At 44.4% G+C, this 60,948-nt stretch overlaps 2 protein-coding genes across 2 annotated transcripts in view; one reads left to right on the plus strand and one right to left on the minus strand.

Moving 5' to 3' along the window:
• The window catches only part of LOC310989754 (scavenger receptor cysteine-rich domain-containing protein DMBT1-like), a gene marked incomplete at both ends in the record, with an annotated part of 16,692 nt that extends 6,698 nt beyond the window's left edge, over positions 1-9,994 (plus strand). The window contains 5 exons of the mRNA XM_083976901.1: positions 1,253-1,396; positions 4,189-4,503; positions 5,788-6,071; positions 9,699-9,883; positions 9,991-9,994. Of these exons, the coding sequence (XP_083833027.1) occupies positions 1,253-1,396; positions 4,189-4,503; positions 5,788-6,071; positions 9,699-9,883; positions 9,991-9,994 (932 nt within the window). The remainder of the gene's footprint in view (positions 1-1,252; positions 1,397-4,188; positions 4,504-5,787; positions 6,072-9,698; positions 9,884-9,990) is intronic.
• A 7,233-nt stretch (positions 9,995-17,227) lies between these two features.
• On the minus strand, positions 17,228-60,536 carry LOC310989755 (NACHT, LRR and PYD domains-containing protein 1-like; the record flags this gene model as incomplete). Its single annotated transcript, XM_083976902.1, has 11 exons — positions 17,228-18,202; positions 21,369-21,510; positions 21,598-21,711; positions 21,987-22,261; positions 23,203-23,417; positions 23,614-23,666; positions 26,750-26,970; positions 34,324-34,367; positions 57,402-57,575; positions 58,839-59,012; positions 60,529-60,536. The coding sequence occupies 11 exons, from the start codon at positions 60,534-60,536 to the stop codon at positions 17,820-17,822; spliced, it is 1,803 nt and encodes a 600-aa protein (XP_083833028.1). The 3' UTR covers positions 17,228-17,819.
• Between the last annotated feature and the right edge of the window lie 412 nt (positions 60,537-60,948).

Consider the following 60,948-nt stretch of genomic DNA (forward strand, 5'->3'; position numbering starts at 1 on the left):
ATTTTCTGCCTCTGCACTGGTCTCACAAAAGGCTTACGGTGACAAAACGGTAACTCCTATCAGAACAAAACACAGATCAACGTTGCTCTAAGGACTTCCTGAAAAATTTGGTAGGATTTGGTGTTTCCACAGTAAATATCTTGGAGACGCTGGCAGTTTTAAAACATCGGTCCGTTCTGCTTCTCTCAGAAAATCTTTGTATTGGAGTCAATGAGGAGACAGACGTGGCCGCACTCAGAGGCTGATTCTGTAAATTCTGTAAGTCTCTCTGATATTTTGAGCACATGGTGAGACACAGAACAAGTTTGTCTACAATTTTCTGAAAAAATTATGTGTGTAGAGTGTAAATTGTGGCCGGGCCGAGTGTGGAAAGAGAAAAATTCTGGAGTTTTTCTGGGCTTTCTCCCACTCTAACTGATGATGTCACCCATCAAAAATGATCATGGTCATTGATCAGGGATTGCTCAAAAACTATATGACCTATCAAAACGTGGAGTAATACGCCAATACACAAGACTTGTGTCTACTGTTTAAAGTTCAAATGAAGTCTCTAGGTGAAAGTATGCCTGAGCAGTAGACGTTTGTTAAACTCCAATGATTGTTCTTTTTCGCTCTTTTTCCGCCCGTCCCATTGACTTCAATGCAAAATTTTGCGCAGTTTTTCGCAACTTACTCCCGATCAAGACACACGTTATAATTTGTCTATTTGACTATTTTCGATTCGCTACTAGTTGCAGGACTAGTAGCGAATCGAAAATAGTCCGGAAGATGAAGAAGAAGAATAAGTAGAAAAAAATCCACACAATAAGTAGTGCCCGGGCTTTGCAGCTATTTCATAGCTGTGGAGACCAGTGCCCGGTGCGATGGCCCGTGGCCCTAATAAACAACTGTTGGGAACAACACAACGGGAGGGCAGTGGGTGGCGTCAAATCAACAAACAAAATAAAGAGAGTCGCTAGCAAACTCCTGAATAATCAACACAAAGTAACTATAACTAAATAGATACTTTACGGAAACAAAAAGGGACACCACCCATGACCTAAAAGAAAACCACAGAAAAAACAGAGGGGGAACGATCCCCAAACAAAAGGACAAAAGACTAAACCTAGTGCCCGGTTCCCAGACGAAAATTTAAAAACTAAGGCCTCAACAAAACAGAACTGGCACCAGGCAAACAAAGGACAAGGACATGTCACATTAACTACTTTTATTTATTATTGAGCTATAGTTTGTTATGTTTTTTGCCTGATAGGTGCTCAGATCAGACTGGCTGGATCTGGATCTACTCGGTGCTCTGGAAGAGTTGAAATCTATCACAAAAGCATCTGGGGAACAGTCTGTAATGACGGCTGGGACTTCAATGATGCCATGGTGGTGTGCAGACAGTTGGACTGTGGTACACCACTGAGTGCAACTCAATCAGCCCATTTTGGTGAAGGAACTGGGAAGATCTGGCTTGATCACGTGGCCTGTACAGGAAGTGAAGATTCTCTAAGTGAGTGTCGGCACAACGGATTGGGGAAAAATGACTGTAAACATAGAGAGGACGCTGGTGTCGTCTGTTCAGGTGAGAGAAATATTAACTCACTCTGAAGAGTCTCCAACTGATCCAGAATGCTGTACTGAGGATATTGACACGAGTTAGTAAGATAGAGCACATCTCTCCTATTTTAGCTTGACTCCATTGGCTTCCTGTAGGATAGAATAGACTTCAAAGTAATTCTATTGATTTATAAGGCTGATACAAAATTATTACAAAACTTAAACTTATCTGGAAGACCTCATCATTCCTTATTGTCCTTCTAAAACATTGTGCTCCCAAATTGCAGGTCTGTGTGTCCGCTGTAATTCATATTCATTCAGTCAGAAGTGGCAACCAACTTGTACCTTTTTGTTTTTGTGTTGGTTACATGCTGTCATTCCGACATCCCACCACTCCGACATCCCACCATTCCGACAAGGCTTTTAATATAAGGAAATGTGCGTTATTCAACAGGTGACTCCCCTCTTTAAACATGCTGATATAGGAATACCCACATGGTTGTGCGTAATTACACAGCAGAGAACAGACAGGGACTAGTCTGCCTGTCTAGCCTCTACTTGGTCTTTTTACTAAACTTAACCAACTCCTTTCATCATTGCCTAAGCCCAACCAGTGCAAAATCTTTTGGGGGAAAAAATACGCTATTAAAGGAATTGTCGGAAAGGCAGGATGAAAAAAAAATACCATCATTCCGACCATAGGAAGCAAAAATTGTCGGAATGATGGGACATTTGATAGAAAATTAAGTGTTGCCATTTAGACAAGAGACCTACAGTATGTCGGACTGGTGGGATATCGGAATGGCGGTTGCCCCCCTTTTGTGTTTGCAATTTGTTTCTGATTCAAACATAACATCATGTTTGACATATATGCAACATAAAATATTTTTTATTTTTGAGGAAAATGAATGTGTAGTTAAGCAATACGTCACAACAGGCCGGGGTATGCGCTCATTATATGAAAAACCCCTAAGTGTGGTAGTATGAGAGTATGACACGGCCTGGAGTGGTGTATTGCTTTCATAAAACAATTACCAATAATGAAAATATGAAATAAGAATACACAATCTCAAGTCCTGTTTTTTTGAGCGGAAACCGTGGGGAACACATTAAAAACACAGGGACTACTTTGTTTGTTGTTGCCGTTTCAGGGCGGGAGTTTTCTCCCCAGTCAGTGACAGAACACAACTAGGCCCCGCCTTAAGCTAGGAATGTTGTTAACAGGAGCAGCTGTGATATACCCTCATTATACCACTGTTAGGAAACAATCAGATGGCTTGAATTCACCTTTTTGTTTTATAATTTGTTATATCTTGTACCTGATAGGTGCTCAGGTCAGACTGGCTGGATCTGGATCTACTCGGTGCTCTGGAAGAGTTGAAATCTATCACAAAAACACCTGGGGAACAGTCTGTGATAGCAGCTGGGACATAATTAATGCAATGGTGGTGTGCAGAGAGTTGGATTGTGGTACAGCACTGAATGCAACTCTATCAGCCCATTTTGGTGAAGGAACTGAGCAAATCTGGCTGGATGAAGTGGCCTGTACAGGAAGTGAAGGCTTTCTAAGTGAGTGTTGGCACAACGGATTTGGGACACACAACTGTACACATAGTGAGGATGCTGGTGTCGTCTGTTCAGGTAAGATAAACATTGACTCATTTAGTGTATTTGGAATCATAGGAGTGTAAAACTAAATCTGTGAGTAATCCAATAAATAAAGATCTAGATGTGAGTGTTAGTGCAGCAAATTTTGGCAGAGGACAAGAATCACTCGGAGGAAGTTTGAATGTGAACTCTCTTGAATAACAAGCAGTGGCCTGTTTCAAATAAATAGATTGGTGTGGTACCTGGTCGTAAAGAGGAACTAAGCAGGAATTCTCCCGTGGCTCTGCTACATTTTTACCTTAATTAAAAAGCTCCGGACTAATAGTGATAGTTGTGATAGTTAACTACATGACATGTGACTTGTGACTTGTACGAATGAGAAAGGAGGATCTCTGCCTTCACCTGGTGTCTCACGGCTGAAAACCAACCTTGCAACATCAGTGTAAGTTACTTGGTCGCCGCCCCGGTGTCCCAGCTCTCGTCTCTGCACACCGCAACACAAACATGCTCCGTAACCGGCAATCTTTTGTTTAGGACAGTTAAGACTACACAAATACACACGTCGTAACATCGTATTATGTAACGTTATTTGCCACACCATGTATTGATTTTTCGCTAGCTTCGTTGTATGCACATGGATGAGAGGAGCGTAACCAAAACAGCGGAAAAGCGAGAGGACTTGCATAGTTCCCCTTGAAATTTGATGAACGAGTTACAAATGTTGTAGAGCTACAGAAACCTGAACCCACCTGATGAGTATCAGTGCTGACACTGACCTGATGAAGCTGGTCAAGTGTTGGACATGACATAACTGATCCACATTACACATCATTACTTTGTCAGTGTCAAACAAAGTTCTGTGTTTCCTCTGATATTTATAGTCATTCAGTCACAAGTGGCAATCAATTTAGACAGATTTCAGGTTTTTATGTGTTTGCAGTTGTTTGCTTACATAAACATGAATCATCTTTGACATAAAATATTTATATTTTTGTGGAAATGATTAAAGTGTAGTTTGTTATATCTTGTGCCTGATAGGTGCTCAGATCAGACTGGCTGGATCTGGATCTACTCGGTGCTCTGGAAGAGTTGAAATCTATCACAACAACACCTGGGGAACAGTATGTGATGACAACTGGGACTTAAATGATGCCATGGTGGTGTGCAGAGAGTTGGACTGTGGTACAGCACTGAATGCAACTCTATCAGACCGTTTTGGTGAAGGAACTGGGCAAATCTGGCTTGATGATGTGGCCTGTACAGGAAGTGAAGAGTTTCTAAGTGAGTGTCAGCATGAGGGATTTGGGACACACAACTGTAAACATGGTGAGGACGCTGGTGTCGTCTGTTCAGGTGAGAGAAATATGACTGACTCACTTTATTTGGATTCATAGGAGTGTAAAACTTAATCTGAGGTGAGTGTCAGTGCAGTAGATTTTGGGAGGTGACCTGTTTCAAGTCAATGTATATCTTGGTATGGTGCCTAGTTTGAGATTTGATGAAACACTTACAAATGCTAAAAAGCTACAGAAACATGAACCCACCTGATCAGTATCAGTGCTGACACTGACCTGATGAAGCTGGTCAGGTGTTGGACATGACATAGCTGATAAGCCGGTGCATATTCTCATTTGTCCAGGTCATAGTATTTCAAAGGAGGTTAAATCGAAAGCAACTGGACTTAGTTATTTGTCTAGGAAGACGTTTCACCTCTCATCCAAGAGGCTTCATCAGTTCATGTACGCAGCTGACCAGGCTGGGACTGGTCCTCATGTTCCCGCACCATTCTAAGGGTAGCCACCCCAAATTGTTCTGCAATAAGCCGGTGCATATTCTCATTTGTCCAGGTCATAGTATTTCAAAGGAATACATTACATTTTCTGTAATTTATAGTCATTAAGTCAGAAGTGGCAACCAATTTATACATTTTTGTTTTTGTGTCTGTAATTATTTGCTGACACAAACATGAATCATATTTGAGACATTAAAAAAAATATAATTAATTTTGAGGAAATGTTTATAGTACAGTTTGTTCTATCTCGTGCCTGATAGGTGTACAGGTCAGACTGGCAGGATCTGGATCTACTCGGTGCTCTGGAAGAGTTGAAATCTATCACAACAACACCTGGGGAACAGTCTGTGATGATAACTGGGACTTAAATGATGCCAATGTGGTGTGTAGAGAGTTGGACTGTGGTACAGCACACAGTGCCCCTAAATCAGCCCGTTTTGGTGAAGGAACTAGGCACATCTGGCTGGATGAAGTGGCCTGTACAGGAAGTGAAGAGTCTCTAAGTGAGTGTCGGCACAGAGAATTTGGGACACATGACTGCACACACAGAGAGGACGCTGGTGTCATCTGTTCAGGTGAAAGAAATATTGACTTACTCACTGTATTTGCAATCATAGGTGTGTCAAACTAAATCTGTAAGTAATCCAACAGATAAAAAGTGTGTGTCAGTGCAGTATATTTTTGCAGGGGACAGGAAACACAATGAGGAAGCTTGGGTTTGGGTTAACCCTAAACATCATCATGGCAACCTCGTACATGGAGGATCTGTTCTCCTCCTCCCTTTAGACATTCTCCTTCTGAGCCTGCTGGGCTCTCCCTCTATGTGCTTGTTGATGGCTGTAAAGACCAAGGTGTGAATGAAAGAGTCGGGGGCATTCTGTACATGAGAGTGTTGGAGGAGGGCGGGGAAGCATTAGGCATTATGTCTTTGTTTGCGCCTCGCTTCTGCACCTTGTGCCCTGTCTGCTTCAAGTTTCTGGACACCATTGGTAATTGTGCCGCGCCAGAATGCCGCAAGGTCCTCCCACTTGTCCACAGGAATCTGAGACCTTTTGAGAAGCTGCTTGAGCTGGTCCTTCAGCCGTCTTTTTGGCCCACCTATCGGCCTCGAACCATGAGCCAGTTCACCGTACAGAGTCTGTTTGGGGAGGGATGAGTAAAAGTAAAATATCCTGGAAGTCATACCAAAGCACCAACCAAAACACCAAATAAATATTTCGATAACTTAAATTAATAATTGTACAACTAACAAATCACTCATGAGTCACATAAAAAAGTTTCCATTTACTGGTAATTTTCCTATCCAACACCTCATTATAAAACTCATCACTGACCCCATTTGAGTTAAAACTGCGGGGTTGTATTTGACTTTGTTGGTTGTACAGTAACCTCTGACTCAGACTCCTTTCACTCGCTTTCCTCTTCTGTTTACCGTTACCTTGCCAACGCATGCAGGGGGAGGAGGGGGGAGTGGAGGTAAGGCAGGAAGAGGAGTTGTCGATTTTCTCATTTTTGAGCTGTGCTGTGTGAAATGCCAGAAAGGGTTGCTTTGATTAGTACTGTAATTACCCCCATCATTACCTCTCTACACTGGCTCCCTGCCCAGTTTAAAGTTAAATTCAAAATTTTTGTTTTGAAAAGCCTAAATGGATTAGCCCCACTTTATCTGAGCTTGTCCAGCCTCACACACCAGCAATGATGTCAAGCAACGAGCTGCTGCTGGCCTGCCCCGGAACCAAATGAAAAAGTAAAGGTGGCACAGCCGTTTCAGTTGTGGCCCAAAATTCATGGAACAACCTACTGTACCATTCCACATAAGAGAAGTTCAAACCCCGGAGCATTTTAAATCAATTTTAAAGACATCCCTCTTCTCACTGGCTTTCAATTCAAGTTGACATGGACATCTTGACTTTTATCCTGTTAGTAGCATACTGTAGCTTTTATTTGTTTTTTTCCTCATTTTAATTTTGTATTGTCTTAGCTTTTATTGTTAATCTATGTTGGTAATGTATGTGGTTTTCCTACTGTTATTTATTTTGCTGGCACTGGATTGTATATTACTTTATGTATTACGTTGTGCAGCACTTTGGGCAACTGGGGTTGTTTTAAATGTCCTACATAAATACAATTTTAGTTGAGTTTGAATTGAGAAGGTGTGCATCCATGTCTTTTGTCAACTCTCAACCTGATTATTGTGTTTGTTTTTCAGAGAGTCTCTCAAAGTTCAGTATCTCCAGTTCTCTTGGTAAGGTTGCTCATTTGTTCACCTTCTGCTGAGCTTATAGGTGAAACATTTATTCTGACAGGTTTTTGACGATGAAGGATTGTACCAGTGTCAGTATGTGACACATTTTAAGTCAGATTGCAGCTCAAACCTGATCTGATGTAGCCAGTCTCACTGTTACTGCTAAGAAAATCAGTTACTGTACATTTCCCTGTGTCATTCATTCAAATGTAGAAAATGAACGAGAAGTCAGAATCATTATAGCTCATTTCAAAGGAAACAGATTTAATGCTGATGCTCTTTCAATTACCTATTCCAGCACAATAAGGTTGATATGTGATCTAATTTGATGATATGTGATCTAATTTGATGAGTGACTGTGTTTTATCAGATCCAAAAGTTTTCATCATCAGAGTGGTCATCCTGCCACTGGTTGTGCTCTGGATATTCACTATCATCTGTTTCATCTATAAGGTATGGTACACATCTTTGTTGACCAGAAGATCATCTGACATGAAGCACTCTGCGTGTGTAGATCAAACTTCAGGTAGAAATGATTCAGTATTTCATATCTATGTGTTTCCATGACTCTCCAGGCCACCAGGAGGCAGAAACCAAAACCACAGCAGAGCATGGAGATGGATTATTATAACCTCAGTGTTTCCAGAGCTGAAGGAGGTCCAGCTGAAGAGGACGTGCACACGTCAGAGTCAAATCTCTGAGGAAGCTAATCTCACTGTCCATCAGCTCAGTCAAAGATTTGACATTTGACAGAGATGTTTCCTTTTGATTATCACTGCAGGGAGGAATCTACCATGGTTTCATCTGCTTTCACTCTCATGTAATAAAAAACTTATTTTAATTTGAATGTGTAATTCTGGCTAGCGGGGCATCTTTTTTCCCCCCGTGTTGGCTTGGCAGTTTATTACCAATAGGATTAGATGTGTTAGAGATACATTAATGATGTGTTTTTTGTTTGGTTGTAGTGTTTAGTTATTATTTTACCTCTCTGATATTAGCTTTTGTTAGAGACACCCTTTTGTTTTCACTCAGGAGGTCAGGAGTTTTACCAGGCTGGACAACTGATCAATAACTGAAATCCAGATGTTTTAAAAGTGAGGTATACAGTATACAAACTCTAGTAATGTTATACACTCCTGCCCAAATAGATATTATGTGTATGTTTCAGATGTTTTGAGTGTAAAATATATCACTTTTATCATCTGCCACTTCTAGGGCAGATTTTAGACTTTCTTTTTTCAGTTTTCTTTAGAAGCCACCAGTGAGGCCCCTCTTGTTCCATTTCCTGCCTTTTTCTTGTTCCTTCCTGATGAGTACTATGTTCTAACTTGTTCCTCATTTTAGTTAATATACAGTTTTCTTAGATAGAATAAATCTCATTGTGCTGGATCACTTGTGCTTGAGTTTGTCTATGTTTGGGTCCTGAAAACATTTACATTAGCTTTAATGTTCAGCTTCATTCAAACATAATATTATTTTTTTTCTTCTACATACGAGTGGTATGGTAACTATACCATTTGTAAGAACACACATAGGGCTCTATTTTCGTAAACTGATGGTGGATCTGCCCTGCCCCTCGCCTTCGCCTGGCTGGGGATGATCATCTTGGTGCTCTGGAAGAGTTGAAATCTAACACCTGGCGAACAGTCTGTGGTGACAACTGGGGTTTAAATGATGTCAAAGTGGTGTGCAGACAGTTGGAGTGTGGTATTGCAGTGGGTGCCCCTCTATCTGCCCATTTTGGTTAAGGAACTGGGCAAAACTGGCTTGATGATGTGGCCTGTACAGGAAGTGAAGGGTCTCTTAGTGAGTGTCCGCACAGGATTTGGGAAACACAATTGTAAACATCATGAGGACGCTGGTGTCGTCTGTTCAGGTGAGAAAAACATGGACTCAATTATAGTATCTGGAATCATAGGAGTGTGAACATAAATAAGTAAGAGTAATCCAATAAATAAAGATCTGTAAGTGAGTGTCAGTGCAGTAGATTTTGGCAGGGGACAGGAAACACAATGAGGAAGTTTGAGTGTCAACTTTTTTTTCTTTTCTTTTTTTCTTCACGTAATTGTAATGTGAGAAAAGCACCAAAGCGACTGAGAAAAACTGTAATTACAAGCCATGGCCTATTTCAAATAAATGTGTACTGTAGCTTGGTATGGTGCCTGGTTTAGATGTGATGAAACAGTTACAAATATTAAAGAGTTACAGAAACATGAACCCACCTGATCAGTATCAGTTCTGACACTGACCTGATGAAGCTGGTCAGTGTTGGACATGACATAACTGATCCACATTTCATATCATTTCTTTGTCAGTGTCAAACAAAGTTCTAAGTTTCATTCAGTCACAAGTGGCAACCAACTTACACATTTTTGTTAGGTTTTTGTGTCTGCAATTATTTGCTGACACAAACATGAATCATATTTGCATCAAGAATAAAGTTACTGCCACAAACTCACGACAAGTATAAAAAAAACTAAGATTTTATGCATCCTCTACTATGTGACCTAGCTAGGTGTCAGATTAGCTGGATCTACTCGGTGCTCTGGAAGAGTTGAAGTCTATCACAACAACACCTGGGGAACAGTCTGTGTTGACAGCTGGGACTTAAAAGATGCCATGGTGGTGTGCAGACAGTTGGACTGTGGTACAGCACTGAGTGTCACTGGATCAGACCGTTTTGGTGAAGGAACTGGGCAAATCTGGCTCCATCAAGTGGCCTGTACAGGAAGTGAAAGGTCGGCACAGTGGATTTGGAAAAAAATGACTGTAAACACAGAGGACGCTGGTGTCATCTTTTCAGGTGAGAGAAATGTTAACTCACTCACTGTATTTGAATCATAGGAGTGTGAAACTAAATCTGTAACTAATCCAATGAATAAAGATCTAAGTGAGTGTCAGCAGCACAGAGGATTGGAGACACACAACTGTGAACATAGTGAGGATGTTCTGGTGTCAGAATTAAATCTGTCAGATCTGCTGCAGGATTTCCAGGATAGTTACCATTACTTTGAACGCCTTTCCACTACACAGTTACAGCTCTACTGGACTCGGTTTAGGTCATTTTCCATTACAGCTGAGTCCTTCACAGTTCCTCCTCAGGGCCACGTTGTCTCACTCTTTATTCTCTCGTCAGCTCCAAACACACGTGCACCTCGTTATCTCAGGTGACAGAATAATAACAGTCTCAGTAGCTGCAGATCAGTGTGCGCTGCTGCCAGTGTGTTTTTAAACTTGGAGGGTTTGTTTTTTCTTCTCTCTTATAGGCCTATGTATTTGTGTATGAGAAACAGTGTCTCAGATGAAAAAAAAAAAATGAGAAGGACACGTCTGACTATAATGTAATCAATCAATGTCGGAAAAGTGGAATGTTTGAAAAATAGTAAAGTGCCGCTACTCCGACAATGAAAAAATAAAATGTCGGAATAGTGGGACGCTTGAAAAATAATGTTAAAGTAACATTGCGAAGTTTTTCGGCCTTAAAATAATGTTTCCAGACTCATTGCAATGGTAGAAATTCTGCGTCGAGGGAGAGACGTGGTGGGTAAAAGCGAAACTTACGGTTCTCCTCCGGTCGTCGTCGCCGTCATCGCCGCCGATTCCATAAACAAGATGCTCTTTGGAGAGAGGTGCTTGGATGTTATTGGGACCATATTAAAGTTCATACTTACAGTGGCATTGAATCTGTCCCAGATACTATCAGCAAATTATGCCAGAATCTCCTCCTGCAGTGGCTTCAGGCCCTTCTCATCGTTGAGCCATGCCTGCCAGCGGTCCTTCACTTTGCTGCCCTCCTTCAGCTCTGTGAGAGACTGTTTCAGCACGGTGACCTGAGGGCAAACATGACAGTTAGTTAAGGAAATCATTCGGAGTCAATGGAGAAAATGAAGGACTATAATATTATAATATGGCATTGATATCATACCTCCTGCTCCACCTGAAAGAAGAAAAGATTTCTTTTTTGAAAAATCATGAACTACCGGTGCAGCTTCTCGTGTATAAGCTGCATAAGGCACAGGGCAGGGGGAAAGAAAGAATCCTTCTCCTGGCGGGAGAGATCCGCAATAAGCGCTGGAAGGATTCATCACATTACGTTGGTGGCCTCCATGTTTGACTCCCACCTGGTGGCATTTCCTCCCTACAAAATAAATTGGTCACACTTGAATACATGATTTTTCAATGAGCTCAACAAGTATCTCTAAATATTCTATTATAATAGCACTGACCTGGAGTTTGAGTTCTGGGAGCGGATGGAAATTAGCCTGTGGCTACAATCCGGCTTGTTTACGATTTTGTTTCGTTCATGAACTTGCATTGTCCCACTTTAAATAAATTGAATTGAATTGAATTGAATTGAGCTCGAACAGCCTCTCCAATTCCCTCAAACTGCTCGTTCGGTTGCTGGATGTCTGATAAAACCAGAAGACTGTGCCCATTGTTCTGGTGTATTTTAACAGGTACGGGACCCCCCTTGGCCTTGATGCAGTCAGAGACTGCCAGGTTGAGGCGATGAGCCACACAGTGGACGGTTATTAGACCAGGGAATGACTCCTGAAGTCTCTTCCCCACTCCAGACTTTTTACCTAACAAAACAAATTGAAAATTAAAATTTCCCCATCATTAAGTAAAATAAAAGACCAGTGCAAGAGAGACAACTTACCAGTAATTACTGCAGCGCCATTGCTGGCAAAGGAGGCCAGCGTCGTGGTAGGTAGACCCCTCCCCCCTATGATGGAGTCATACAGTGACGCTGCATCACCCGCTGAAACCTCGATGTGGAGCTCTTTGGTCTTGGGCACGGTGTTCCCCACATGGTCAGGTCCCAAAAAGCTAAACAAAAAATGAAAATTCAGTCCAAGGTATTTTAACCTTTGTACACATCCATTTTACATAATAATATAATAGTAGATGTCAGAAAACAATCTAACCCAGCTGCTTAGTGACAGAGATGTCCGTGGTTTCATCAACCATTAATCCCCACACTGGAGATTTGGACACCTCTGCCACCAAGTCATCATCCATGATGCTGCCCACGATTTCAACCAGTTCATCGATGATGATGCCACTTGTGTACTTGGTGTTGGCGCTGACCTAGGGGTATAACAGTTAGGCTGGCTTAGATGACAGTCATGAGATGTTCAATTGACAATAATGGAATTCATTGAAATTTAAATTCTACAGAATATTTACATTCAACCCCTCAAAATAGTGGCAACCGAGGCATTTGCAGAGTTGCAAGACTGCCCCGTAGCTCGTATGGTGAGGCCACTTTTGCTTCAAGCATTCATACGCTATCTGGAAGCAACCCTCCAGGGCCCAGTGGTCCATATCCACCTGGGCAGCGAGGGCACGCTGCAACGTTCTCCCTAAAGACACAGCAATGTTTTCTTTTTAACAATATTCTATTCATCACTGACAATAATTATGATGACACATGTTAATACTTTTATAAAGTACCTTCTTGCATGCCTCTCTCTTTTATTTCTGCTGCTCGGTGGACAGCAGTGAGCTCATGCCTTTTGAGGCTGTCAAGCCTGAAATTTGAGGAAGGCTGCTTGACGAACATGGTCTGTTGAGGTGCAGGAGGGGCGTGTTTCTAGCACACATAACATAGCATGCCCTGCTCATCTTTTTTTAACCATTTAAACGTTTGGAGCCAACGGGGATCAAACCCACTGGCCCTGTGTTTTCAAGATCTGAAAAGATTGATAAATAAAATTTACAATTAGACACAATTAATACAGGCATATGGCTTTGAGAACTTCTTAGATGGCTAACTAAAAGATAATGACAGCATCTACCCGGCTTGGCTTCCACTTGCAGTGGCCTCGGACTGCCCTTCACTTGCCTCAACAGCCTCCTCTGAGTCTGACCTGACCCAAGAAATCAATTACCACATTTCGTCAGAAATTGAAACAGTAATAAGCGTTACTAACGCATGTAGCAAACATCAGTAGTGAGGGGGGCATTTCTTTTTTGGCATGAATCGGGGGGTAAATTAATGTTATGCTCAGTTGGCTTCAGTGTCATGATGTATAAAGTAAATCGAGTGCACTGCACTAGCTAACCCTGTTCCTCTTCTTGATGCCGAGTCCTGCCCTCCACTCGCCTCGGTTACTGTCAGGGTCTGTCATGTGCCAGTTTCCTGTTTTATTTTGATAGTCTTGTTGTCAGGGTCTGTCATGTGCCAGTTTCCTGTTTTATTTTGATAGTCTTGTTGTCAGGGTCTGTCATGTGCCAGTTTCCTGTTTTATTTTGATAGTCTTGTTGTCAGGGTCTGTCATGTGTCAGTTTCCTGTTTTATTTTGATAGTCTTGTTTCCTGTGTGATTACCTGTCCCCACCCTAATGTGTTTCACCTGTGTCTCGTTATCCCTTCCCTCCTGTGTCTATGTAACCAGTGCTCCCCAGTGTGTCAGCACCAGATTGTCTTGTCTCAGGCCTTGTCCACATGAGCCCGGGTATTTTTGAAACCGTGAACATATGTTCCCAGTTCTATGTTCTGTCCACACGCAACCGTGCTTTTGGAACCCTGAAACTGTGGTCTTTTGAAACCGGAGTCCAGGGTGGGGTTTTCGGCCGGGGTTGGTTTCACCGGGTGCGTGTGGACACTGCAACCGTGATTGTTTTTCTCGTTTACGTCATAGCTGCACACGTGCTGATGTAAACACTGCCAGCTCGCAGAGGTTGTTTGCAGCGGTTTGCAGGAGTTGAAGTGAGCTCGCAAAAATGGAGGTGACAAAGTGGATTTTTATTATTTCACTTTCACTACTACTACTACTTTTTCAATGAGAAAAATGTAGCGAAACGGTCGTCAGGCCAGGGCGATCCTCGCGTCACCTCCAAACTCACCCGTCTGCACTTCAATCACAGACCACAGCTGGTTTTCCACACAGCATCATTTACAGTAACACATGTGACACGCCTCAGTAGCCTACAGATCGGCGGCGCTGCTGCCGGTGTGTTTTTAAAATTAGCGAGCTCTAGGCTACAGTAGTGCCGCAGATTTCTCATTCCGCAGCTTCTCGCCGTACTCGCAAGAGGAGGGCCAAGGAGATGCACTCTGGGATGCTGGAGAAATTCAACCTAGCAGAGGATGCTCGTCAGGAGAAGGAGAATGTGACTCTGGAGAGGTGGATGAGGATGCAGCAGGCGGCCACAAATAGTATGTTCATGAACGTCATGCAGACAACCTCCACAACCTGCAGCATCCTGGGGTCCCTCGCATCCTCGCCAGCAACCCCAATATCACCCACCTCCTCCTGCTCCCGGTGGCTGGTCTGCACAGCAGTCTCACCCTCCACACCCACTACCTACCTGGGCCCAAACTCCAAACCTCTTGGAGCAGAGCAGAGACCTTCTATATGGAGATGGACAAAGCGAGGATACGTTCACTACACTGTAGTATGGTGTGGTCAGTTATTTTGGCAAGTCAGGAGCAGAACATTTTTAAATAAATGGTCACAGGAGAGCTGTTCAGTTGTTCTGAGCTCTGAGCCATTCTGGCTCCACTTCTCCTGACTCTGAAAGCAATTTAAGTTATTCTAATTAAAGACTTCTTTTTATTGTAATTTTTATTTTATATGACCAAATCTGTTATTGAAGTTTAATACTAAATCCTGATTTTTCTAAATAAATGTTGATGACATGTTTGCATATTATGTTGTTTCTGTCTTTCAATCAAACGTACTGAAATGGCAGGTGAGTAACTAACAACACAAGATTAACAATTGCTATGGTAAACAAAAATGTATTCCTGAGGGTTGTCTCTCAAAGCACAATACAAACACTTGTGTAATTCTGAACAAAGAAATATCAAACAAAATAAACACGCTCAAATTGAGGATTATGTCTCCGTAAAGTAGGGTTCTGTGAGTGCTGTAGCCAAACTGTCATCAATTGAATGGTCAAACTACAGAGTAGAAAAATGAGCACACAATGCATCCCTAATATTATTTCCACTTTCACCACCTATGTAATGGTCAGCAGGGTCTGATCTCCCATCATGTTCCTCATCTTCATCGCTGATGTACTCTTCGTTGTAACTCTCACAAAAATTGTGGAGAAAAAAGAGTAAAAAGTTAAATATTCATCAAGACTCACAGAGAGAGATATTTTGATTCTTCCGACTACATTAGTTGTCTAATATTTTACAGAGAAGCATGGCCATTGGCCATCCTTAGCTACTGTAATAAAATGAAATAAACAGAATGGTGTTTCTGGAGAGATAACTGCCCTAGAAAGTTCATGAACATCCTCTATCAACATAGCCACCATGTTTTAAAAGACTTCTTTCAGTTTCAAAGCCTTCAGACCAAAGCAATGGATCAGGCTAGATCAGCGTTAGCCCCGCCCACTGACTTTCATGGGTGAGTTTGACAGATAAAATAAATTCATGGTGCGCTGCAACACAACACAGGACCATGAGATAATTAATAGTGAAATAATAAATAATGTTTTTTACATAAAATGAATTGGTATTTAATGAATTAATGACACATTTAATAAAACATTTATGTATTTAATTCAAATTTTAATTAATTAATGACACATTTAAGTAATTATTTAATGGTGTATTTATTTATTTAATTTTGGCACTTTCAGTCCTCCATAAAAAAGTAGCCATCCACATATTTACTTGAGTCGGAGTAAGAAAGTACTTGGTCAAAAAACTACTCAAGTACTGAGTAACTGCTGAGTAACGCCTTTTTTATTCATTTAAAAATCAGCACATGGATGTAATCAAATAAACAAAAACATAAAATAACAATGAACAAATTCAGATATTGCCAAAGAACAAAACTTAACAAGTAAGACCATTACATTTTTACAGAGTAACATAAATTAAGGTAGAAGCAAGGGGGCAGTTGTGGGTCTGAGAAGTGAAGCTCACTTCCGCGTTCAAAAAACTGTAATCCCCCCGGCTTCCTCTGGGGGCTGGTGTCAGAAAGCAGCATTCTCCATAGACCCCCATGTTAAAGCAGATATCAGCTTCACGGCCGTTTCGGCTAATGCTGCGTTCAAGGCAGGCTTTTGAAACCGTAAGTTACAGCTTCAAGTCACAACTACGACTTGGTAGCGTTCCAGGTAACCCGTAGCTCGTGTTTTTACCATCCTGTTGTCTGTGAAAGTTCCCTATAACGGCCACTCGTAACTTCCGACCCGTGAACTCGTACCAGATCGAATTGGTATGACTTCACAGGAAGGAAAAACACAAAGTACGAGTTTCTTTGAACGCACCATGAGTTAGCAGCCCCCGCCCTTGTCAGGCATCAATTGGTCCTCGTGCTACGTCACCACATTCACGCGCATCCCTTGGCTGCACACACAGCCCTTCATGCCGTTCTCTCTCCTCATTGGATAACACTTGTATCCCACAAGGAAAATTTTCTCCTCGGGTTACAGCAGAGCAGAGTGACGGAGAGACTCGTGTTTAGGCTGAAATACTTCATGTAAGTGATTGCTGACGGAAAATAGGACTATTTAGGACTTATATTAACAAAAACATTCCACTGATATCTGCTTTAAAATCGCCGATTTTACATCCTCAATAAACATGTTAAAAGCCTGGTGTCAGAACGTTTTTTTTTCTCAATCGATAGTTTCTACCCCCGCACACACTCTGAGGGGGGTGAATTTTTTTTTAACTCTACCGTTTTACTGTTATTAGGTTAAAACTCTGGCCAATTAGGGCGCGAAAACGTTGAGTGACAGGTCCGAGCAGCTCCGTGGACAGCTGCTTCGAGGCCAGTGGGCGGGTTCTCGGCCGGCCAATCCAACATGGCGCTGTCCAGGCCGCCATATTTGAGTCACAAAAACGACTCCCCAAAACCAATGGGTGACGTCACGGACGCTACGTCCATTCTTTTTACAGTCTATGGGTAGAAGTAAGCGATCCGGTGGTTTTGGCTAACTTCCTGTCAGCAGATGGAGTTAGCAGTCCCCGCCCTCGTCCCTACGTCACCACATTCACGCGCATCCCTTGGCTAAGGCACAGCCAGAACACATCTGCTAACCACAGTCTGTTTCTTTAAATGTGAGGTGGCGTAGCTGTCTGTGTTTATCGTGGATATATTGTGTGTGGTCATGTGACTGCCTGGCTCTGTCTGATTGGTGATACAAAGTCAAATGTCGCTAGTGGTTACATTTGATTGGTGAACCACAGTCATGTGATAGAGCCTCTGTTGGAAGTATCTTTGTCAAAACAAAACAAACAGATCAAGGGCTTTATCGATAAGTAGCTAGTAGCGAGCAGAATGTAGCTCAATGTAACAGAATAAAAGTACCGCTTCTTCTTCACAAATATACTCAAGTAAAAGTAAAAAGTATGCTGCATTAAAACTACTCTAACAAGTACAGTATATCAAGTAAATGTAGCACGTTGCTACCTCTGACAAAAAACAGGCTATTTGCAATGACATCTCAGTAGGAAACCTCCTTAAAGGGGCCCCGTGTCATTCCCATGATCCCATCTAACGTTAACATGAAGCACCAAGAGGAGCTTTCCGTCTGGGAGCGAGAAGAGAAGACAAAAAAAGAGGCTGAAGTAAAAAAAAAGCAAGACAGCGGTAAGTGGAGCCGATAAAATACATTTAGTTTCTTCTGGTATCAGACACAAACATCTGACAGACTGTTAGCTCAGCTTCAGCTGTGTGGACAGGCAGCGATCCACCTCACACAGACCTCTGATCAGAGCTGAACAAGCTGCTTCTCCTTTTTTTCGTATGATGTCGATCACCTCTCGAGCTTTGTCTGCCCTGTTTGCTATCGCAGCAACAGACTCCATTTCACCGTCAGTTACCACCTCACAGTCCAGGAGTTTATCCAGCAGCTTATGGAGAACCGGTTCAGTCACTCTCTCGATGAACTCAGTCCGAGCAGACCTCAGCCTCTCTGCTGCCGAGACACTTGGAGTCGGAGCTGAGACACTTGGAGAAGGAGCTGAGACACTTGGAGTCAGAGCTGAGACACTTGGAGTCGGAGCTGAGACACTTGGAGTTGGTTCTGGACGAGGACCTGGAAGATGAACAAGAAAGATACTTGTGTTCAAAAGAAGCAAATTCAATAGTGGTAGAAGTGTATACTAGGGGTTGCATGACTTCAGATTTTTTAAAGTCGACTCTAATGTTATGAAAGTCAAGTCGACGTCGACTAGTCGCTGATGACGTCATTCATATTTTTCCCATCATAACTAAAATCACAGGAGGAGGGAAAAGCTTTGCAACAATCTGTATTCACTGACAGACGCTCATGCACAGAAATGACTCCACAGAACAGCAGCTTTATAAACAACAAGCTGTAAATCAGTTTGTTTTTTTGTAACACACTCCTATACAAGTGCAAAAGATAATACTGTAGCTAGGCTACTGTCCATTAAACAATGGGCTAAACAATTGGACCGACTGATTAATCCAGGTGTGTCTGACCATTATTGGTAGGTCAAACACACCTGGATTAATCAGTCGGTCCAATAATGTAAGACAGGAAACAAAGGAGCTGGCTTAATTCAGGAAGTAGTAGAGCTGTGCATAAAGCCCATTAGGGAGGAAAACGACACACAGGCCTCGTCACCATCACAGTCATGCTCAGTCACAGTTTCACTCACAGTTTTTGTTTTTTCCTGGTTGGTTGTTGTTGCTTTTTTTTTTTAATTGCCGGCAGCGCTTCTCCTGCTCTCTCCGCGCCGGTCAAACATCGACCCGTCTGTAGGCTACTCGGTTTTCCAGACACACAGGTCTGTCTCTAGTGCTGTATGTATGGATGTGTGTCTTGTGTGCAGGCGCAACTGACAATATAGACGGACAAGCAAACTTAATCATCATTTATTTTATTTTGAAAATTGACCGGATTCTCTGCCTTTTCTGTGCCCGACTTCCTGTCTGGTACGATCTCGTTCTATCCAGCTTGACGGCGCTCAAATTGTTTTCATTCAGCGCACTCAGCTGTTGTTTCAAGCCACTACTCTTGTACTGTCACATGATCAGCAACTAGTCGACGTCAAGCTCAAAATGTGACCCGCTCTGGCGAAATGAGTCGGAAGTCGCAACGTTCTATTTTTAGATAATCAGCTGATAACGTGGAAAAACAATAAAAAATCTAAAACATTTTTTTTTGCTAATTTCAAACAAATGACATTCAAAAACAATCTCCCAAAGTTTCATAGTCCAGATAATTGAGGAAAGGCATGTAAATGATGATTAAGGTTGACTTACAACTTTTAACCCTCTAGAGAGGAGCACAACATTAAGCTAAATAACTTCTGAACCTGATAGAGACGAGCTGTAAACTGCATCTGAATCGTGAGATTCTCCGCTTTCCGAGGGTCCTTGAATGGTGCATTTATGACAACAAGGGTAGCCACGTGTAATCACGTAGTACGGGACCAGATGCTCAGCTGAGCGGTAGCAGCGATGCTAAACCAAACGTAGTAGCATGCTAACGCTTGCAGATGTTTTACTAAACATGAAATATCTTTTGAACCGTTTATGATAGAGACGAGCTGTAAACAGCATCTGAATAGTTACATTCTGCCTTCCGAGGGTCATTGAATGGTGCCTCTACAAGGTACGTGTGATCACATGGTACGGAACAGACACCAGATTCACAGAAGGCTTTAAACCATAAACGTTCTAAATAGTTTGAACGGAGAGCAGCCTCGGCCGTCCGGACGTCCGCCGCGGCGGAGCCTCCCGCTCCGTGACGAGCGGCTGTGGCCCGACACGGCGTTTCTGGAGAGCAGCTGACCGACCAAGCCTCGGTTCTACCGGTAACTTTCAAAACAACGCACTGACTGGGTGGGTGGGTTGTGTGTTGCTAGGCTGCGTTGAGTGGTGCATTCACTGTCTGGACTACAGTAGGAATTTGGAGTTCTCGCAAAACGTGTTCCCCTCTGTTTTTGTTTTGTTTGATTTTTTTGGGTCAACCGCGAGCCGGGCCACTCGGACATTGGTTCGGGGCCGGATGTGGCCCGCGGGCCGCCAATTGAATAGCCCTGCCCTAGTGTATACACAGTGGGGATGGAACCACTCATGAAAAACGATCTGTCTCATCCAGTTTGCTTGTCTCAGTTCAGGGCTCTGTAGAAAGTCCTTACAGTGATCACACCAGGCTGAACACAACTGTACAACATCACTTCTTTGAGCATTTTCAGCTCTAATGATTTTAAGGTGACGAGCTCAGACACTGGAACGACGACATGTGACAACCTCACAAGTTACAGACACATCAACAGGAACTTGGAAAAACTGAAGTGTGGGGCACCGTATAGCTCAGTAGCAGGTGCCCCATAGGCAGAGGCTACAGTCCTCACTGCAACCGGCCCGAGTTCAAATCTAGAATCTAGTGGTCCTTTGCTGCATGTCATTTCCCCTCTCTCTGCCTCAACATTTCCTGTCTCTCTCAACTATCGTATCAATTAAAGGCAAAAAGCCTTAAAAAATATACTTAAAGCAGTACTAAAGAACTTTCAGTTTTGGTTGAGTTTGGCGGTGCCAGTGGCCCAAAGCGGTAGTGTTTTGCCTGAAGGAAGACTCCATTTCCCATGAGCACTAGCGCGTAGCGCCGTAAACATCCTGATCTCCCGTTGCATGGAAATTAACAGAAGACGTCCAAACTAAGTTTCTGTTACCAGCGGATCACTTCTCAGTAAACACACATACACAATCCGACGGAAAGGTGCCGCATTACTGCTCCCTCCTCGTTGTGACTCGTGAAAGTGAAGCTTAAGTGAGAGCCGGTGTCCATGCTCCTCAAAGTTGCTTAGTGCCAGTGAAGGAGATACAGACCCCCTCAGGCCATGACAGAGGGGTCATTCAACCTGATGTAAGTCGATGTACCATCACAAAAGTTATGAAAATATTATATGAAGGTTGAAAAGTTCCTTAGTGTTGGTTTAAAGAAAAAAAGGTGAAGTTTCTGAGAAACACTTGAAGGAGAACTAGGACAACTGATTCAGGACCTGATGGAGGACTGAGCACAAAGTCCGTATGTTATTGAAGGTCCTTTCAGCTCCTTCATTAATCTTCTTGGTCCTACTCTGAATGATTTCCCACTATAGTTTGACACTCACTTGTCAACAAGAATGGATCACAGAATAAAAGCAGACAGAAGATGATCTGAGGCCCAATAAGAACAGAGACATCACTCATCAGTCAGGTTTACATCAGGCGGATGAAGACTTTACCTGGCAAAGGAACACGACACTCCCACACAGCTGTCTCTGTTTCATCTCGGACCTCTACGTTGGTTTTCTTAGTGGTTGAAGGCAGGATGATCTGAAACGTCGGGTGGAAATTTGGTCCATAGTCCAGGTCAAAGTCTTTTTTCTGAAAAGCAGCAGCACGTGTGTCAGTGTCTCCAGGTGAGTGACAGCAGTTGGAGGAATCAGGTCAGCTTTAGTCTGAAACACTCACCTTAGGCTGGACTATGTCGGCATGCGGACAGTGAACTGTGTAAGTTTTATTTTTGACGAGTGTGCTTTCAGAAGGCATCTTGATGAACACACAGTCCTCGTGCTTCGCCTTCACCTGGAAAACCAGCATTTTATTAGAGTTGGGCCTGAGCCTGAACAGACAGACAGTTCTACTAGGCTTGACCTACAGGACAGAGAGAGTCCTTTCTCAGGTCACACTGATCTTTGACCTTCATGTATTCATGTCAGTTTGTGTAACACTTGCTGAAGTGGTGGCAAGGCGACACCGAAACACGGTGTCCATGAAACAAAGTGGATGTGTTGGTTCATGTCATCAGGTCTGTTAGTGATTAGTTTGGAAAGTGAAGCAAAGTGAAGCTGTAGCCTTACCTCATCCAGGGGGACGTTATGAGGCAGCAGATGCACATTGAGGTATTGCTCCTGTGCCGTGAGGTTTGGTTGGTGGAACAGCAGAATTTGGCTGCCAACTGATTTCATGTTGTTCCACACCCTCCATATAAGATCCTGAACCCAGACCAGGCCAAAGGCAGAAAGATGAGGGACTGCGACAATCACATGAGTGTCTGTGACCTCCAGTGGCTCGATGAAGCTCATTCCATCATCAGTGATGTGGGCGACAGACAGCAGACCGTCATAGAGCAGAGCTGTGGAAACAGAGAGACAACAACCTCGTTACAACAGCAGTGATCATTTCAGTCACCGAACATCATGAAATTAATCAGGAGGCTGGTGAAGGACAGTGCCCTGATTTTCCAGTGTATTAATGAAATAAATGTACACGGCAATTGACCTATGGCTAAGCCCCGCCCCCTCCACTCACTCGGACAAACGGTCAACATTCGGTGACAGTTGCTATGGCAGCTGTCACAGTAGAGACATTTCACAGGAGGCAGTTGATGATTTTTGGAGACAGAAAGATTAAACATCATCTCGAATTCACCAAAACTTCACTTAGCTTTACTGCTATGGCTGTCGGTTGCCGCGAAACGCCGATAGCGACGGGCTAATTTCTGTTAGCCTGTCTATGGAGTTTTACATTATACGTTAGCATTAAGCTAGCGGACTTGTGATACTTAGTTGTGATACTGGCTAACATCTAAACATCTCTGACAATATGTTGCCTCAAATACGTTGTTGACTTAACTTAGAACAGATGTCGACATCCTTGTTAATTTTATCCATATTTAGTTGGTGTTGTGGTCTACCGCATAACTTTATCCAGAGCAGACACTTCTCTCGGTTGAGATGTGGCTTGGGAAAAGTTTAAAAAATCCACCCCGTCGCCCTGCCTCTCGGGATACCTAGTGTTGGAGTTGCATGTACCCCATGCACACCGTTTGACCATTTTAAACTTAAAATGTCAAGAAAAAACATATAAAAACGAATGAAACTGACTAACTGCAATGCATTTCAATGGACGTGGAAGCAGAGAATGTCCGAGTGTATGGGCTAGCTATGCGCACTGTGATAGGCTCATCGCGTTTGGGGGCATGGCTTAGCCATAGGTCAATTACATGGTCACACGACCTTAAGTTATATCATTAGTTCCCCATCATTGCTCTAACAAACACAATCACTTGCTCACCATCCTTTGTTTCACAATGTGGGAGATGGAGCTGGCGGACGGCATCATCAGGACACTGGATACTGAACAGCGGTCCTGCAGCCATCCTGCCAACTGAGTGGAGGCGGCTCTCATCCCATTGGACAGTCCTGTAGAGCAGCTCCACCTCCTGAGCCATAACAAACACCAGTCCAGTTGAAGAACACTGGAACTGGCCTGGACCAGGACACCTGAACCTGTGGGACACAGAAGGCTGAGTGACCACCTCAGACCCTGAGATGAAAAAGGTTCAACATTGGCTAAAACATTGTGTTCCTCCTGACTCAGCTGACTGAGAGCTGATCCAGCTGATGTTCCCTCACACAGTCGTGGCTCGGGAGAAGCTGTGAAGGAAGATGAAGGTCCTTTGAAAAAAACAGTGTTTTTGTTTACCTGTATGAGACTTGTGTAGATTTAGTTTTCAGTTCAGGTTTGAAGCTTGACTGCTGCAATTCAGAGAGAAACAATGTAAGCTGGTTTAGTACAATTAAAAATATATTGTGTTGAGTGAAGCCAACGGGTTTGTTCCACAGTTCTGAATGACCTGAGGCACAATGGACAGAGTCTGAGGGGATTGACAGTGTTACACAGGGATTTGATGTCAATGCAATAATCTACAGACTACATCTGAGAAGCAGCAGGCTCTGCAGAGAAATGACAAATGTTTTGTGAAATAACCGTGACTAAAATATAATAAGTGGATTTGTTTTTTTGTTAAAGCAGAAGTAAGCGTATGTTTGTGTTAATATATGTCTTAAATAGTTCTATCTTCCGACAGCAATCACTTATATAGAGTGTTTGGTCCGAAACACGGGTCTGTCAGTCACTCTGCTCTGCTGTAAGCCGAGGAGAAAACTTCTTGTATACTTCCTTGTATCCTACAACCTTTATCCAATGAGGAGAGAGAACGGCATGAAGGGCTGTGTGTGCAGCCAAGGGATGGGCCTGAATGTAGTGACGTAGGGACGAGGACCAATAGATCCATGAAGAGGGCAGGGCTGCTAACTCCTAGCCTGGCTCTCGCCAGACCCTTGTAGTTCCGCAAAGCTACGCTGAGCTCCACACAAGGGTCTGGGACTGCTCCATAGGCGATTCATTTCAGAAGGCGGGGCCTTGTAAAAAAATCTTGTATGTGATTGGATAAACCAGTTGTCCGTTATCTTGAATGACGTGCTACTTCTTCGGTCGGAAGAAGAGCGAAAACATCCTTGCCACCAATAAATGCCTTCTGTTCATCTTTCAAAGAATTAATATTCGATAGATTCGACAAAACAGTTGAAATAGCAGAATCAATGCCAACGCACGACTCCTCACTGTGAGCCGCCATTGTTGTTTGACTCAAACAGTCGCTTCAGCGCTACGTCACACCTCAGAAAGTCCCGCCCGGCGATCCTGATTGGTTCATTATTTTTTGCTCCGGGGAAGAAGTTTGCATTGGCCTCGAGTCCAGACCCTTGTGTGAAGCTGAGCGTAGCGCCTCTGGTGGAGCTTTGCGGAACTACAAGGGTCTGGCGAGAGCCAGGCTAGCTAACTCCATCGGCTGACAAAAAGTTAGCCAAAACGATCGGATCGCTTACTTCTGCTTTAATTTTAGACCTTTTTCATGTGAAACACTTGGTCCATGACATTTCTTGTTGGTGTAGCAAGGTGAAGAGGGCCTGGGCGGGGATTGAACCCACACCTCCCGGGTAAGAGTCATGCGCGCTTGCCAGTCACCCAAAGGGACATCCCCTTGGCCAAGTAGCCAGGGCGCATGATCAATTGGAGGCATAGTGACAGGAACCTCAACTGTCACATCTCTCCCCCTCTTTTCACAAGCACATCCTCGTGCTTCCGCACAGGCTGCCACACATTAGGAATCCATGGACCCACCCCTAGTGCTACATGGATCCTGCCAACAACGCCAGAATGTGGCAAGGTGAAGAGGGCCCAGGCGGGGATGTCCCTTTGGGTGACTGGCAAGCGCGCATGACTCTTACCCGGGAGGTGTGGGTTCAATCCCCGCCTGGGCCCTCTTCACCTTGCCACATTGGCATACAGTTTGAGCTGAATTTCTTTCCCTTCATCCCCTCGAGGTCACAGACAGAGCCAACATTGCAGAGGCAATCATTGGTAGCTGTGGCCTCAAGGTCATCAGTGCCTGTTGCAACATGAGAATCCACTGGTGGATCTCAGCAGGAGGGAAGCTACCAAGCTGAAGTAGGAGGACTTTATGGTGGAGATACGCTCTGAGATGCTTAAGGCTCCTGATATTGTAGGGCTGTCTTGGCCTACACATCTTTTCAATGTCAAGTGAAGGTTGGACACAATACCTGTGAAGTGGCAAACCAGGGTTGTGTGCTCCAACTATTACATACGGATGAGAATCAGGACCTCCAAATCTGAGGCTTTGGTTCTCAGCCAGAAAACATTGCTTCTCTGTCTGGTTTTGGGGTGTTGAGTTGCTGCCCCAAGTGAAGGAGTTGAGGTATCTTGGGGTCTTGTGCATGAGTGAAGGTAGGATGTAGTGGGAGATCAACAGACAGATCGTTATATCTGGAACCCTCTACCTGCTGCCACTGAGACCCGTCCCCCGTAAAAGTGGAAGAACATGGATAGAATAGATTATTAGGGCCCGAGCGGCGACTGCAGTCGCCCGGCGAAAGCCCTATTGAATTGCGCTGTTTATTATATATTATATTATATATATATCTGATAGGGATGTCGCTCATGTCGCCTCCTAGTGGAAACAGGAAGTGCCATTTTTTGCATTAACATTCTCAGATTTCCTCCAAACTTCACATGTGTGATGAGGGGCTGACCCTGAACACACCTGCACGCATCCCATTACTGCCCCCTGGTGGATGAACCATTAACTGCTCATAACTCCCTCATGCTTTGTCCGATTCACTCCAAACTTCACATGTGTGATGAGCGACTGACCCTGAACACACCTGCACGCATCCCATTACTGCCCCCCTGGTGGATGAACCATTAACTGCTCATAACTCCCTCATGCTTTGTCCGATTCACTCCAAACTTCACATGTGTGATGAGGGACTGACCCTGAACACACCTGCACGCATCCCATTACTGCCCCCTAGTGGATGAACCATTCACTGGTCATAACTCCGTCATGCTTTGCCCGATTCACTCCAAACTTCACATGAGTGATGAGGGGCCGCCCCTGAACGCACCAGACCACATGCGGTGACTGCCCCCTGGTGGATGAACGAAAAATTTAATATTTTGCCTCCTTTCAGGTTTTTTCTCCCTTTCACTTTCACGCCACAGCCCCGGCGTGCCTCAGGCCCCGCGGTGGCATGGTGAGCGAGGGCCCGTCATCGCCGCTTGCGGCTTTAATTATTATTATTATGCAACTCGTCTAGTGTTGACTGAAACCACTAAACTATCTAAATTATGAGTTTGTCTTTACACTGAAGATCTCATTGTTGTTACCAGCACAGGAGATATTCTCTGAATATTTCCCCCCCTCTGTTGAGCCCTGAAGTCTGTCTGGAAAATCAGGTTACAATGTTTTTTCTCTCACCTTCAGCTTTGAGTCATCCTCAGAGGCCTTCAGCATTGAGTCATCCTCAGAGGCCTTCAGCATTGAGTCATCCTCAGAGGCCTTCAGCTTTGAGTCATCCTCAGAGGCCTTCAGCATTGAGTCATCCTCAGAGGCCTTCAGCTTTGAGTCATCCTCAGAGGCCTTCAGCATTGAGTCATCCTCAGAGGCCTTTGGCTTTGTGTCATCCCCCTTTGAGTCACCTGTTGAAAGAGAAGAAACAAGGTACATCTCAGAAATCAGTGTTTGCTACTTCTGCCAGTCAGAAATAAACTCCACCTGACCATGTGGTTCATGCTGCTCTGTCAATTCAGCTCAAAGATAGAACTAGGTGTTACAATCCGTTGAGACAATTTAGTTCTTCATGCTGATGGGGGCGGGGGCTCCAATCCACAGGTTGCAGGAGAAGGTCTTCAGCTGAGTGCAGGGGATTAGAGTTCTCAACGGGTTTGGCCAGCCCGACAAACCCGACCGGACCCACAGGTTCGGGTCGAAAAAAATATAAAAGTGACTTCGGACCTCTGGCTTCCTTTTTTCTCACAACAATTTCTGGTGTGAATTGTTGTTTGTTCACGTGTGAGTCTCAGACAAATATCCCACTCTGCATCTGGTGCTGCTGTGGGCAGAACGACTGAAACATTACTGCCGTAAAATTCCGACGATACTCCACAGCTGGTGTGGTGACATTTTTGCATTAAAAATGATGTGAAGATTTGAGAACAACTTGGTCTGTAATAGAATGTTATGCCTCCTTTAAAAATGTTGAATAGTTTGACGTTCATTATTTTAGTGTTGTATTGTTCATTTCACTTGTTTAAAACCATAATGCTTTAAAACTGTGATCCTCTTAGTAGGGCCTCACAAAGGGGGGACCAGAGCAGCCCTGCACGTACGCCATCAGCAGTCGGCGACACTTGCAGGTGGATTCCTGATTGCCCGATGGAATAATAAAAATTCCTTCCTTTAATCTGACAATTAGATGGATGGGGAGTCATTAAATATTGATGGGCTATACATCTAATTTTATTGAGGTGTTGATCATGTTATGGTGGCTCAGTGCCAGCAAATTGTTTAAGTAAACAAGGTAAACATAGAAGGCTTCATTCAAATATGGGAGCCCATGATTAACTACTCTCCAACGTATATGTGTGGTGCAGGTTACATATGGATGGTCATAAAATATCTTTGACAGGTTTATGGGCAAAGGGGTGTTAACATGAAAGGCGGGGTGTAACCAGGTTTTACATTATACGTTAGCATTAAGCTAGCCGACTTTATGCTTAGTTGTGATACTGACTGTGTGTGTTTTTTTTAACGTTGTTTCAAGCCTAGTTTGGAACTATTGGGAGCTACATGAACCATGTGACTGTGCTGGCGCCGACATCAAAAGCTGTCGCCTCACTGTTATATCAATCGCTCTGGCCATAGCAATACATCCACCCGTAAACATTAGTGCATGTTACCGTTAGCCACATCCTCTCCCTGAGAGGGGCGTGTAACAGGCAAGGCAGGCGTTGACAGACGGCGCTTAACATTTAAAGGTGCAGGCACAGAAACAGCCTGTTCTCAGTAGAGCTCATCTGAGTGACTTTTAGACAGCTGAAATTCAGGACCACAGATGAGTTTGGGGCAATACATTTCGAATACAGTGTAGTTGGACGTCTGACAGCTGTGTGAAATTGATTAAAAAGAGTATAATATGGGATCTTTAACAAATGTCTTGCAGTTCCCTTAAAAATTTGGAACAAGGAATACAAAGAGCAGGATTATATCGCAATATAATCAGACAGATTTTCTAACCATATAGGTTTTGATTACTCTCTGGTTACATGACATGCAAGGCATATTGGAGCTGTTGTATATGAAAAGAATAGGGGTGGGGGAAAAAATCGATTCATGTAAGAATGGTGATTCTTATCCTCTATGATTCTGGATCTAGCCCTCACAGGCTCCCGTACACAGCGTTGCAGCAAGCCAAGACGCTAAGACACTCATGGTTATCATGGTTACACCCCGCCTTTCCGAAAATAGACTTCCATTCATCGTAACTGTGCGTTCACACCAAAAGCTTCCAAAGCGTCAAAAACGCCGGAAGTCAATTCATTTTCAATGAGAGCCCGGCGACACTGAGCGTCCAAAGCGTCAACAGGCGTCGCCGCGCTTCCAAAGCGTCCAAAGCTTCCAAAGCGTCACCAGATGAGAAGTTGAGCCAGGTTTAACTTTAGGGTAATGGGCTCTATGCACAGCTCCAGCACTTCCTGAATTTAAGGCAGGTCCTTCATTTCCTGTCTTACATTATTGGACACACTGATTAATCCAGGTGTGTCTGAGTAGTCACAATGGTCAGACACACCTGGATTAATCAGTTTGTCCAATAATGTAAGACAGGAAATGAAGGACCTGCCTTAAATTCAGGAAGTGCTGGAGCTGTGCATAGAGCCCATTAGCTATGACGCGGTTAAGCGGCAACCGGCGGCAGCCTGTCAGAATACAGATGTCCGTCGGCTGCCTTTTTTTTCTTTTTTTTGTATTTCAGCTCCCCAATGACCAGCGCGATCGAACTTTGACGTCAGTCACCTGACGAGCGGCCAAAGCGGCTGAAAATATTTGCCGTTTTGGGAGCTGTCTTGTCTGACGCCCACCCTCGAGCGTTTTTGACGCTTTGGAAGCTTTTGGTGTGAACGCACAGCAGAGGAGGCTGGTCCATTGAGGCAGAGGAGGTTGGTCCTCCTCTATTTTTGAGAGGCAAAAGGAAAATTTATTTTTTATTTAAGAAAGAGTAACTGGTTGAAAAAAATCATTACCAAATCTCAGTATAATTTATAAAATATTATATATGTATTTTATCATAAAAAAAGTTTGTTTTTTGGAAGAAAATCCACTTAAAACGGCTCAACTGCGCCGCCAGCAGGCTCAGGAGACAGAGCAGGCTGTGTGAGGAGCAGGGAGCAGGAAGGTGGGGGCTCTACGGAGGTGGCAAGATTTTTACCTCCCTAACTGGCCTCGGGGCGGGATCTTCTTCCATTGACTCAATGCATTTAGGATGTCTTCATCCTGACCTGTGATTGGCTAAGACACGTAAAATGACGTCATGACGGAGGAGGCTCTTCTGTACCAATCAGCAATCAGAACACAAGATTGACAGCAGGTTGGTCCAATGACAGTTCTCCAACCCCCCTTGGTTACTGTTGCTATGTGCGCCAAACTTTCACTCCCAGCCGTGCTGCTTATGCTGCTCCTAGCACAAGAAATACGGAGTTTTCAGAGATATTGGCATCGATTTGAAAGGAAATATCAGCAGATTTCTGGATAAACTGTTAGGAGATATCAGAGAGAAGCAGTCAGAGAGATTGTTAATAGTTTTCAGTTACGTGACCTGGGCAGCTGGAGGGTAAACAAAGACACGACCGGACTTTTTTTTTCTTTCTCCGCCATCAGCTCAGGTAAAAGCATAGCTATATCTAAGAGGTAAAAGCCAAATATGTATGTAATTTGAGTGGAACACTTTGTTTTGTTATTAATAATTACAGATTTTCATGGTTTTTGTTTTTCCTTTTTAAATCAGAGGGTGTAAATCCCCACTGTGGCATTTACAGGTGTTGAACACTGGCCTGCTTTTTTTTTTTTTTTACATCCCACATCCAAGATCATGGCTCTGTCTTTTTCATTAGGCCTGTGTTAATCTGAAAACAGTAAGATTTAATAAAATTATGTTGTTTTTAAGAAATCTTGTAAGACATTGTTTTACTGTTTAATTTTCATTGAATATAATAAAGTAGGGAGAAGTAGTGCTATAAAATAAAATGAGGCCGTGGACTGGTGTTCCTCCTGTCCTCCCTAATTTTTTCAGTCACCAGCCGCCACTGACGCACAGTAATAGAGGGGTTTTCTATTTTTTCTAAAGACCCCGCTATTCTGAAAAGGCTGTTCGGGAAAACTCTCCATTCCGAAACCCCCCCACTCCGAAAGGACAGACGGACGCAATCAGAAAGGAAACGGAGGATGCGCATTGATCCTTTTTTCCTTTTTGGGATCAAACGGATCATGTGCATAATTAACTGCAAAACAAGCACTTCATATTAATGACATATAATGTTCATTATGCTTCTAGCCTGTCTAGCCTCTACCTGGTCTTTTTACTAAACTTAACCAACTCCTTTCTGCATTGCCTAAATCCAATCAAAGCAATTTTTTTTTTATTTTCTCCCCCAGTCTGCTTTCAGCAGGAGCGGCTGCAGCAGGATCGCGCCCATGAAGTGGGCTCAAGCCGGGTTCAGCCGCGCTCGAGCGGAGCGGGGGAGAGAAAGAAAAACAATTAAGCGTAGCGTTAGTTCTGGCAGGCCATGACGTCAAGCTCTTAATCAGCACAGCGTAACTGTCTTCACCTGTGCAGATCACGTGCTACTAATTGCATTTCACAATTCGCACTGATCTGTTTTTTACTCGCATTTGCGACGAGGAGCTCGCAGTGTCGAGCCCTGATTACAAGTGCAACACCCACAATTTGTGGGGGACAACTGCCATTCCGACATCACACCAGTCCGACATAGGTCTCTAATTGTCTAAATGGCAAAATTTAATTTTCTATCAAACGTCCCATCATTTCGAAACTTTTTTGTCTTCTATGGTTGGAATGACGGTATTTTTTTTTCTTTTCTTAACCCTCAGATCCTGTTAAAACGTCCTTCTTTTAGGGACATTTTTTGTACCCTGTTTTCAAACACACACCATGATAAAGTAAAAATAGGTATTGCAAATTTTTTTGTTGTTGCTTAGGGTTAGGTGTCTTCTAATGAATGATGTGTAATTTCATCAATATTTTTTATAATTTAACCCTTTCATGGTCTGTTTTAGTGAGGGGCCGCTAATATCCGTCATAAAAAATATTGAAAAACTGCAATAAAATAACAATTTTAAAAATAATTTTATTTCCTCCAACTATTACTAGTACCACAAGGTACTGTGCTCTCACCTTACCTCTTCACACTTTTCACTGCAGATTTCACATCCACATCTGAATCTTGCCATGTTCAGAAGTACTCTGACGACACGGCCATAGTGGCATGTGTGAAGAAGGGACAGGAAGATGAATACAGGGACCTGGTGGGGGCGTTCACAGACTGGTGCAACAAGAACAACTTGTTGCTTAATACATAAAAGATCAAAGAAATTATTATTGACTTTGGCAGGTCCAAGAGATCCTTCCGGCCTGTGACTGTGGATGGGGTGGACATTGAGAGGGTTCAGTCATACAAGTACCTTGGAGTAGGCTACACCTTGATGACAGGCTGGACTGGTCCGTACACACAAATTATGTGTACAAAAAGACACAAAGCAGGCTCTTCTTTTTGAGAAGACTCAGGTCCTTTGACATCTGTAATGTAATGCTGCGTATGTTCTATCAGTCTGTCATTGCAAGTGTTACATTCTTTGCTATTGTCTGCTGGGGTAACAACATCAAGGTCAGGGACAGGAACAGACTAGACAGGCTCATCAAAAAATGTAGCTCTGTGATGGGGGAGGGAGCGGAGCTGGTAGAGGCTGTGGTTAAGTGGAGGATAGGGTGTAAGTTGAAGACCATCCTGGGTGACCCCCAACACCCTCTACACAAAACCCTCACAGGTCAGAGGAGCAGCCGCAGTAAAAGGCTCATCTCCCTGACCTGCAGAACTGAAAGATTTAAGAGATCATTTGTTCCTGCTGCAATCGTTTTACATAACACTTGTTAAAATGTTTTTTGTGTTCATCTTTTTTGTGTCATTGTTGTGTGAGCTACTGGACTAACTTGAATTTCCCTGCTAGGGATGAATAAAGTATTCTCTATCTATCTAGCTATTATGAGTACAGTCCTATGTCTGCCTTTGAACAGGGCCAACATTTTTTTTTTTGCTTATAGTTTGCGGGAGCATTTTTTTCATTGTACCGTACAGTTTTTTGTGACATGTCGGCTAAAAGGCATGGTCACGTGACTTTCTGTGTAAAAACATGACATCATAATACACACCTGGCTAGAGGAGAGTTAAAAGACCATCATACTTTTTACTGGACCTCAATCGACCAAGGGAAAGTGGTATAATCTGATATTTTAGATCAGAGTTTTAAAAAAAGCGGCAAATCTCGCAGCCGTCTCCGTCCCGCATTTTACCAGGGCGGCGATGCACGATTCTCGGGGAGCGCTCTGGGAGGGTCCCCTCTCTGGTTCTCCGGGCCTGGAGCTTCTGGGACTGGTTCTCGTTTTACAGCTGCTGCTTGCAGATGACAATAATATTTCAACTCTAGTCAAGTCCCACTGCACTATGACACTCAGCGCGATCACCCCCAGCCTGCCCCAGCTGCGGCTCCGAGGATGGTGGGTCTCCTGGGGGCAGCGCGAATAGGGGGGCGGCTCTCCATTCCGACACCCCGCTGTTCCGAAACCCCCCCACTCCGAAACACTGCTATTCCGAACGTCTGCCCGAAACACCGCTGTTCCGATATATGTCATTAATATTAAGTATTTGCTTGTTTTGCAGTTAATTATGCACATGATCCGTTTGACCCCAAAAAGGAAAAAAGGATCAATGCGCACTGCACACTGCGCAGCCTCCGGTTCCTTTCTGATTACGTCCGTCCGTCCGTTCGGATTGGGGGGGTTTCCCCAATAGCCTTTTCGGAATAGCGGGGTCTTTAGAAAAAATAGAAAACCCTGCTATTAAGATTAATGGAAGTCTATTTTCGGATGTGAATGATGTGATGTGAATGAAACCATGAAAATATAAAAAATATTTTTCTGGGACAAAATAACCCCCTGGTGAAAACGTGTGTTTTTTGCAATTTTCAATGGATCTCTGTGGGGACATTTTTTGTCCCTATCAGGAGATGAGGTCCCAACGCGATAAACAGAGAATTATAAGGTGCAGACAGGAGATCTTTTAGGAGCATGATGTACCCTGCAAAACCCACCTCTCTGCAACCTATGAACATTATAGCATGATCACAGCCAAAATGACAGCCAAATTAAAAATCTGATGGTCCATAAAATGTGCCAACAGGATCTGAGGGTTAAACATCCCGCCTTTCCGACAATTGTTTTAATAGCGTATTTTTGGTATTTTATGGTTGGGCTTAGGCAATGAAGAAAGGAGTTGGTTAAGTTTAGTAAAAAAGACCAGGTAGAGGCTAGACAGGCAAACTAATCCCTGTCTGCGCTCTGCTGCTAATTCTGCACAACCATGTGGGTATTCCTCTATCAGCATGAAGGGAGTCACCTGTTGAGTAACGCACATTTCCTTATAGAAAGCCTTGTCGGAATGGTGGGACATTTGCATGTCAGAATGGTGGTATGTCTATGGTGGGATGTCAGAATGACAGCATGTAACCGAAATTTGTAATAACTGATGCAAAATGTAACAACTTCTTACAAAATGCGGCAACGTTTATTACATATTGCGTTCAAGATATTTATTTCAAAATGTGGCAGATTATTACAAAATGCGGCGTTATTACATTATGACGTGAACATTTATTACATTATTACATAATGTGGTGTTACAAGGAGACAGAGGTTCATTACTCACAGGTTTTGTCTCTGGAAGCTTGAATCACCTTGTCCACCCCGAACCTGTAGGAATAAACACAACAGAGTCAGAGGGAAATAATCAGATTTTGTTTGAGTTTGTTTTATTAAACCAAACTGTGATGATCCAGGATCAGACTCACCCAGCTGAGTTCTAACTTTAAGTCTCATGTTCAACCAGGTTACTATGGTGTCACCATGTTTACTAATCTGGACCAGGTGGCGTTTAAAGGATCAGATCAAAGGGAATAGAGAATATGGCTCTTAATCAATCAGATCTAGAAAAGTAAAGCCACGGGCACCACACGAAGTTCAGCATCTCATCAGTGCTGTCCTGATATTCTAGCTGCTGCACATCATTCTGTATTTGACTCTTAAGCCGGGTTCAGACGACACGATTTCAGGTCGATTTTGACATGATTCTGTCGTGACCGACACATTTCCAGCGTCGTGCCCGATTATGAGCATCAGGAACGACAAACGGACGTGTAGTGTGACCTAATTGACGACCAGCGGTTTTATGTCTACGACGCTCTATAACCAATGATGTCGACCAATAGGATGACAGAGCTCTGACGCATTGTTTACACACAGTGAACATCCAATATAAGTTAATGTTGAGGTTTACAACAAGAAGTTCTGACCAAGCAATCTGACCAGACATTTAGAACGTGCTCAAATCAGCATGACAGCACGCCTAACTCATCACTAAATATAATACTCCGCCATGTCATGTTGTTTTATCCATCTCCATGGTAACCATCCATGGATTCTTATTTTTATTATTTTAGAAACATTATGTTACTCATGAAAATAAATCACAAACTATATCAAACTCCTGTAGAGTGCTACTTTCAGATGCCAAATTCAAATTTTAGAACAATTAAATAACCATTTTTTTAGTGAATATGCTGTAAACTGCCTCGTTTTAGCCGAGAGGCTGTTCCCTTCCGTATGTGTACAGTCAAGCTGCGTTCACACCGGACCTTTTATGTTTGTCGCTGTCGCTCGTATCGCTCCGAAAAAACGCTCTGTCGCTCAGCTGCATTCGCTCGTCAATTTGGCACAGAGCCACAGACTCGCATTTTGGCTTTGATGACGTCATGCCCACTGCCATGTGTCTCTGTTTACACCTGGTTTACACCGGCACCACCGGGATTACGGCATCCAATCAGAGCTGAGCGACGAGCGACTGACGGCCGGAGAGTTGGGATTTCTCATCTCGAGCGACAGAGCGAAAAAACACTCCGTCGCTCCAAGCCCCAGCGTTTTTTCGCCTGAGTGATGAAACGCTCAGTCGCTCGTTTGCATTGACTTAACATGTAAACTCGTCGCTTATTCGAAAAACAAAAGGTCCTGTCACGAGGCCAGCGCCATGACAGTTTGGGTTGCATGTTTGTCTGTTTTGTTTTGTTACTCTACCTGTTTGTCTGTGACAGTGTTCGAAACCACATACTCCATACTACATACTTCCATACTGCATACTTCCATACTCCATACTACATACTAATCGATCATACAGTATGCAGAGCGTTCACACTGCTGCGTACTATGATAACCCACAATGCATTTCGCTCCTGCCCGAGCCGAAATCAGCCGCCCTGAAGCTGATTTCACTTAAGCTCTAAACTGTGTAAATATATAACTTCAGCAACATTTGAAACATTTTCAGGCGAGAAAGTACTACTTCGTATCCCCATGGTGTTGAAAAAATGACAAAATAACACCTATTTACAATTTTAGTCGGACGAAGTCGGACTTCTCTGGCGTTAGTAAAACCAGCCGTAATGAGCACTGTACTTCCGGTTTCTGTGTCAAAATAAAGCACCCGTTGCAATTGACCATAAAGAAAGCCGTTACAATGACGTCAGTGCTCTTACTTTATAAACAGGAAGTGAACCTGTCCCCACTGTGGCTAGCTTGGAAACGCCGTTTGGACCGACCGTTAACGGAATTTGCCCGTTCAAAATGCCTTACCGGAGAGTTTTGCCTGCTCTGAGACGAAGATCCGCCCGCCGTCTTCGCTACATCATACTTGCTCTGGACTGGGGATTATTTCAAAATTTATAGATTTGGACAGCTCCTGTGTTTTCTGTGGCCATACTGAAGAAACTTTAAATCATCTGTTTTTTGAATGTAATGTAACAATGAAATTTTGGTCAGACTTGTGTTCTTATATTTTCTCCCATGTAAACATGTCATACTGCTTCTCCCTTAAAGATGTTATATGTTATTATGAAAATAAGAAGAACAGGAGTCTTCAGTATTAAGTTAATTTTTTCATTTTATTTGGTAAATACTTTATTCATAAGCAAAAGTTTGCAACCTCCAAACCAACCTTTTCACATTTTTTAATTGAATTCTCTATAAATCCCTAGCCTTAGTTAAAAATAAGAAGAACACAACTTTTTTAGAAAACTATGAAAAGGTATTTATTGTACTTCCTGACATTTAATGGAATTTGTTAACAGTGATTATTACACACCTATGTATTGACATGACAATATTTATTTATTTTTGTTTTGTTTCTGTTTGTCTAATTTTCTTCATTTTCTACTTATTTGAATGAGATCCTTGCTGTATTTATTTATTTTATCCATTGTCTTTCTGAATATGAAACAGCTCTCGTGTTGTGTTATGTGTCAGTTTTTGACACTTTTTGTACACTTTGAACACTTAAATAAAGAAAAGAAAAAAAAAAAAAAAAAAAAGCAAGGAAGAGGCGGTCCTTGACGTCACTTTGCGTTGCATCTTGGGTAGTTTGAGTATGAGTAGTGACCTCATGATGTATACTCAACATTTCGGCCGAATCTAGTATGCATCCGGGAACTTCTCGCCTACTGCAAATCGCATACTGCGCAGTGTGAACATACTGCATACTCAAATCGTTAGTATGAGTAGTACGAGTAGTAGGAGAAGTATGCGGTTTCGAACACAGCCACTGTCTCGTTCCCCCTCCCCCTTGCACTCTGTCACCTCTCCTGGACCTGCCTGCCTCCCACTCCACACCTGCCCTGCTGCTGCAATCAAGCCAGCTGGTTCTCATCAGCTCATCAGTCTGCACTTCAGTCCTGCCTCGACCGTCAGTCTCTGCCGGATCGTCGTTCAATCCACATGTCTCTGCCCTGCCTGCCTGCCTGCCACCCCAGCCATCACCTCAAGCCCCCCTTCAGCTGTCCCCCCCCTGGATCCACGCTCCAACCCATCGCCCCCCTGTCCCTCACTTCCCTAACCTCAAATAAACATTTTATTTTTTCAGTTGGTGTCTGTCTCAGGGTTCCTAGCAGAGTCGTGACAGGTCCGGTGTTAACGCAGCTTTGGAGAGACACTAGTTGTGACCGCGGTGAAAATAAAATATGGCCTGGAGCTGAATACTTCGTTGGATAAAATGGAAGCTCTCTCTCTCTCTCTCTCTCTCTCTCTCTCTCTCTCTCTCTCTCTCTCTCTCTCTCTCTCTCTCTCTCTCTCTCTCTCTCTCTCTCTCTCTCTCTCTCTCTCTCTCTCTCTCTCTCTCTCTCTGTGTCCAAAAATGAAGACAGACAGCTTCATCTGAACACAGTCAGGCTGCTGCAGACGGAGACTCAGGTGCAGTGGAGGGGGATGAGGATATGGACTTTGAGACCGACTCTGACTGTGTCTCTGTGGCAGATTCCCAGTCAGGGGGTGGAGATCTGTACACACTGGAGGACATTAACCTGTTCCTCGATGAGACCTTTGGTAAGTCTGTGAAAGTGGCTGATCATTTTCCTGATGTTCAGAAGTTCATTAGGAGTGTGTCGACTCTACAGAGGGTTGTTGGCTTGGACTTGTTGGATGAGAAGAAACGTTTTCGGTTAAAGAAACACTTGACAGGGCTCAGGAAAGTGATTAGGGCAAACAGAGGGAAAGGGTCAAAAAAGCGAAAAATTCGTAAGTAAAATGATGATGTTTGTGTTGCACCTGGTGGTCCTTCTCTTACTGTCTCTTTTTCCTGTCTCCATCTCTCTCTCTCAGTTTAAGATGCACCAGGTGAGGTTAGGCTCTTTAAACATTAACGGGGGGAGGAGTCAACAGAGGAGGGCGGTTATTTCAGAAATGATCACACAGAAAAAATTGAATATTGTTTTTCTTCAGGAAACACACAGTGATGTAGGGAATGAGACAGACTGGGGTTTGTGGTGGCAGGGGCAGTATGTCCTGTCTCATGGGACAAACTTATCTGCCGGTGTGGCCGTCCTCTTTTCTCCAGGGCTGAACGTCCACATCCTGTCCACCACAGAGATAGAGACAGGCAGGGCTGTAGCAGTCAGAGCAGAAATACAGGACATCTCCTTCTGCTTTGTAAATATTTATGCTCCGAACCAGGGCTCACACAGACTGGACTTTTTCCAGAAAGTAAAAGTTTTCTTGCAGCAGTGTGATCAGAGTGAATGTGTGGTGATGGGGGGCGACTGGAATTGTACAACAGATTTCACAGTAGACAGGATAGGGGAGGAGCCTCACCTGCAGTCGTCAGCTTTATTGTCACGGGTGGTTTCAGAGTCAGGACTGGTGGATGTGTGGAGGCTCAAACATCCTCAGGCGAGGCAGTATACCTGGGTAAGGGTGGTCGATGGGAGGGTGAGGGCAGCCAGGCTGGACAGGCTGTACATCAGCCATGGCTACAGCAACAGGCTACTGAGCAGCCATATTCTCCCAGTAGGTTTCACTGACCATCATCTAGTTACTGTAGGGTTTCACAGCTCACCAACCACCAGAGGCAGCTCCTACTGGCACTTTAATGTGAGGCTGTTACAGGACCAAGTTTTCTGTCAGACTTTTCAGACTTTTTGGGGAACATGGAGGGACAGGAAGAGGGAATTTGTGTCTCTGAGTCAATGGTGGGAGGTGGGAAAGGCTCACATTAGGGTTTTCTGGCAGCAATACACAAGTCACTCAACAGCAACAGTCAGGAGAGTCATTAAGGACCTAGAAAAGGAAATTGGGGATTTGGAGAGCAGTGTTCTTACTGGCAGCAGCACAGACAGCAGCAGACTCCAGCTTAAAAAGCAGGAACTAGGTTCTTTCATGCAGGAGAGGGTTAAAGGGGCCCTGGTCAGGTCTCGCTTTATAAATATTAGAGACATGGACGCTCCCACTTCTTTTTTCTTTAATTTGGAGAGGTCTGTGTCGCAGACCAAGCAGATGGTCTGTCTCCGCCTCCCTGATGGCTCTTTATCCACGGACCCAGTGAAGATGAGGCAGCATGCTGTGGATTTTTACAGCGCCCTCTACAGGAGGGAGGACTGTTCCAGAGAGTGTGTGGACGAGCTGCTGCAGGACCTCCCTCAGCTGACGTCTGGGGACAGAGCGGTGCTGGATGCTGAGGTCTCTCTGGAGGAGCTCACCGCTGCTGTGGCTCAGATGGCTTCTGGTCGGGCTCCTGGACTGGACGGACTCCCGGCGGATTTTTATAAACATTTTTGGAGGTGTCTGAACTGACCTGTGTGAGGTGCTGCGAGAGTCCTCTCAGACCGGCATCTTACCAACATCATGCAGGCTTGCAGTCCTCTCACTGCTGCCTAAGAAAGGCGACCTAGCTTTGCTGGAGAACTGGAGACCGGTTGCTTTGTTATGCACTGACTATAAACTTTTATCCAAAGTGCTTGCAAACAGACTCAAGGGTGTGATGGGAATAATAGTCCACAGGGACCAGTCATACTGTGTACCGGACAGAACCATCACTGACAATCTTTTTCTTGTGAGAGACTTATTGGACATTTGTAAATTGCATAACATGGATGCTGGTATCATTTCTTTAGATCAGGAGAAAGCTTTTGATCGAGTTGATCATAGGTTTCTTTTTTCCACGTTAAGAGCTTTTGGTTTTGGAGATGGTTTTGTTTCACTGTTGAGTTTGTTGTATAGTGAAGCTTGTTGTTTGGTCAAGGTGGGGGGCGGGCTGAGCTGTCCAGTGCAGGTACAGAGGGGCATTAGGCAGGGGTGTCCACTCTCTGGTCAGTTGTACTCGTTGGCCATTGAGCCACTTCTGGCCAAGTTGAGATCTAGGCTGTCTGGGATCAGTTTGCCGGGGTTGCTTCACCGGCCCCCACTGGTGGTTTCGGCCTATGCTGATGACGTTAATGTCTTTATTCGTAATCAGGGAGACGTGTCCTTTCTTACACATGCCTTGGATCTTTTTAGCAAAGCTGCTTCAGCAAGGGTAAATTGGGGGGGAAAGTGAGGCTTTGCAGTTGGGGTCGTGGGGGGAAACAGGGGCACCGGTGTTACCAGGGAACCTGAGCTGGGGAAGGCAGGGCATGAAGGTGCTGGGGGTGTTTCTGGGGAGTGAGGAGTTTCAGAAGAAGAACTGGGAGGGTGTGACGGAGAAAGTGTGTGCCAGACTGTCTAAGTGGAAATGGTTGCTCCCTCAGCTCTCCTACAGGGGCAGAGTCCTGATTGTCAATAACTTGGTTGCCTCGACCCTTTGGCACAAGCTGAGAGTCTTGCAGCCACCGAGGGGCCTGGTCGAAGCCATCCAGAAGAAGATGGTGGAGTTCTTCTGGTCGGGACACCACTGGCTGAGAGCAGCGGTGCTTCACCTGCCGGTACAGGAGGGTGGACAAGGCCTGGTGAACATCGCGGCACGGGTCGCGGCTTTCAGGCTGCAGACGGCCCAGAGATTGCTGTACAGTTTTGGTCTGCCGTGGATGGACACAGCCTGCTTGTTGCTGAGGAAGGCCGGTCGTCTCGGGTATGATAAACATCTGTTTCTGCTTGAGCTCAGCTCAGTGGACTTATCTGGTTTGACACCGTTTTACCAGTCGGTGCTCGAGGCGGCGCATGTCTTCACGTTCCAGCGGAAGGCTGTTTTAACACCTGGGATGTGGCTCTTTGAAGAACCTCTGCTATGGAACAGTTTTATCTCTTCGGGGGTCCTGTCCTCCGACAGCCTCAGGATCAGACTGAGGGAGGCCGGCTGCCTGAAGCTGGGTCACCTCCTAAGGACCTCCATCCCCCACCTGGCGGAGCGACTCAGCATTAGGTCCAGCAGAGTGCTGCACAGGCTGGTGGCAGAGGTCTGTGGGTCCCTGCCGGAGGTTCTTAGGGGGTTTGTGAAGGGCCGGACTGTTCTGGACCAGTGGGATGAGCAGCATGAGTATGTGTTTCCTGCCCTGATGGTTGCTCCTGCGGTTGGCCAGTGGCGTGAGGAGGAGGACCTCCTGCTTTCTCTGAGGACCCCACAGCTGGGAGACCTGGAGTCTCTGGGGAGAAAGGAGGCGTACAACATCGTCCTGAAGGTGGCAGGCCTGCGCTCTCTGGCCGAGTTGAAGGTGTCGAGGTGGACTGAGTTTTTTGGCAGGGGCTCTTCTCCAGGAGGTTGTTGGCGGTCCCTGTACAAACCCCCCGTTGAAAAACGGACGGGCGACCTCCAGTGGAGGATTGTACATGGGGCCATAGCTACAAACAGGTATCTGGCACACCTTGATCCTAGCACGGGGGTCAGCTGCTCCTTCTGCTCTGAAACTGAGACATTACAACACCTGTTTGTCCAGTGTCCCAGACTGGAGCCTCTGTTCAGGCTGCTGCAGGGCTGGGTGCAGGGGTTAGGGGAGCACTTCACTTTCTGTTTATACATCTATGGGCCACGCTACTCCGCAAACAAGAAGGCATCACACACACTCATCAACTACATCTCAGGGTTATCAAAGCTAGTCACCTGGAAGACAAGGAAGAACAGGGTGAGGGGTCAGGGGTCACAGGAGGTGGTGGCTATGGTAACGGGGATGCTGGCAGCTCGGCTGAGGGTGGAGTTCAGCTTCTACAGGTTGACTGACCAGATAGAGGGTTTTGTGAAGACCTGGGCTGTGAATGGTGTTTTGTGTTCGGTCCAGGAGGACTCACTGGTCCTGAGTTTCTGAGTCTTTTTCTGATGTTGTCATTTGCTCAGTTGATTATGTCCTGGTTTGCTCTGTCGCAATTGTGTGATTGAATTTGATAGAGTTGTGTGACATAGTATGGACTGATAATTAAAGTTTGGTTTTAAAAATCAAAATCTCTCTCTAATATGCTGAAGAGAAAATTTACCGTAATTTCCGGACTGTAAGCCGCTACTTTTTTCTCAAGCTTTGAACCCTGCGGCCTGTACAATGATGCGGCTAATTTATAGAATTTTACTGGCCAACGGCCTCCGGGAGGCGCTCTAGCAGGAAGCGCTAGTAGTGAGACAGACAAGTGGGGAAAGATTATGCGCCGAAGAAGACACTGGTTTTGCGTTTTGGTGCAGAGTTTTATTTTCTAACCAGGCATGTTACTGTCTGTTGGTGCTGTGTTGATGCCGTGTTGGTGCCTCCGGAGTAATTGTGATGGTTTAACTCGCTACATGACTTGTTACGAGTGAGAACGGAGGCTCTCTGTCTTCACCTGGCGTCTCACGGCTGAAAACCAACCTTGCAACATCACTACAGCACCTGGTCGTTGCCCCGTGTCCCAGCTCTCGTCTGCACACCGCAACACTAACGTGCTCCATAACCCATAATCTTTTGTTCATGACGGTACTACACAAACACACACGCGTAACATCGTATGTTATGTAACGTTATCCACCGCTCCATTTATTGATTTTTCGCCGGCTTCGTTGTCAACAAATGCACATGGCTAGGAGCGTAACCAAAACTGCGGAAAAGCAAGCGGACTTGTATAGTTCCACACATCTTCCGTGTACTGTCTTTCTGTGTCTCATGTTACAACATGAAAAACCTGCGGCTTATATTCAGGTGCGGCCTATATATGTACAACATCTATTTTCTTTTCAAATTTAGCTGGTGCGGCTTATATTCAGGTGTGCTTAACTCATTGAGTGCCAACCACGTAATTTCTCGTTTTTCGTTCCCATGCGTTGAGTGCCAAAAACGTAATTTTACGTTTTTTGCTTTTTTTTAAAATTATGAAAATAGACACTTTAACTCATTGAGTGCCGCGCTCCTTTCCAAAGTTTTAGTCAAGTGTACCGGCAATTTAGACCATTTTTGACTTTTTATGTAGAGCCACAGTGTATTCTATATTATTGCCACCAACACATACTGTAGCTCAATTGAAAGGTTTAACTTAATGCTTCAAGTGGCCACAAACCGTTTGTTTCTACGTGCCTCCGTTCCTGAGAAAAGTCAAGCTAAACATGGCTGGGTTTCACCAAAATCCCTCCTTTTTTTCTAGAAAAGGAGATAGAGCGTCTTTTATGAAAGGTGCGCTGTTTGTGTCTGTCGCTCTTCTCACACTCGCATTTCTGGATCAAAGGGCTCGTATAAGATAAATATATACAACAATGGTTGTTCTATTCACAAAACCACCAGCGGGGGCGGGGGGGGCGCCACTAAACAACAATAACACAGACGCACCGTGCCGTGTCACAGCTTCTCGCCGCGGAAAGTGAGGGTCTGTCGGCCACCGCGGCTCGGGAAGACCGGTCCCGCCGGTGGTTGCGGTCCTTCTGTGGTACGGGTCGGTGACGGCGGTCTGCTTTGGCCCAGAGACCATCAGATTTTACCGCGGGAGGACTTTGGGGAGGACACGGTGTTGCTCCAGCTGAAGACCGGGCGGACTGTCGGCTGAGAGCTTCCTGTTTCTGCTCCGAGCAGCTCGAGCAGCTGCTGCAGCAGCGCGGGTGAGAGCAGAGCAGCAGCGGAGCATCTGCGCTGCATCTGCATGCAGAACTCGTTTGCAGAAGCCGAGTTATGATAAAAACTTCCAGATCATGAGCTGTCATGTGACTTTGATCGTCATCTATTTCAGTTCTCCTCGTCGTAGAGTCCCCAAATTTACATATAATGTGTATTAAAGTGTCTATTTTCATAATTAAAAAAAAAAGCAAAAAACGTAAAATTACGTTTTTGGCACTCAACGCATGGGAACGAAAAACGAGAAATTACGTGGTTGGCACTCAATGAGTTAATACACATTATATGTAAATTTGGGGACTCTACGACGAGGAGAACTGAAATAGATGACGATCAAAGTCACATGACAGCTCATGATCTGGAAGTTTTTATCATAACTCGGCTTCTGCAAACGAGTTCTGCATGCAGATGCAGCGCAGCTGCTCTGCTCTCACCCGCGCTGCTGCTCCAGCTGCTCGAGCTGCTCGGAGCAGAAACAGGAAGCTCTCAGCCGACAGTCCGCCCGATCTTCAGCTGGAGCAACACCGTGTCCTCCCCAAAGTCCTCCCGCGGTAAAATCTGATGGTCTCTGGGCCAAAGCAGACCGGCATCACCGACCCGTACCACAGAAGGACCGCGACCACCGGCGGGACCGGTCTTCCCGAGCCGCGGTGGCCGACTGACCCTCACGTTCCGCGGGGAGAAGCTGTGACACGGCACGGTGCGTCTGTGTTATTGTTGTTTAGTGGCGCCCCCCCCCCGCCCCCGCTGGTGGTTTTGTGAATAGAACAACCATTGTTGTATATATTTATCTTATACGAGCCCTTTGATCCAGAAATGCGAGTGTCAGAAGAGCGACAGACACAAACAGCGCACCTTTCATAAAAGACGCTCTATCTCCTTTTCTAGAAAAAAAGGAGGGATTTTGGTGAAACCCAGCCATGTTTAGCTTGACTTTTCTCAGGAACGGAGGCACGTAGAAACAAACGGTTTGTGGCCACTTGACGCATTAAGTTAAACCTTTCAATTGAGCCACAGTATGTGTTGGTGGCAATAATATAGAATACACTGTGGCTCTACAAAAATCGTCAAAAATGGTCTAAATTGCCGGTACACTTGACTAAAACTTTGGAAAGGAGCGCGGCACTCAATGAGTTAATAGTCCGGAATTTACGGTAGTATGTGCTTGTTGCCTGTCAAGATCACTCTTTTTAAAACTTTCTGCACCCCAATGTATACTGCCCACTTGTGGCGGCATTACAAAAGGAGCTCCATGCAGAGACTCAAGGTGGCACATCATGATGGCCTGAGGATGCTGCTCAATGTGCCTAGAGGAAGCAGTGCGAGCCAAATGTTTGTGAGTGCTGGTGTGTCTACATGTCCTGCTGTACTCATGTTCAGCTGTATGTGTAGAATATCTAAATCAACATGTGTATATAGTATATATATATATATATATATATATATATATATATATATATGAAGAGTTCATTTGCAAAAGCAGATAACTCCGTTTTTAAAAAATTCCAGAATCTTCATTTTTAATTTTTTATTTACATAAGGTGATATCAGTTAAACCAAAGTTGAGTGACTTTGAGATGTAACAAAACAGACATATCTCAAAAAAATAAAGTTTTATTGAAAAGAACACTTTGCAAAGAATAATTACAAAGCCTCAGCTCATTTTTTTCAAAATGGCACTTATCTGCTTTTGCAAAAGAACTCTTCATATATATATATATATATATATAAATCTAACAATTGTGGCAGTCGCAGTAGTTTGTTTGAATGAAAAGTGAAGCTTCATGTGTGTATTGGACAGAAGAGCAGCGCTGCCTGGGGGCTCTGTATCCTACGTACAGAAATCACCACATTTACATCAATAAATTAATGTTTTACAATGAACCGATCAGATTGCATTATTTATTTTTTTCTTTTATTGTGTTATATAACATGGCAGCATTTTTAATTTGTAAATTTTCTGATTTGTAGATTTTTCCAGTTTGTTGCGCTTCCTGTTGTAAACAATAAACATGAAACACGCATGTGCACATAAGACGCAGTAATCAGAAACCGGAATACTGGTGTTTATTGTAATGGGAAATTTTGGTGTAACCCATTGTATGCTTTACAAGGGTTGTATAACCATGTTAACTAAGTGAACTTCCTTTCACTTTGTGGAAAGTGGTACTCAGCTAATCCTTTCCTTTTACCTGTGTGACATACACCAGACACAAAATCACTGAATCCACACAGAGCAGGTTAAAGGGGACCTATTATGCTCCTTTTTGCACAAACTAAAATAGTTCCTGGGTGTCTGAAAGACATGTCTGTGACGTGCTTCGGTCAAAATACCCCAAAGATCAAACATCACAGCATTCTCAAAAACAGGGCTGTGCAAAACGGTCTGTTTCAGTGGCCCCTCCCTTTAAATGCAAATGAACCACTCCCTCAGCATTGTGTTACCCAGTGTTAATTTTGTCAGCTATTTTTCAATTTAGTTTTAGTCTTAGTCTTGTGTCAAATGCCCTTATAAGTTTTAGTCATATTTAGTCAGCTTGTATTCTTTTTTGTTTAGTCACATTTAGTCGACGAAAAGTCTTGGCATTTTAGTCTAGTTTTAGTCAAAGAAAATCCAAAGTATTTTAGTCTAGTTTAAGTCAATAGTCTTTTTTTAGTCTTTGAAAGCAGATTGACAGTAGGCTAATGTTAATCACAACTACTCAAACCAATATTGACAGGCAGCTGTCAGATGAGCCAACTTTCCAGCTTGTGTGTGCGTTTATGTAGGCTATTTGTCAGTAGCCTATCTAAACAGAGATGAACACACACACACACACACACACACACACACACACACACACACACACACACACACACACACACACACACACAGCGCAGAAGCGACCGACCACCACGGAGACGCTCTACGCCAGGGACACACCAGCCGCAGAAGCGCCGCGAGTAGCCGCGAAGCGGAGCCCTTTGATGTTAACGGTTGTGTCGTTCACAGCAGCAGCGCCGCGGCGCAGCCCCGTGCGATCCTGTCAAGCTGGGCAGGAAGTCGCACAAAGAAACAACGAGAGAATCCGGTTAATTTTCAAAATAAAACACGGCGATTGACAAATGTAATGATGTGAACGGGAGGGCTCCGGCTCGCACATGATCTCCGTTGCTCGGAGCTTCGCAGCGATTCCGCTGCCGGTTTACAGCGCCCGCACCCCCCCTGCAATGGCCATGCACCCCCCGCCCCCCATAACCAGTTTGTAGCCGCCGCACATAGCAGTGTGTGTGTTTGTTCCTCACTCAGGCACACACACACACACCCCTGGCAGCAGCGCAGGAGGAGAAAAACATGACATGCATCCAGTGAAGGCACTTTTTGGATTGTAGCTAATTTAAAAGTCTGTGACGAAAAAAGAAAGAGACATTTTATTAAGTTTTTATTTGATTAAGTAGATTTCGTCTCGTCTTTTTTCGTCAACAAAAAATGCGTGTAAATTTCGTCACAGTCAGTGTTTAAGGGCATTGATTTCGTCTCGTCTTCGTCATGAAAAAAACCATCGTTGACGAATATTTTTCGTCTAGTCTCGTCTGACGAAATTAACACTGGTGTTACCATGACGATGTCTACTACTAGTACCTATACTGATTTGGCCAAAATGTAGTATGCAAACAAAAGCTAAATCTGCAGTAGGCAAATTGCCAGATCTCCAGTCTGCATCTGACCAGTCTACATTGTGTAATGAAATGTGCCCATGACCTAGTCTCACCCTAACCAAAGATAGTATGGAGTAGTCTTTGCCATGTAGGCTACTGTAACCATGTAACATGTAATATAAAAATGCAAAAATAAATATATAAAATAAATTAAAAATATATGCAGACTGGTCAGTTCATTGTAAAACAGTTATTTATTGATGTAAATGTGGTGATTTGTGCACATAGACTACAGAGCTCCGCAGCACTGCTCCTCTCTCTCCTCCTCCTTCTCACAGCTTCACTTTTCATTCAAACTAATTCAACTGCCACAAGATTTCATCAATGAGACCAACATTCTACTAAATAGACTAACCACACGGCGGTAAACGTCTAAAAAACCTGCGGGTATGTTTATTAGCGATGGTTTTCTCTACCGCGATGAGCACGGGCGCCTGCCCGGCCAAGGAGGCCTGCAGACGGGCTCTGCCTGTGTGAGGAACCGCTGCAGCTGCGGAGCTCCGGTGCTCCGGCGGTCCAGCGTTACGTCGGTCCGGCGAACAACGTCGCCCCGGCGGTACGTCGCTGCTCACACAGGTACAGCTTCACTTACATGAAACGTTGGCGTAAACGCCTAAATAAAACTTAGTAAAGTGGCGCGACAGCGATAAAACATGCAGGGAAGAAGCAGGAAGTAGTCCGCTCCGCTCTCCGCTGTGACACCAGGCACAACAGAGCAGCATGGGAGGAGGCGGGGCCGGCTGGAGCAGACACCTCGGCATGACCATGTAGGGGAGTCCGGCACGCATCGACGTAGACGCGAGCTCATGTCAAAAAAAAACTCAGCGCAACCGAGTGTAACAGGTGTGCAGAGAAATCCCAATTATCTAGCAGGGTTTACCTCCAAATGCATTAACCTCAGGATATGACACTTCCACGGCCTCTAGAACCATTATCCAACATTTTAAACATATATAAAAGTCTGAAAAGCTGGAAAAGCATAATAGGTCCCCTTTAAAGGTCAGACGGTGCTCTGTGTTAATTTACAAGGGGAGTTGTGTCCTGGCGGTGAAGCCAGGCACAGCTATCACAGCCATATATTTTGTCTGTTGTTCAAATGTGTTTTGGGAACTATAAAGATAGCGCCCTCTTCAGCTCACTCACTCACTGACTGTATCCCTGTTCAGTTGTGTTGTGTGACTCCATTCATGAATGCCTTTTATTAAAACTCAAGAAAGACAGCTGACGTGTCCAGTTATCCTTTTTTAAATACTTTGGTGAAGGAACAACATTTTTTGCCACCACAATCTGGCGACCACGAAGGGACCCCATCTGTGAGCGGATTTTTTGGTTCTGGACCAAAGGTGTTTAGAGTGTGCACGACAAGGGCTTGGGCTCTTGGAAAACCTCAAACTCCCCCACAAAAGAAGGTTGAGAAGAGGGCCTAACGTCTGGAGGACTGAGAGTCCCCTCACTGTTGGGGTCCAACGAACTCGGTGGCTACGGAAAACACCTCGCTGCTTCTTTCTGGTGAGTTTTGAAAAAAGAAAAAGGCCAAATTGCGCAAGTTTGCCTCTCTGCCTACTATTTAAAAGTAGAGTCGGCAGACGTGCCGGGCACCATATCTCTCCCAGCGGAAGGATGGGATACGGTGTTTGAGAGGGCAGGCTTTTCCTAATAATAAGGTTCAAGGCCTTATTCTAGGGGTTTGAGGCCACTAGATTAAAAGGAAAAAATAAGGTTCAAGGCTTTATTCTAGGGGTTTGAGGCCACTAGACATAGAAGTTTAAAAAATAAAAATAAGGTTTGAGGCCTTATTCTAGTGGTTTGAGGCCACTAGACTTAGCAGTAAAATAAAAAATAAAAATAAAGTTCAAGTCCTTATTCCTGTGGTTCGAGACCACTAGACTTAGAAGTTTATTTGTTTGTCTGTTTTAGGTCAGCTTAACAATTTTGACTGTCTGAAAAAATAAGAGTAAATTAAAGTTGAAATCTGTTTAATGAAAATAAAATAAAAATCCAAATTTAGTAGTACTATTTTCATGGTAAATTAATTAGTAATTAAAGAGAAGTAACCTAAATTTGCCTGGTTAAAACAAAATCATAATTTAATAGTGACATTTTTCTTATTACTATTAAAGGAGTAATAGTGAGTAAAAGAGTAAAATCTAAATTTGATTTCTCTTAAATAAAATTGCAAACGTCTGAGAGAATATAATCATGGGAGCAGAAAATAGTAAACCCTCTGGAGGTAATCCATCCGAGGAACCAGATTATGAGGCCCCAAATGTAAAGTACATGATGACTAACTATGGGAAGGAAGCCATAGCCCAATTAGATCTGTGGGTCAGAGAATTAAAATTTCCAAAAACAGGAAGCCTCAGCGATAAACAGCTAGAGTTCCTACACATGAGATTACAGATAATGGCGGAAGAGCAACTAAATAGTAAAGATAAAAAAGAAAAGGAAATTGAGATAGACTGGAAAGCTTTTGACATGTGGATGCATGAAGCAGAGCGTAGGCAGGGCTCCAACAGGACCGTGCCCCAGTGTCTGAAGCTGGATCCGGACCTGGACTCTGCTCCACCTGCACCTCGACAGCCACAGCAACACCAACCTCCACCTCCACCTGAAATTCAGCCTGCACCTGGCCCTCGACCTCAGCTTCCACAACTCCACTCATCACCCCTATCTCCATCTGCATCTTTAACCACATCACCAGATCTGGCAAACGTATATGCCACGCTACAAGAAACACTCAGAAACCTGAGTCTGAGTCCCCCACCGTACAACCTCAGCTCCGCAACGCGGTCGGGCCTGGGTTTCAAGAAAATCACAGACTCGGCCACGGCCGAACCAGGAGCAGAGGGACACGTGACAGCGCCCATGATTGAAGTGGCCGCGGGAGATGGGCAAGTACAACTAGTGTACCTGAGGCCATGGACAGTGGACTTTAAAAAGGCCAAGGAGACAAAGTTGAGGGCTGAGAAAAGGGCAGCAGATAAAAAAGCAAGTAAAATCATGGCATCGCTGGCTGCGATTCAAGCAGTTCAAGCCCAGCAACAGAAGAAAGAGAAAGAACGTAACCGCGACCACGGCAGACGCAGATGGCAAAACAGAGGCCGTGGCCGCGGAGCAGCGAGCCGTGACGAAGGAAACGGGAACCGTTGTTTTCGGTGTGGGAAGAAAGGACACTGGGTGCGGAATTGCCGTAAGCCCAGGGAGGAGGTGAATTGGGACTCACTACTATATGGTGGAAGTGAGAGCCCGGGACGGGTCTGGTGGAGACACTGGGCCGGCAGCTGGGAGCACATTGGAAACACGTGAGAACACCTACACTAACACACACACTGATACACAGACACATGCTGCACGCCGTAACACTGATACTGACACTGATTCTAGTTAAGCAGCTGTGAATTTCATGAGAAATAGCTTAAATTCAGCAACACATATTAGTAGACAGTTGGTGTGGGTGGGACATTTTTCTTTGATTTTTTTTTTTTTTTTTAAGATACACAGCTCCACTAAAATGCATTTGATCCTAATTTGGGAAAAATTTTCAAACACTCATTGTTTAACTTTGACAGAAGTCCAGTTTTAAATTGATGAAAAATGATTTTATTTGTTTGTTAGGGTTATCTTTGATGTGTACACTAGACGGGGTATAAGTGACATAAGGGTAGAAAACTATCAATGCTTTTCCACCACCCCGACACACAAATCATGTTACGGGGGAAAGTAACTCTCCCCCTGCTCTGTTGTGCTGCAGCTCTGAGCACACACACACACATTGACGTCACATGCCCGCGCTGCAGTACACACATACACTCCTATTATGACAGTAGGAGTATCACTGATGAAATAATGCTAGACGGGGATTGTTTGAATTCAAATAGGTTATTCTGAGATAATGTTAAATGTATTGCCTCAACAATCTGAACCACACATCTCATTGGTGAATCCTGCATGTACAAACTTGGATAATTGAGTACAGAAGCTAAATGCTTCCTCAAACTAGAAGGCTACAGCTGATCCTCAGGTGCACTTTAAAGAAGTCCTGAGGGCAAATTGCAAATTGTTGAATAATGATGTTGAAGTTGAGGATGAGATCATATTTTTCTTTGACTATCCCAATTTTCACATTGACAAGAAAACTGTTTAAATCTGTTGAAGAGATCTCAGAATTAAAAGATATTCTCAGTCATCTCTGGGCTAAAAGTAAGCATGAAGTTCTGATTAAAAAACAATTAAATCACACTGTTTTGTCCCTGTTGTAACCAGTATCCTCTCAGACATGAAGCAGTTGAAGGCAGTAGGCCTGTGTATGATGCTTTGTTGAAAGCTGGTGTGATTGTGCCATGTGCTGGTTCTCCAGTGAGAACCCCCATTTTGCTGGTGCATAAGATTCGACCTTAGGGCGAGCCTGTGGAGTAAAGATTTGTGCAGGGCCTGCAGGCTGTAAATGTTGCTGTGCAGGCCAGGGCGCCGATGGTACAGAATCCGTACACTATTTTGTTTTGAATTTCAACAAATAGTAAATGTTTTTTTTGTTGTTGATTTTTCAAACGCTTTTATGTAGTTTGACAGTCAATTTTGGTTTTGCCTTGTGGTTTTTGGTGAGACGCTGTATGCGTTCGCTCGTTTTGCATGAGGGTTAGTGTGAATCTTCAACGATTCATAACTTTGCTCTGAGGGACAGACTGGAGACTCTGGGGCGGCCAGAGGGGAGCGTTTTGGTTGCAGAATGTTGATGGTATTTGGATTGCAAGTGAGACCAGAGAGAGATGCATTAAAGCTCCTCTGGCTCTTTTCACCCACCTGGCTGTACAGGGGCACTAGGCCAGCCTGTCCAAACTGCAGTTTGATGCCACAGAGGTCACATTTTGGGTCACGTGGTCTCAGCAGAGGAAAAATCCCTCTCATTCAAAAAGAAAATTTCAATTCGGAGAATCTCCAAACCTTTTAAAGAAACAGGTATTATGATTTTCTTTGGCCATGGCAAGCAAGCAGAAAATGGGTTGTTCAATGTGCAGTAATTTAGGCACCATTAGCAGCAATTGCTCATGGGAAAGGCCTAAAAGCTCAGACCCTGTCACTTAAGCCAGGGACACACCGAGCCGACCGTCGGGCGTCTGGCCTCGTCGGACACCGTCGGCAGCTCGTCTGTTTGGTGTGTTCCTCTCCGTCGTGGAGCCTCGGGTCTTGTCGGATCTCGTCGGGGCCGATTGAACATGCTCAGTCGGGACTCGTCGGCCGTCGGGAGAGTAGACTCGTCGGGTACTCTGATTGGCTGTGTGCTAGCTATGGCGATTCTGATTGGCGGTGCCCTAAGCGAATCAGTGCGGTGTGTGGGAGGGACGGAAGTGACCACAGTAAACAAACGGTGTCCTAGCCTGTGCTACAGTAAAAATGGTATACAAAATAAAAAGAGGAGTAAAGCAATATATTAAGCGGCTATATATATTTAAACATCAAAGATGTTCAATCAAACCCACATAGTTTGAAACAACGTTCAAAACACACACAGCTCACAACTAAGCATATAAAGCCCGCTAGCTTAATGCTAACGTGTAATGTAAAACACCATAGACGGGCTAACAGAAATTAGCATCGGCTATCGCCAATTCGCGGCAACCGAGCCACAGCAGTAAGCTGCTAAAAACAGTTTTAATTTCGGCTTTAGCGCTGTTAAAACGTGGCTGGTTAAATTGTTTTGGGGAGATAAATGTTGGTCTCATTGATGAAATTAACTGTGGCAGTGGCTTTGTTTGAATGAACAGTGAGCAGAGCTGCCCCTGGTCTGTATTGGTCTGTATTTCTATGGGGGAGTCCTCGCCACTCAGTCGCTCTGGTCGGCAGTCGGGGCGGTGTGTTTCACTTTTTCCTTTCTCCCGACGAGAGGCGACAGACTCGTCGGCCAAAGCCGTCGGCGTCGGGACGCGTCAGGAAGCGTCGTGGCGGTGTGTTCCTGGCTTTAGATGACACTGACGACTGTGGAGGCTGACGAACGTTTTTTCAGTGACTTTAAGGTAGTAGTATAAATACCTCCGACACTTGGACTACCTGACTGCTCATGACTTTTGACCATAACTGTTGACGAGAAGGGTGGGATTATGATTTCTGACAAGTACTGTTTTAACCCTGTTACTCTCCTGCCAACAGTTGAAGATGGAAAGCCACATGACCATGTGGCCATCATAATGTCTGTTTACTCCCACAGGCCAAAGTTAAAGGATACTCTACTCAGTATTTTTGTTGTTGTAGATTGTCAATTTTCAGGACGTTGGACATATTTGGGTGGATGGAGACGACTTCAACAGGAAAACCTAAATGATCAGCATTAATTGGTGTTTTTTTTATTATTTTTTGGTTGAACTGCTGGTACCAACATAACAAATTTCTGTGCGAAAGTTCACATTGACAACATTGACATTTTCTCTCTAGGTGTTCCCAGGACAGATGCAGCTGCACTCGCAGCTTCAAGGCTTCAAGGCTACTTTTGTCTCACGAATTATATGTCCGTTGTTTTTCTCTAACACCCCCCGTTCCATCCCCACAGTTGTGGCTACCACTGAGATAGCCAACTTGTTGATATGAGCCTCTCCCTCTCCCTTGTTTACGTTATCTCCACAGTGTGTGAAGTTGACACATGGGTTGAACCACGTGTCAAAAGGGGGAATGATTGAATGATTGAAGTATGTATGAAATCACTGGCCAGTGTGAGGATGAATGATATGGTATGGTGCATTCTAGTTGTTGTTTGCTTTTCCTTGTTGTTTGTTTTTTTTGTAAGTAAATTTTACCAACAGGTGAAGGTTGCCCTGCAGGAGCCAGCAGAGACAAAGCTGTGCGACCTCAGGTCAGGCGACTACATTCTGGTCAACGTCCATGACATCCCTGTAAGCAGCTCGGGTGCGGCCTAAGGGTGGCGACCAGCTTCCTGCTGGTCATCTCCATCACAACGGGGCTGTCGGTGCTGTTACTGAAAGTGATCTTCAACCGCGGGACGAGCAACAACAGCATGACGGATTCACCTCACCCAGATCACGGATCTACACCTACACCACACACCTCACCGGCTGGTGAGGAGATCTGCTGTTACCACAGGTAACACAACATCGAGACGGGAGGACAACGTTGGATACAAGGCAGTGATGACAGCTGCAGCGAGGAAGCTGACCAACGAGAGCTGCTACGTCTGCGCTGCCCTGCCACATGAAATGGGTAATTCATTGCCACTGCAATCCCATCCTCTAAATGTTTCTGAAACTTTAGGGGCGATGATTGCTTTCACCCAGGGAGACCACGGCCCAGAGCGCGTGTTTCACAACCTCACAGAGGAGCTGTTGAAGATCAACGTGAGTGTTGTGAATTACGAGGGGTCACAAATTCGCTTCTGGAATGTTTCCAGAAAAGTGCAGGAGGGAGCCTATCACTCCCTGCTGACCACAAATCCCACCCGTCACAAAGGTGCAGAATGCTTCACACGTCACTGTGCTTCCCCCAGAGATCACTTCCTGGGAGAATCAGTATGTGTGCAAACTGTGGCGGCGACATGTGGGGTATTGTGGGATGACAACATGAACGATTGCAAAGGAGACATGTCATATGTTGGTGCTTTGAATCTCACAGGTACCACCAGTCTGAATCGCACTGGTATCGACAACCCCATCGTCTACATGCCATCCACCGATGGCTATGGATCACTCAGACATCATGTCTGGGTGTGTGGAAAACATGTCTACCAGGCTTTGCGACCTGGTTGGTGTGGAACTTGCTATTTAGCTAAACTGTTACCAGCTGTCAGGATTGTGCCTGACCTGAATCACTTCCACACTAACTATGACCACTACTACCCACCACACCGGGCCAGGAGAGACACTGACACAGTGCATGAACGAGTCAGCACTGTGGAGAAGATCTTTGGTGCTCTCCTGCCTGGCTGTGGTGCAACTGACAATGCATTTAAGATCAATGACATTTCTCTGGACTTGGAAGATCTCACTGGCACAGTGGACACAGGTTTTGGGACACTCACACCGGCTGTGCAGGGCCTCAGCAATGTGGCTCTGCAGAACAGGGTGGCCATGGACATGGTGTTAGCAAACCAGGGGGGGGGGTTGTCATGTTGTGGGTACTGATTGCTGTACTTATATTCCTGACATATCTGATAATATGACCCATGTTGTTGCACACCTGAATGATTTGTTGCATTTGCAGAAGAGCCGAGACACGGAAGAGAACGCAGGTAATGGTTGGTGGTCTTGGGCTCCATCTACCGGGTGGCAGACTACACTGTTGCATTTGTTTGCCCCGGTCCTGGCTGTCCTTGTAGGTCTGAGTGTTGTCCTGTGTTGTGTTGTGCCACTAGTCAGATCATTGGTGACGTCAATGATCTCGTCTGCTACTGAACGGTTTGTGCAGATGGAAGAGATTGAAGAGGAGTGGAATCCCCCGTATGTGGATCAGGATGAGCTCCTTTAAGTTTTTTTATATTTTCAGTTTATTCATTTATATCTCTTTTTCTGCATTGAGTGATGTTTAGTAATGAGCTGATTCTTAAAAATGTTTGAGTTAGGTTCATCATAGAACACCATGTTTTAATTCACATGCATTACTAGAGGTGTGATTTTTGATGTTTCTTTGCTTATCTTTTACAGTGAGATTTTGTCAATGAATATGATTCATTTGAAATGATGATTTTGATTTTCATATGATAGTGTTTTTTGTTTTTTCCTGTTTTTTCATATGACTACGTCAATGCTACAGGGGTAATTTCCAAAACACTTCAGTTTTATACCTTTTGATAACTTTGTGTCTTATCTAATCATACCATTTGTTACTTTGATTTATCTTTCCACATATTATTTGAAGTAGATTAGTTATGTAGTAGAATATGGGATTTTTTCCTCGTTATACCAGAGGCTTTTCCCCTTTCTTAGGTTGAGTGCAGCTAGACGGATGAGTCTTTTGCCCCCCTCTTGTCAAGTGAGGGGGGGATTTTGGCTCCTCTGTTTCCTGTGGACTGTGTTTCTCTGCCCGGGGTCTTTAAACTCGAAAGTTGGAGACTGGGTGCGCTAGTGTTTGGCTGGTGCGGGGCAGGGAAACAGAGAACATGGGGTAGATAATTACAAAATTTCCTATTATTATGGTTTAGCATCAAAATGCTAAAAAGGGTGGAATGTAATGGGAAATTTTGGTGTAACCCATTGTATGCTTTACAAGGGTTGTATAACCATGTTAACTAAGTGAACTTCCTTTCACTTTGTGGAAAGTGGTACTCAGCTAATCCTTTCCTTTTACCTGTGTGACATACACCAGACACAAAATCACTGAATCCACACAGAGCAGGTCAGACCGGTGCTCTGTGTTAATTTACAAGGGGAGTTGTGTCCTGGCGGTGAAGCCAGGCACAGCTATCACAGCCATATATTTTGTCTGTTGTTCAAATGTGTTTTGGGAACTATAAAGATAGCGCCCGGGTGAGCCTCTTCAGCTCACTCACTCACTGACTGTATCCCTGTTCAGTTGTGTTGTGTGACTCCATTCATGAATGCCTTTTATTAAAACTCAAGAAAGACAGCTGACGTGTCCAGTTATCCTTTTTTAAATACTTTGGTGAAGGAACAACATTTTTTGCCACCACATTATGTATACAGGGATATAGAATAAACAGGTTTCTCTAAGTTCATGTAAACACCATATCCCGAATTTGATCAAAACGGAATGAGAGCAGCATGGACTGATCCATCCCTCTACTGACCTCACAATCTCCAGTCTACAGTCTGGACTCTCCACAAGAGCACGAAGATCCTTCAGGTCTGAATCCTGCAGGTTGTTGTATCTCAGGTCCAGTTCTCTCAGGTGGGAGAGGTTGGACTTCAGAGCTGACCCCAGATAAGGACAGCTGATCTCTGACAACTTGCAGCTCCTCAATCTGAATAAAGAATAAAAGGAAATAGAATTTGTTTTTTACAGTGTCTGTGAACCTTTTTTCACATTTCCAAAACTCTTATGTCAGTGAACACAACATCACATCAGTCTGTGTGGACTATACAATCAACACACACACACACACGCCTTAAGTGACCAGGGGCCGTATTCACAAAGCCTTTTATCTTACCGCTAGGAGTGCTCCTAACTCGCACTAAAAGTTTTTACGTAGGAGTTTTTTCTTAAAAGCTATTCACAAAGCCGCTGAGTCCTACTCTTACTAAGGATAAATCACTAAGAGCAGAGTAAGAGTGACGCCCCTGGTGACGCCCCGTTGCTATGGATTACGTCAATTCTCGTGCACGAATTCGAGGCGCTCAACACGGTGATTGGTTGTTGAGTGCCGGCGGCACTAAATGTGTCTAGCGCACCCACCAACTTTTTAAAAATATTTTTGGCTCACATCAGCATGACTGCATCGCAGCAGTCGCAGTTACCTCGGTCCGACCGTTGTGACGCCTATATTGGACAGTTCGTCACCGTCACTACTCCCGTTTTATAGCGAAAATGTTGTAGATGACCCAAAAAAAAAAAAAAAAAACACCGACAAAAAGGCACGTTGGGCATCAAAGGGCAAAGGGGCAGGTGCTCCAGCACCCCCCTCTGCAGCAATTCGCAGTCCTCCATACATTTGCCTGGCTGCAGCCATTTCAGATTCTTTGTGAATAGGTCTTACTGAGTTAGGAGTCCTCATGAGGACTTTTAAGCTCTCCCAGACTTAGGAGCTACTTTTATGCCTAACAGACTTTGTGAATTACTCTTATTTTAAAAAACTAGGAGTCCTAAATTTAAGACTGACACGCCCACTTTTTTTAGGAGTTGCTCCTAAATTCGGCCCTTAGGAGCTACTAACAGGCTCCTGCACTTGCTAACAGGCTTCTTGTCATGCCCCATTGATTAATTACATTGTATTGTATTGTATTTTATTGATTATATTGATATATTGTATGTAGCCTACTGTATTGTATAGAATTTTTCTGTGTAATTTATTAACCTTGTTTCACTTTTAGCACTCCCCTCCCCCTTCCCCCTCAGGCTGCACTTGAAAATAAGAATTTTGTTCTTAATTTGCTTGCCTGGTTAAATAAAGGTTAAATAAAAAAAAAAAACTTTTAACCTTAAGATTCTTTGTGAATACGGCCCCAGATCAGGTTCAGTTGTGGATCAAAGATCTAAAATCTACAACAGTAACAGTCAGTGAACTGACCTCAGAGTCTCCAGTCTCCACTCTGGACGCTCCAGAAAACCACTCAGAACCTTCATTCCTGAATCCTGCAGGTCGTTCCAGCTCAGGTCCAGTTCTCTCAGGTGGGGGGGGTTGGTCTCCAGAGCAAAGAACAGAGGAATACAGCTGACCCCTGACAAACTGCACTCCTCCAATCTGAATAAAGAATAATAGCAGTGAGTTGAGCACATTACATTATTGGACGAACTGATTAATCCAGGTGTGTCTGAGTAGTCACAATGGTCAGACACACCTGGATTAATCAGTTTGTCCGATAATGTAAGACAGGAAATAAACGAGCTGCCTTAAGTTCAGGAAGTAGTGGAGATGTGCATAAAGCCCATTGTCTGGAAGTGAGACCGGTGGTGTGTCTAAACGCTCTGACCACTGACCAGAGGGATCAAAGACGGGTGAAGGCAGCGGTGACGTCTCTCAGTCCAGGACCGGGACTGAGAGACGGAGCTGAGCAGCCAGGTGCTGGAGAGGAGAGGAGAGGAGCGCACTGCAGGACAGATGTGCGTAACGGCGCGTAAAATACTTTTAACACGGCTGAAAAACTGTTACAGAATGACCCAGACGTGAGGAAATGCAGAGATGTAACATCATGGGGCTCTGACAGGTATCAAACCAATGAATGCATACGTTTTGGCAAAGTTGTATCAGTTAGCACATGGTTTTCAGACGTGGTAAATAAAGACGCAAAAACAGCCACCGCAATCTCTTCCTGGGGGAGCGTGCCTATGTTCCCACAGTCCTATGTTCCCACAGGGGGGGGGATTGAATCATCCCTTTAAAATAAAAATGACTTGACTTAGAGTTTCATTTTGAGAAAATTCTTAGAAATAAGAAAAATCTTAGAAATGAGGCAACATAAACCTGAGGGAACATAGGGCTGTGGGAACATAAGGCTGAGGGAACATAGGGCTGTGGGAACAGGTATCCGCGGGTCATTCCGACATACCGCCACTCCGACATTGACGTCTAATTGTCGTAATGGCGGCACTTCCATTAATTGAAAACGTCCCACCACTCCGACAATTTTTGTTTCCATTGTCGGAATGGCGGTACTTTCCTTTTTTGGAAACGTCCGCCATTCCGACATAAGGTCATTAAATGTGTAGGTTAATAATGATCACCGCCTCCCTGCCTGCCCATCCTCTCCTCTAACAGCACTTTGACTCTGGTCAACGCCCTTGTCACATCCCATCTCGATTATAGAATGCATTATTATTATTATTGGCACTGTGCTACTTAGTTTGCAGCTGTGGTCGAGAGAGCTAGAGAGTTAATGGAGAGAGGGACCGCTACGCCGGTGAATCAGATCAGTGATGTTGTTTTTTTATTGTATCACAGTGGTTACAGTACGTTCAACAGGATCAGTGGTTCTCATGGGGGTCCTGGACCCCTGCATATTTTTGATCTCTCCTGTAGCCTGGCCGGGTCTGGCTCCAAGTTTAATTATAGACAATTTGATCTGCAGACGCACAGAGGCATGCGTAAAACACATATTTTGACTACTTCGTGCTGTTGTTATTTTTTTTAAAGTTACCTTTCATTTCCTTTGGATTTTTGTGCGTATTATGGAGCCGTCCTGGTCCATGTTTGTAAGCCTTTTTACCAGGAGTAAATTCCCAAAAGTTGCAACAACTTGTAGTGATCCACTGGGTTTTGCCTGGCCATAGTCTATTGGAGCTGGGGTAGTTGATTTTCAGGTTTGCTCCCCAGGTTTTTTTCATTGTGTATTAGGCCAGGGAAATGATCAATTATCCTTGTGGTTTGCGCACTGGGACGTGCGGACCTTTAATGAATGAATGAATGTTTCTTTTTTGCTGTAAGTTGTGTGCGTAATGCGTGTGCATTAGTGGGACCGAGGGTTTAAATGGAGAAGTGACGTGGTGAGAGGGGAGGAGAGTGAGAGAGCGGCATAGTGGATTATTTTTCCCGGTGGATTACCCTGTGGATCATAAAGGCCCGTTTGGACACCTCACAGCCCGTTTTCAGCCAAGCGGGACGAGGGAGAGGACTGGTGGTCACCTCGGCGGAGCCGCGGCGTCTCTCCCGTGTGGACAGTAGGACAAACAAACTCTCTCTC

This window comes from Trachurus trachurus (genome assembly GCF_905171665.1).
Source record: "Trachurus trachurus genome assembly, chromosome: 8".
NCBI lineage: Eukaryota > Metazoa > Chordata > Actinopteri > Carangiformes > Carangidae > Trachurus > Trachurus trachurus.